Below are 72,089 nucleotides of genomic sequence, written 5' to 3' on the forward strand. Positions count from 1 at the left end.
CTCCTACCTCCACCACCAAATGTCTGTTTTTAAACATTTTTAGAAACAGAAAAGTAGATGTGTGAGTTAGTAGACTAGATTTTTTAAAAGTAGTGACTAAGTGGAAAGAGCACACTGTATTTGGAATCAAAGATCTCGGTTTGAGTTAAGACAGACACCTTTCAGTTGAGTTTCCTTCCCTCTTCTCCCTTTCTCCTTCAGAACATATCATGAAGTAGTGAACAAAAGCTGGCCTTTGGGTCATAAAGATCGGAATTCAAATTCCTCTGTCACATTGTCTTGTGATTGAATTAAATTTTCTATAAGATTCCGAAAAGACGCTGAACTGCATTGGCAGAAAGCGTTTCCTCATTTGAGAATTTTTATCTAAAGGAATCACAGGTTCTATCTTGGTCCCAGAGCATCAGTACCAATTGTCACTTTACACCTTTTCTTGTTCTTATTTTTAGATTTTTTCTAGAGGAGATAACGTCGAGTATAGCTGACCCTGAATACTGCCTGGCGGGCGTTAACACTCAGTACCTTATGCAGAAAAGACAAAAATCAATTGCCTTATTGAAGGAAGTTGCAGAAGTTAAAGCGCGCACTAGCTGTTAATATTAGCTTTAATCCAAGCTTTGGTTCCCCTTTCTCAGACTAGGGACTGGTCCTCCCCTTTTCCCTCTCCTCCCTTTGAACCCTTCCTTATAGGGTGGGAGTGTGGGCGGCCCCTTTCCTAGGCACTTTAACTCATACTTTTTCCCCACCCTCTTCCCCCTCAGAAGCATTTCTCCCTCTGTTTCATAAGCTTCCTTCCTTGCTGCTCTTCCTGCCGGCGTCTGGTAGAAGACAACTGGGTCTGTGCAGCCACCAAAATCCTTTTTCATTGAAGAAAAAAAAGAAAGAAACCACCCTACCCAAACGAGTGGCAGAGGACTGGGAGGTGAGTGAGCGAAGATCCCGCCAGCCTGGTTGAACACAAGGGCTAAGAACCGAAGGGAAACAGGGTTTGCAGGGTAAAGTCCTGGGGAGGAGAAAGGGAGGACGTGCATAGTGAGCGGCGATGGGGAGTAGGGCGCCCGGGGACAGCGAAATAGGTTGGGATTTTGGAAGGGAACCGTCTGAGGCTCGGGGGACTGGGGGACGAGGGCGCGTGGGATTTCCCTTTCCTAGAAAGGGGGGCAGGGAAATTTTTGATCCCCCCGATTTTACCAGCAGCACTTCCGCACTGGGACCCACGTGACATTGGACCGAGCCGGGAGGGGGTGTAAATTAAGAGTGAATGGGGTGAAGATAAGGAAACGATGCAGTTTTACTGCCCCCGTGGCTCCGCCTGTGTTTGAAGTTAGATTCACTCTGTGGATCTCAACCATCCCCACCCCAATCCCACTGAAGAGGGGCTGATAAGGAAACTTTATCCTAGGAGGCTATTCCCAGGAAGTTAAAATGCCAGTCAAAGGAAGGGGATCCCGGAGTGTTAGCCTTGGGGTGCAGCTGTTGGCTTCTCCGCCATGGAGTTGGAAATTCAGAAGCTGGGGATTTGAGGGGCTAGGCTGCCCCCTCCACCTCTCGGCTCTGTTTCCGTTCCGATCTGCGGGCCCCCAGTTCGTTTTTCACGCTGCGCTCCCCGCCGCCTCCCAGCCAGCTGCTGTGCGTGGGCTGCCCGGGTTGGCCTGCTTGCGGATTTCTGAGACAATGGCTTTTGTGATCAAGGCCCCTTTATTCTGAGAGATCAGGCTGACTGAATCCTGGAGTGTTAGGAAATGAGTGCGGTGAGAGAGAGAGGAGAGGCTCCTCCCTTCACAAGTAATTACACATCCAGGCTGCAGGTGATTGTAGATGAATGAATGTTATCCTCCCGTCCATTCTGCCCACTCAAATAAGCTGGGCGGAAGTGCAAATCTGTAAGATTGTACTGCTAAAATCACTTGAAACGAGTTTTCTTAACTAGAGCTTTAGACCCAAAAGGTTTATAATTCTTGACCTTTCAGTTACTCCTAGACTTAACACACTTTAATACCTTGGTATTAAAGATGTTATATATATCTTTGATATAGCCGTGAGAGACAGTTGATGGGAAAACTCCCACCTCCCTCCCCACCTTTTATTAAATAACAGATATTGATTCATAAAATATACTCCTTGGCATTATTTTTCTCTTGGTCAGCAATCTCAATACATTTCCTGCAGCACCAAGAATTCAACTCTTCTCTTGGGTTTCCTAATTAATACCTGACCAAATTTATGGTCCTAAGTAATATGCTACTTTTTTTTTTTTTGGATGAGGCAATTGAGGTTAAGTGACTTGCCTAGGGTCGGTCATACAGCTAGGATGAGTTAAGTGTCTGAGACCAGATTTGAACTCAGGTCCTTCTGAACTTCAGGGCTGGTACGCTAAGCACTGCGATAGCTAGCTGCCCCGTAGTATGGCTTTTAAGGAGTTCCTTCTTTGCGTCTTTGTTTTGTAGTTCAGTCCTATACTTTATGTCCCTTAACCTTTTGGTTCCTTTTGTACTCCATTATGCCCATGTCAGTCTCCTCAGTTTTCATTTTACCTAGTCTATTCCCAGCCTTCTCTTTATGCTTCCTCTTCCTACAATTCTAGCAATTTTGCCAAGAAGCGTTTTTAAACAACAACGAGAACAGCCCCCTTTCTTCTGCTAAAAACAAAGAACAAAATTCTACCCTATGAAGCTTTCACACGGTCATTTCGTTAGATATTTTTCCCAATGGGGTCTCCTCTAGGAATCATTCTCTGTTCTGTTACCTCTACCACCTGTGTATCACAATGGTTGATTTCTGGAGTTGGAGTGAGAAAACCTGAAGTTCAAATCCTATCTCAGGTATTTGCTAGCTGTGTGATCCTGGAAAAGTTGCTTAAACTCTTTCAGCTTGCTTCTTCATCTGCAAAATGGGAATAATAATTAAATATGTATTACAGGACTATTTGAGCATCAGATGAGTTGACAAGTGTATTTTCAGTTTGTACAGCCGTTGAGGACTTGGTTTGGAGTTTCCTTGGCAGAGATATTGGAGTGATTTGCCATTTCCTTCTCTAGCTCATTTTACAGAGGAGGAAACTGAGACAAACAATGTTAAGTGACTTGCCCAAAGTCACACAGCTAAGTAAGTATCTGAGGTCAAATTTGAACTCTGAAGATGAGTCTTCCTGATTCCAAGCCCAGTTGGAATCTCTATCTGCTTCATGACCTAGCTGCCAACAAATGTGTAGCATTTTTCAAGCTTCAAAACACTTATAAATGCTATTATTGTTTATTATTACTAGCTATTACTGAGGAAAGGTAGATGGGAAGCTGATTATAATGGACTTTATGTACCATGTTGTAATGGGCTGAGGCTTGAGTTGATGCACTGAGATCCCAAGCACATGAGGCTAAATAGTAGTTGGACCATACCCTATTAATATATAAGCTTGGAGAAAGAATGGCCCCTGCCCACTCTTTGTGCAAGTCCTGATGTGTTGTATAGGAAATGAAGATTCTGATGGGTGGAGGCAGGGGAGTGAAAAAGGAAGGGGAGGAGAGCTCAGACCTCTCTCTCTGCTAGCTGTTTGTTTCTCTTCTTCTTTTTGCTTTTTGCTGATTAGGATTCTGTTTGTTTCTCTTCTTTGCTTTTTTGCTTTTTGCTGAGGCAGTTGGGGTTAAGTGGCTTGCCCGTGGTCACCAGGAATTGTTAAGTGTCTGAGGCTGAATTTGAACTCAGGTCTTCCTGACTTCAGGGCTGGTGCTCTACCCACTGAGCCATTTCCTCCCCTTCCTTTTTCACAGAATCCTAATCAGCAAAAAGCAAAAAGAAGAAGAGAAACAAACAGCTAGCAGAGAGAGAGGTCTGAGCTCTCCTCCCCTTCCTTTTTCACTCCCCTGCCTCCACCCATCAGAATCATCATTTCCTATACAACACATCAGGACTTGCACAAAGAGTGGGCAGGGGCCATTCTTTCTCCAAGTTTATATATTAATAGAGTATGGTCCAATAACTATTTAGCCTCATGTGCTTGGGATCTCAGTGCATCAACTCAAGCCTCAGCCCATTACAATATGGTACATAAAGTCCATTATAATCAGCTTCCCATCTACCTTTCCTCAGTAATAGCTAGTAATAATAAACAATAATAGCATTTATAAGTGTTTTGAAGCTTGAAAAATGCTACACATTTGTTGGCAGCTAGGTCATGAAGCAGATAGAGATTCCAACTGGGCTTGGAATCTGGAAGACTCATCTTCAGAGTTCAAATTTGACCTCAGATACTTACTTAGCTGTGTGACCCTGAGCATGTCACTTAACCCCAATGGCCTCAGGGGGAAAAAAAAATGAAAAAAGAAAAATGCAGAAAACAGTACCATTTTCACAATAACTCACAAGCTGAATCCCTTCCAGAAGCAAATTTCAAGTCTTTTTCAAAATAAAGTATCATATTTTCAACATTCACCATTGCAAAACCTTGTGTTCCAAATTTTTCCTTTCCTTCCCTCACCCTCCTTCCCTAGATATCAAGTAATTCAATATTATTAAACATGTATAATTCTTCTATATATATTTCCACATTTATCATGCTGCTTAGATCAAAAAATAAAAAAAAAAAAGAGAAAGAAAACAAAATGAAAGCAAACAACAACAAAATGAAAGTACTATGCTGTGATCCACACTCGGTTTCCACAATCCTCTCTCTGGATGCAGAGGGCTCTTTTCATCATAAGATCATGGGAACTAGCCTGAATAATTTCATTGTTGAGAAGAGCCACATCCATCAGAATTGATCATCGTATAATTTTCATGTTGCTATGTACAATGATCTCTTAGTTCTGCTCACTTCACTTAGCATCAGTTCATGTAAGTCTCTCCAGGTCTCTCTGAAATTCTCCTACTGATCATTTCTTATAGAACAATAATATTCCATTAACATTCATGTATCATAATTTATTCAGCCTTTCTCCAAATGATGGGCACTTTTCTTGCCACTACAAAAGAGGCTGCCACAAATATTTCTGCACATGTGGGTCTCTGTTATGACCATGCTTAGGTGAGAAGTAACAGGGAACAAAGAATCTGTCATTGTAAATTTTCTCCTTGCTCTCTTATTTAAACAACTACAAGAATATAACTTGCAGAAGAATTCTTTACCTGACCATTCCCAATACCAGTGAAATCACAAGTTATATGAATATGTATATATCTGTGTGTATTATAATAGTACATATACAGATGCACTGATGGGTATGCTCTAGAGTTTATTTGTTAAATTGTTGTCACATTCTAACTGAAATACACTTGTATTTTTTAATATGGATGGTTAGGACAAGCTCTTTTGAGTGGTTATGGACTTCATCCAGAAGACTCTATGGTGTTCTAGGACTTGATGCAATTAGTCCATTATTCGCAAACAGGAGTGTCTGGAAAACCTTGCCATCCTTTGGGAATCCCTTTTCAGTTTATATTCTGCTCTATAACTCTTCATGTATAACGTGGAACAGTTTAGGAAAGTTTGTCTAACATCCTAAAAGATGTATAGCACTATAAGATGTGTCCCTTGATATTACTGATCACAGGATCATGAAACAAGATTTTCTCTTGTTTCTTTCAAGGAATCTTGAACAGTTTTGATATTTGCATGATAGGTACTCTGTTGGAAGAGAAACTTTAGAGCAGTAATTTATTCAAATTAAGAATTATTTTTGTAGTAAGCAATCAAAAAATTCAGTGAGATCTTGTATTCTTTTCTTATTTCAATTAAGATATCAGTCTACTATAGAATTTTTGTTGTTGTCAGTCATTTTTCAGTCATGCCCAACTCTTTGTGATGATTCCTTTTAGGGTTTTGCAAAATGCTGGGGTGATTTGCTATTTCCTTCTCCAATATGGAATACTACTTGTGAAAATCTGCTTGTTTCTTATTAATCATCTTGTCAATAATACCCTGGATTCATAGGCATATGATTTTCATGAAAGTTTTATGTAAATGGGAAAGTCTTCATATAGTTGGGTAGCTGTTGACATCCTCTCTGTTGTCTTTTTCTTTTCCTACTTTAGATACCTAGTAAATTGATACTTTATCACCTTCACAATTGTGTCTCATCTAACTTCTTGTACACTATCTAATCTAATTTTATTTCTTTGTTCAATTTTGTGCCATTTTTATTTCCTCTAAAAGTAGATATAGTCAGTTGTGCTCTAGTATGCTTCCCCCGCAAATACTGCAAAGTCAAGCAATAAGAGCCATGTGACTTGTGGGGAAAATGGGGTTGGGGCACAATCTGAAAAACTTTGTCACTGACACTTTAAAAAAAGAAAAAACCTTTAAAAAGTATTAGCACAGTTTTATATATGTTAGCACAGTTTATATATGTTTATATACATATATACATAGAAGCCTCAGTTGTCTGCAGACTCAGCCTAAGTTGAGTTGTCACAGGAATAAGCTAGCAAAGTCTCCCACAAGTTGGTCAGTCCATAACTCCAGTCTCAAGGCGAGAAACTTTGACAGAAGGTATAAGGGTAGTGGAAGAGATTGACCAACTCTTTTCTTCCACCCATAATTCCTACTGTACCAGAAAATACATAGTAAATATGATACTTTATTTTGAAAAAGACTTGAAATTTGCTTCTGGAAGGGATTCAGCTTGTGAGTTATTGTGAAAATGGTACTGTTTTCTGCATTTTTCTTTTTTCATTTTTTTTTCCCCCTGAGGCCATTGGGGTTAAGTGACATGCTCAGGGTCACACAGCTAAGTAAGTATCTGAGGTCAAATTTGAACTCTGAAGATGAGTCTTCCAGATTCCAAGCCCAGTTGGAATCTCTATCTGCTTCATGACCTAGCTGCCAACAAATGTGTAGCATTTTTCAAGCTTCAAAACACTTATAAATGCTATTATTGTTTATTATTACTAGCTATTGCTGAGGAAAGGTAGATGGGAAGCTGATTATAATGGACTTTATGTACCATATTGTAATGGGCTGAGGCTTGAGTTGATGCACTGATATCCCAAGCACATGAGGCTAAATAGTTATTGGACCATACTCTATTAATATATAAACTTGGAGAAAGAATGGCCCCTGCCCACTCTTTGTGCAAGTCCTGATGTGTTGTATAGGAAATGATGATTCTGATGGGTGGAGGCAGGGGAGTGAAAAAGGAAGGGGAGGAGAGCTCAGACCTCTCTCTCTGCTAGCTGTTTGTTTCTCTTCTTCTTTTTGCTTTTTGCTGATTAGGATTCTGTGAAAAAGGAAGGGGAGGAAATGGCTCAGTGGGTAGAACACCAGCCCTGAAGTCAGGAAGACCTGAGTTCAAATTCAGCCTCAGACACTTAACAATTCCTGGTGACCACGGGCAAGCCACTTAACCCCAACTGCCTCAGCAAAAAGCAAAAAAGCAAAGAAGAGAAACAAACAGAATCCTAATCAGCAAAAAGCAAAAAGAAGAAGAGAAACAAACAGCTAGCAGAGAGAGAGGTCTGAGCTCTCCTCCCCTTCCTTTTTCACTCCCCTGCCTCCACCCATCAGAATCATCATTTCCTATACAACACATCAGGACTTGCACAAAGAGTGGGCACGGGCCATTCTTTCTCCAAGCTTATATATTAATAGGGTATGGTCCAATTACTATTTAGCCTCATGTGCTTGGGACCTCAGTGCATCAACTCAAGCCTCAGCCCATTATACCATATGGTATTTTATATCTTACTCTGGAAGTAATAGCGAATCACTGCAATTTATTGATTTAAAAAAAAAATTTCTTTCTTTTTTAATTTAATTTTATTTTATAATAACTTTTTTTTTTACACATTATCCCTTGCACTCACTTCTGTTCCTATTTTTCCCCTCCCTCCCTCCACCCCCTCCCCTAAATGGCAAGCAGTGCTATATATGTTAGATATGTTGCAGTATATCCTAGATACAATATATGTTTGCAGAACCGAACAGTTCTCTTGTTGTACAGGGAGAATTGGATTCAGAAGGTAAAAATAACACAGGAAGAGAAACAAAAAATGCAAATAGTTTACATTCATTTCCCAGTGTTCTTTCTTTGGGTGTAGCTGCTTCTGTCCATCATTTATCAATTGAAACTGAGTTAGGTCTCTCTGTCAAAGAAATCCACTTCCATCAGAATACATCCTCATACAGTATCATTGTTGAAGTGTATAATGATCTCCTGGTTCTGCTCATTTCACTCAGCATCAGTTCATGTAAGTCTCTCCAAGCCTCTCTATATTCATCCTGCTGGTCATTCCTTACAGAACAATAATATTCCATAACATTCATATACCACAATTTACCCAACCATTCTCCAATTAATGGGCATCCATTCAATTTCCAGTTTCTAGCCACTACAAACAGGGCTGCCACAAACATTTTGGCACATACAGCTCCCTTTCCCTTCTTTAGTATTTCTTTGGGATATAAGCCCAGAAGTAACACCACTGCAATTTATTGAATATGGGAAGATGGGCAGTGATGTGGTTAGAACTGTGCTTTAGGAAGATAACGCCAAGAGTTGAGTGGACGATGAACTGGAGGGGAAGAGATTAATGATAGAGATACCATCCAGAAAGCTATTGCAATAGTTGAGGCATGAAGTGATGAAGGCTAGAGAAGTGGCAGTTAGAATAGAGAAAGGCGCATATACAAAAGTCATTCCAGATCACTAATTAGATATGAATAGGAAAAGGATTGGAAGAATAATATGTTGAAGATGATATCTAGATCTCAAACTTGGGTGACTGGGAGTTGGTGGTATCTTCAACGGTAATAGGAAAGTTAGGAAGAAAAGTAAAGAATTTGAGGGCAAAAGATAATGATTTCAGTTTTGGACTTGCTGAGTTTAAGGACTATAGGCATTGAATTTGAGATGTCTAAAGAGGCAGTTGGAGATGTGAGTCCAGAGATCAGCAGAGAAGTTAGGGACAACTCGATTTGTCATTGTATAAGTCAAATTAAGAATTATTTGCATAGGGATGATAATTGAATCCATGGGAAATGATGATATTACCAAGTGGAACATTATAGATATTATATATTATGTATACAACTACCAATCACAAGAGGTAAAATTTGAATCCAGCTATTTTTGACTTCAAGTCTAGAACATTATTCAGTTCTTCTAGTCTAGAACAAATCAGTTCTTCTCAAGTGTCTATATACCACTCAGTGACATACTATAAACAGGATGTGTTCTATTTTAACTGGCTACAAATCCTCCAAATGTCACCAACAATGCATTTTTTTTAAAGAGCCTACAAAAGCCTATGATAAATGACAAGTAAGAAAGTATATTGATAAATAGATGAAAAGTGAGCCTAGGACATCTGTGAAGGATGCCCCATATTTAATTGATGTGACATGGATGTAGTTCCAGCAAAGGAGACTGGGCACAATGAGATAGGAAGAGAAAGAGAATAGTGTCATGAAAAGCCAGAGAGAAAATAGTATCAAAGAAACTAGAATGATTCATAGTGTAAAAGGATGCAAGGAAGTCAAGAAGAATTAGGATTGAGAAAAAGGTATTATATTTGGTAATTAAGAGATCATAAATATGAAGAAAGCAGTTTTGATTAAATTGATGAGGTCATAAGCTAGATTGCAAAGAGTTGAGGAGAGTGAGAGGAAAGGAACTGGAAGCCCATATTGCATATGGTCTTCTGAAGGAGTTTAGCCCAGAAGGAAGGAGAGATATAGGATTATAGCTACTAGGGACAGATCAAATAAATGTTTTGGGGTTTTTTGGAGTATAGAGGTGACATAGACATATTCATAGACTCTTGGGAAGCAGACAATTGAAAAGGAGAGCTTGAAGATAAGTGAGAGTGAGGCAGTCTATTGGAGATAATAGAATAGAATAAGATCACTTGTGTAGGTAGAGGGTTTATCGTTGTGAGGGAGAAGGATCAACTCTTCATGTGAGTCCTGGGTAAAGGAGGTGTTGGCAGCAGAAAGCATCTGTTTAAATACCTCCAAAATTAATAATGCATATATTAATAACTCAACTTACAACCAGATTTTAATGAATCTCTTAACTTTTATTTCCTTGGAAATAAAGTTATTTAAATTGTAAGTATGTTATGGCCATATATAGATGTGTGTGTGTGTGTGTGTGTGTGTGTGTGTATGTGTGTGTGTGTATTTAAATCTTTTTATTTTCAAAACATAAGCTTGGATAATTTTCAACATTCACCATTGCAAAACCTTGTGTTCCAAATTTTTCCTTTCCTTCCCTCACCCTCCTTCCCTAGATATCAAGTAATTCAATATTATTAAACATGTGTAATTCTTCTATATATATTTCCACATTTATCATGCTGCTTAGATCAAAAAATAAAAAAAAAAAAAAAAGAGAAAGAAAACAAAGTGAAAGCAAAAAACAACAAAATGAAAGTACTATGCTGTGATCCACACTCAGTTTCCACAATCCTCTCTCTGGATGCAGAGGGCTCTTTTCATCATAAGATCATGGGAACTAGCCTGAATAATTTCATTGTTGAGAAGAGCCACATCCATCAGAATTGATCATCGTATAATTTTCATGTTGCTATGTACAATGATCTCTTGGTTCTGCTCACTTCACTTAGCATCAGTTCATGTAAGTCTCTCCAGGTCTCTGAAATCCTCCTACTGATCATTTCTTATAGAACAATAATATTCCATTAACATTCATGTATCATAATTTATTCAGCCTTTCTCCAAATGATGGGCACTTTTCTTGCCACTACAAAAGAGGCTGCCACAAATATTTCTGCACATGTGGGTCTCTGTTATGACCATGCTTAGGTGAGAAGTAACAGGGAACAAAGAATCTGTCATTGTAAATTTTCTCCTTGCTCTCTTATTTAAACAACTACAAGAATATAACTTGCAGAAGAATTCTTTATCCTGACCATTCCCAATACCAGTGAAATCACAAGTTATATGAATATGTATATATCTGTGTGTATTATAATAGTACATATACAGATGCACTGATGGGTATGCTCTAGAGTTTATTTGTTAAATTGTTGTCACATTCTAACTGAAATACACTTGTATTTTTTAATATGGATGGTTAGGACAAGCTCTTTTGAGTGGTTATGGACTTCATCCAGAAGACTCTATGGTGTTCTAGGACTTGATGCAATTAGTCCATTATTCGCAAACAGGAGTGTCTGGAAAACCTTGCCATCCTTTGGGAATCCCTTTTCAGTTTATATTCTGCTCTATAACTCTTCATGTATAACGTGGAACAGTTTAGGAAAGTTTGTCTAACATCCTAAAAGATGTATAGCACTATAAGATGTGTCCCTTGATATTACTGATCACAGGATCATGAAACAAGATTTTCTCTTGTTTCTTTCAAGGAATCTTGAACAGTTTTGATATTTGCATGATAGGTACTCTGTTGGAAGAGAAACTTTAGAGCAGTAATTTATTCAAATTAAGAATTATTTTTGTAGTAAGCAATCAAAAAATTCAGTGAGATCTTGTATTCTTATTTCAATTAAGATATCAGTCTACTATAGAATTTTTGTTGTTGTCAGTCATTTTTCAGTCATGCCCAACTCTTTGTGATGATTCCTTTTAGGGTTGTGCAAAATGCTGGGGTGATTTGCTATTTCCTTCTCCAATATGGAATACTACTTGTGAAAATCTGCTTGTTTCTTATTAATCATCTTGTCAATAGTACCCTGGATTCATAGGCATATGATTTTCATGAAAGTTTTATGTAAATGGGAAAGTCTTCATATAGTTGGGTAGCTGTTGACATCCTCTCTGTTGTCTTTTTCTTTTCCTACTTTAGATACCTAGTAAATTGATACTTTATCACCTTCACAATTGTGTCTCATCTAACTTCTTGTACACTATCTAATCTAATTTTATTTCTTTGTTCAATTTTGTGCCATTTTTATTTCCTCTAAAAGTAGATATAGTCAGTTGTGCTCTAGTATGCTTCCCCCGCAAATACTGCAAAGTCAAGCAATAAGAGCCATGTGACTTGTGGGGAAAATGGGGTTGGGGCACAATCTGAAAAACTTTGTCACTGACACTTTAAAAAAAGAAAAAACCTTTAAAAAGTATTAGCACAGTTTTATATATGTTAGCACAGTTTATATATGTTTATATACATATATACATAGAAGCCTCAGTTGTCTGCAGACTCAGCCTAAGTTGAGTTGTCACAGGAATAAGCTAGCAAAGTCTCCCACAAGTTGGTCAGTCCATAACTCCAGCCTCAAGGCAAGAAACTTTGACAGAAGGTATAAGGGTAGTGGAAGAGATTGACCAACTCTTTTCTTCCACCCATAATTCCTACTGTACCAGAAAATACATAGTAAATATGATACTTTATTTTGAAAAAGACTTGAAATTTGCTTCTGGAAGGGATTCAGCTTGTGAGTTATTGTGAAAATGGTACTGTTTTCTGCATTTTTCTTTTTTCTTTTTTTTTCCCCCTGAGGCCATTGGGGTTAAGTGACATGCTCAGGGTCACACAGCTAAGTAAGTATCTGAGGTCAAATTTGAACTCTGAAGATGAGTCTTCCAGATTCCAAGCCCAGTTGGAATCTCTATCTGCTTCATGACCTAGCTGCCAACAAATGCGTAGCATTTTTCAAGCTTCAAAACACTTATAAATGCTATTATTGTTTATTATTACTAGCTATTACTGAGGAAAGGTAGATGGGAAGCTGATTATAATGGACTTTATGTACCATATTGTAATGGGCTGAGGCTTGAGTTGATGCACTGAGATCCCAAGCACATGAGGCTAAATAGTAATTGGACCATACTCTATTAATATATAAACTTGGAGAAAGAATGGCCCCTGCCCACTCTTTGTGCAAGTCCTGATGTGTTGTATAGGAAATGATGATTCTGATGGGTGGAGGCAGGGGAGTGAAAAAGGAAGGGGAGGAGAGCTCAGACCTCTCTCTCTGCTAGCTGTTTGTTTCTCTTCTTCTTTTTGCTTTTTGCTGATTAGGATTCTGTTTGTTTCTCTTCTTTGCTTTTTTGCTTTTTGCTGAGGCAGTTGGGGTTAAGTGGCTTGCCCGTGGTCACCAGGAATTGTTAAGTGTCTGAGGCTGAATTTGAACTCAGGTCTTCCTGACTTCAGGGCTGGTGCTCTACCCACTGAGCCATTTCCTCCCCTTCCTTTTTCACAGAATCCTAATCAGCAAAAAGCAAAAAGAAGAAGAGAAACAAACAGCTAGCAGAGAGAGAGGTCTGAGCTCTCCTCCCCTTCCTTTTTCACTCCCCTGCCTCCACCCATCAGAATCATCATTTCCTATACAACACATGAGGACTTGCACAAAGAGTGGGCAGGGGCCATTCTTTCTTCAAGCTTATGTATTAATAGAGTATGGTCCAATTACTATTTAGCCTCATGTGCTTGGCACCTCAGTGCATCAACTCAAGCCTCAGCCCATTATACCATATGGTATTTTATATCTTACTCTGGAAGTAATAGCGAATCACTGCAATTTATTGATTAAAAAAAAAAATTTTCTTTCTTTCTTTTTTAATTTAATTGTATTTTATAATAACTTTTTTTTTTACATATTATCCCTTGCACTCACTTCTGTTCCTATTTTTCCCCTCCCTCCCTCCACCCCCTCCCCTAAATGGCAAGCAGTGCTATATATGTTAGATATGTTGCAGTATATCCTAGATACAATATATGTTTGCAGAACCGAACAGTTCTCTTGTTGCACAGGGAGAATTGGATTCAGAAGGTAAAAATAACACAGGAAGAGAAACAAAAAATGCAAATAGTTTACATTCATTTCCCAGTGTTCTTTCTTTGGGTGTAGCTGCTTCTGTCCATCATTTATCAGTTGAAACTGAGTTAGGTCTCTCTGTCAAAGAAATCCACTTCCATCAGAATACATCCTCATACAGTATCATTGTTGAAGTGTATAATGATCTCCTGGTTCTGCTCATTTCACTTAGCATCAGTTCATGTAAGTCTCTCCAAGCCTCTCTGTATTCATCCTGCTGGTCATTCCTTACAGAGCAATAATATTCCATAACATTCATATACCACAATTTACCCAACCATTCTCCAATTAATGGGCATCCATTCAATTTCCAGTTTCTAGCCACTACAAACAGGGCTGCCACAAACATTTTGGCACATACAGCTCCCTTTCCCTTCTTTAGTATTTCTTTGGGATATAAGCCCAGAAGTAACACCACTGCAATTTATTGAATATGGGAAGATGGGCAGTGATGTGGTTAGAACTGTGCTTTAGGAAGATAACGCCAAGAGTTGAGTGGACGATGAACTGGAGGGGAAGAGATTAATGATAGAGATACCATCCAGAAAGCTATTGCAATAGTTGAGGCATGAAGTGATGAAGGCTAGAGAAGTGGCAGTTAGAATAGAGAAAGGCGCATATACAAAAGTCATTCCAGATCACTAATTAGATATGAATAGGAAAAGGATTGGAAGAATAATATGTTGAAGATGATATCTAGATCTCAAACTTGGGTGACTGGGAGTTGGTGGTATCTTCAACGGTAATAGGAAAGTTAGGAAGAAAAGTAAAGAATTTGAGGGCAAAAGATAATGATTTCAGTTTTGGACTTGCTGAGTTTAAGGACTATAGGCATTGAATTTGAGATGTCTAAAGAGGCAGTTGGAGATGTGAGTCCAGAGATCAGCGGAGAAGTTAGGGACAACTCGATTTGTCATTGTATAAGTCAAATTAAGAATTATTTGCATAGGGATGATAATTGAATCCATGGGAAATGATGATATTACCAAGTGGAACATTATAGATATTATATATTATGTATACAACTATCAATCACAAGAGGTAAAATTTGAATCCAGCTATTTTTGACTTCAAGTCTAGAACATTATTCAGTTCATCACAATTCTTCTCAAGTGTCTATATGCCACTCAGTGACATACTATAAACAGGATGTGTTCTATTTTAACTGGCTACAAATCCTCCAAATGTCACCAACAATGCATTTTTTTAAAGAGCCTACAAAAGCCTATGATAAATGACAAGTAAGAAAGTATATTGATAAATAGATGAAAAGTGAGCCTAGGACATCTGTGAAGGATGCCCCATATTTAATTGATGTGACATGGATGTAGTTCCAGCAAAGGAGACTGGGCACAATGAGATAGGAAGAGAAAGAGAATAGTGTCATGAAAAGCCAGAGAGAAAATAGTATCAAAGAAACTAGAATGATTCATAGTGTAAAAGGATGCAAGGAAGTCAAGAAGAATTAGGATTGAGAAAAAGGTATTATATTTGGTAATTAAGAGATCATAAATATGAAGAAAGCAGTTTTGATTAAATTGATGAGGTCATAAGCTAGATTGCAAAGAGTTGAGGAGAGTGAGAGGAAAGGAACTGGAAGCCCATATTGCATATGGTCTTCTGAAGGAGTTTAGCCCAGAAGGAAGGAGAGATATAGGATTATAGCTACTAGGGACAGATCAAATAAATGTTTTGGGGTTTTTTGGAGTATAGAGGTGACATAGTCATATTCATAGACTCTTGGGAAGCAGACAATTGAAAGGGAGAGCTTGAAGATAAGTGAGAGTGAGGCAGTCTATTGGAGATAATAGAATAGAATAAGATCACTTGTGTAGGTAGAGGGTTTGTCGTTGTGAGGGAGAAGGATCAACTCTTCATGTGAGTCCTGGGTAAAGGAGGTGTTGGCAGCAGAAAGCATCTGTTTAAATACCTCCAAAATTAATAATGCATATATTAATAACTCAACTTATAACCAGATTTTAATGAATCTCAACTTTTATTTCCTTGGAAATAAAGTTATTTAAATTGTAAGTATGTTATGGCCATATATATATGTGTGTGTGTGTGTATGTGTGTGTGTATATATATATTTAAATCTTTTTATTTTCAAAACATAAGCTTGGATAATTTTCAACATTCACCATTGCAAAACCTTGTGTTCCAAATTTTTCCTTTCCTTCCCTCACCCTCCTTCCCTAGATATCAAGTAATTCAATATTATTAAACATGTGTAATTCTTCTATATATATTTCCACATTTATCATGCTGCTTAGATCAAAAAAAAAAAAGAGAGAGAAAAAAAACAAAATGAAAGCAAACAACAACAAAATGAAAGTACTATGCTGTGATCCACACTCAGTTTCCACAATCCTCTCTCTGGATGCAGAGGGCTCTTTTCATCATAAGATCATGGGAACTAGCCTGAATAATTTCATTGTTGAGAAGAGCCACATCCATCAGAATTGATCATCGTATAATTGCTATGTACAATGATCTCTTGGTTCTGCTCACTTCACTTAGCATCAGTTCATGTAAGTCTCTCCAGGTCTCTCTGAAATCCTCCTACTGATCATTTCTTATAGAACAATAATATTCCATTAACATTCATGTATCATAATTTATTCAGCCTTTCTCCAAATGATGGGCACTTTTCTTGCCACTACAAAAGAAGCTGCCACAAATATTTCTGCACATGTGGGTCTCTGTTATGACCATGCTTAGGTGAGAAGTAACAGGGAACAAAGAATCTGTCATTGTAAATTTTCTCCTTGCTCTCTTATTTAAACAACTACAAGAATATAACTTGCAGAAGAATTCTTTACCCTGACCATTCCCAATACCAGTGAAATCACAAGTTATATGAATATGTATATATCTGTGTGTATTATAATAGTACATATACAGATGCACTGATGGGTATGCTCTAGAGTTTATTTGTTAAATTGTTGTCACATTCTAACTGAAATACACTTGTATTTTTTAATATGGATGGTTAGGACAAGCTCTTTTGAGTGGTTATGGACTTCATCCAGAAGACTATGGTGTTCTAGGACTTGATGCAATTAGTCCATTATTCGCAAACAGGAGTGTCTGGAAAACCTTGCCATCCTTTGGGAATCCCTTTTCAGTTTATATTCTGCTCTATAACTCTTCATGTATAACGTGGAACAGTTTAGGAAAGTTTGTCTAACATCCTAAAAGATGTATAGCACTATAAGATGTGTCCCTTGATATTACTGATCACAGGATCATGAAACAAGATTTTCTCTTGTTTCTTTCAAGGAATCTTGAACAGTTTTGATATTTGCATGATAGGTACTCTGTTGGAAGAGAAACTTTAGAGCAGTAATTTATTCAAATTAAGAATTATTTTTGTAGTAAGCAATCAAAAAATTCAGTGAGATCTTGTATTCTTTTCTTATTTCAATTAAGATATCAGTCTACTATAGAATTTTTGTTGTTGTCAGTCATTTTTCAGTCATGCCCAACTCTTTGTGATGATTCCTTTTAGGGTTTTGCAAAATGCTGGGGTGATTTGCTATTTCCTTCTCCAATATGGAATACTACTTGTGAAAATCTGCTTGTTTCTTATTAATCATCTTGTCAATAGTACCCTGGATTCATAGGCATATGATTTTCATGAAAGTTTTATGTAAATGGGAAAGTCTTCATATAGTTGGGTAGCTGTTGACATCCTCTCTGTTGTCTTTTTCTTTTCCTACTTTAGATACCTAGTAAATTGATACTTTATCACCTTCACAATTGTGTCTCATCTAACTTCTTGTACACTATCTAATCTAATTTTATTTCTTTGTTCAATTTTGTGCCATTTTTATTTCCTCTAAAAGTAGATATAGTCAGTTGTGCTCTAGTATGCTTCCCCCGCAAATACTGCAAAGTCAAGCAATAAGAGCCATGTGACTTGTGGGGAAAATGGGGTTGGGGCACAATCTGAAAAACTTTGTCACTGACACTTTAAAAAAAGAAAAAACCTTTAAAAAGTATTAGCACAGTTTTATATATGTTAGCACAGTTTATATATGTTTATATACATATATACATAGAAGCCTCAGTTGTCTGCAGACTCAGCCTAAGTTGAGTTGTCACAGGAATAAGCTAGCAAAGTCTCCCACAAGTTGGTCAGTCCATAACTCCAGCCTCAAGGCGAGAAACTTTGACAGAAGGTATAAGGGTAGTGGAAGAGATTGACCAACTCTTTTCTTCCACCCATAATTCCTACTGTACCAGAAAATACATAGTAAATATGATACTTTATTTTGAAAAAGACTTGAAATTTGCTTCTGGAAGGGATTCAGCTTGTGAGTTATTGTGAAAATGGTACTGTTTTCTGCATTTTTCTTTTTTCGTTTTTTTTTTTTCCCCTGAGGCCATTGGGGTTAAGTGACATGCTCAGGGTCACACAGCTAAGTAAGTATCTGAGGTCAAATTTGAACTCTGAAGATGAGTCTTCCAGATTCCAAGCCCAGTTGGAATCTCTATCTGCTTCATGACCTAGCTGCCAACAAATGTGTAGCATTTTTCAAGCTTCAAAACACTTATAAATGCTATTATTGTTTATTATTACTAGCTATTACTGAGGAAAGGTAGATGGGAAGCTGATTATAATGGACTTTATGTACCATATTGTAATGGGCTGAGGCTTGAGTTGATGCACTGAGATCCCAAGCACATGAGGCTAAATAGTAATTGGACCATACTCTATTAATATATAAACTTGGAGAAAGAATGGCCCCTGCCCACTCTTTGTGCAAGTCCTGATGTGTTGTATAGGAAATGATGATTCTGATGGGTGGAGGCAGGGGAGTGAAAAAGGAAGGGGAGGAGAGCTCAGACTTCTCTCTCTGCTAGCTGTTTGTTTCTCTTCTTCTTTTTGCTTTTTGCTGATTAGGATTCTGTTTGTTTCTCTTCTTTGCTTTTTTGCTTTTTGCTGAGGCAGTTGGGGTTAAGTGGCTTGCCCGTGGTCACCAGGAATGGTTAAGTGTCTGAGGCTGAATTTGAACTCAGGTCTTCCTGACTTCAGGGCTGAGCCATTTCCTCCCCTTCCTTTTTCACAGAATCCTAATCAGCAAAAAGCAAAAAGAAGAAGAGAAACAAACAGCTAGCAGAGAGAGAGGTCTGAGCTCTCCTCCCCTTCCTTTTTCACTCCCCTGCCTCCACCCATCAGAATCATCATTTCCTATACAACACATGAGGACTTGCACAAAGAGTGGGCAGGGGACATTCTTTCTCCAAGCTTATATATTAATAGAGTATGGTCCAATTACTATTTAGCCTCATGTGCTTGGCACCTCAGTGCATCAACTCAAGCCTCAGCCCATTATACCATATGGTATTTTATATCTTACTCTGGAAGTAATAGCGAGTCACTGCAATTTATTGATTTTTAAAAAAAATTTCTTTCTTTCTTTTTTTAATTTAATTTTATTTTATAATAACTTTTTTTTTTACATATTATCCCTTGCACTCACTTCTGTTCCTATTTTTCCCCTTTCTCCCTCCACCCCCTCCCCTGAATGGCAAGCAGTGCTATATATGTTAGATATGTTGCAGTATATCCTAGATACAATATATGTTTGCAGAACCGAACAGTTCTCTTGTTGCACAGGGAGAATTGGATTCAGAAGGTAAAAATAACACAGGAAGAGAAACAAAAAATGCAAATAGTTTACATTCATTTCCCAGTGTTCTTTCTTTGGGTGTAGCTGCTTCTGTCCATCATTTATCAATTGAAACTGAGTTAGGTCTCTCTGTCAAAGAAATCCACTTCCATCAGAATACATCCTCATACAGTATCATTGTTGAAGTGTATAATGATCTCCTGGTTCTGCTTATTTCACTTAGCATCAGTTCATGTAAGTCTCTCCAAGCCTCTCTATATTCATCCTGCTGGTCATTCCTTACAGAACAATAATATTCCATTACATTCATATACCACAATTTACCCAACCATTCTCCAATTAATGGGCATCCATTCAATTTCCAGTTTCTAGCCACTACAAACAGGGCTGCCACAAACATTTTGGCACATACAGCTCCCTTTCCCTTCTTTAGTATTTCTTTGGGATATAAGCCCAGAAGTAACACCACTGCAATTTATTGAATATGGGAAGATGGGCAGTGATGTGGTTAGAACTGTGCTTTAGGAAGATAACGCCAAGAGTTGAGTGGAGGATGAACTGGAGGGGAAGAGATTAATGATAGAGATACCATCCAGAAAGCTATTGCAATAGTTGAGGCATGAAGTGATGAAGGCTAAAGAAGTGGCAGTTAGAATAGAGAAAGGCGCATATACAAAAGTCATTCCAGATCACTAATTAGATATGAATAGGAAAAGGATTGGAAGAATAATATGTTGAAGATGATAATCTAGATCTCAAACTTGGGTGACTGGGAGTTGGTGGTATCTTCAACGGTAATAGGAAAGTTAGGAAGAAAAGTAAAGAATTTGAGGGCAAAAGATAATGATTTCAGTTTTGGAGTTGCTGAGTTTATGGACTATAGGCATTGAATTTGAGATGTCTAAAGAGGCAGTTGGAGATGTGAGTCCAGAGATCAGCAGAGAAGTTAGGGACAACTTGATTTGTCATTGTATAAGTCAAATTAAGAATTATTTGCATAGGGATGATAATTGAATCCATGGGAAATGATGATATTACCAAGTGGAACATTATAGATATTATATATTATGTATACAACTACCAATCACAAGAGGTAAAATTTGAATCCAGCTATTTTTGACTTCAAGTCTAGAACATTATTCAGTTCATCACAATTCTTCTCAAGTGTCTATATGCCACTCAGTGACATACTATAAACAGGATGTGTTCTATCTTAACTGGCTACAAATCCTCCAAATGTCACCAACAATGCATTTTTTTAAAGAGCCTACAAAAGCCTATGATAAATGGCAAGTAAGAAAGTATATTGATAAATAGATGAAAAGTGAGCCTAGGACATCTGTGAAGGATGCCCCATATTTAATTGATGTGACATGGATGTAGTTCCAGCAAAGGAGACTGGGCATAATGAGATAGGAAGAGAAAGAGAATAGTGTCATGAAAAGCCAGAGAGAAAATAGTATCAAAGAAACTAGAATGATTCAGAGTGTAAAAGGATGCAGGGAAGTCAAGAAGAATTAGGATTGAGAAAAAGGTATTATATTTGGTAATTAAGAGATCATAAATATGAAGAAAGCAGTTTTGATTAAATTGATGAGGTCATAAGCTAGATTGCAAAGAGTTGAGGAGAGTGAGAGGAAAGGAACTGGAAGCCCATATTGCATATGGTCTTCTGAAGGAGTTTAGCCCAGAAGGAAGGAGAGATGTAGGATTATAGCTACTAGGGACAGATCAAATAAATGTTTTGGGGTTTTTTGGAGTATAGAGGTGACATAGTCATATTCATAGACTCTTGGGAAGCAGACAATTGAAAGGGAGAGCTTGAAGATAAGTGAGAGTGAGGCAGTCTATTGGAGATAATAGAATAGAATAAGATCACTTGTGTAGGTAGAGGGTTTATCGTTGTGAGGGAGAAGGATCAACTCTTCATGTGAGTCCTGGGTAAAGGAGGTGTTGGCAGCAGAAAGCATCTGTTTAAATACCTCCAAAATTAATAATGCATATATTAATAACTCAACTTATAACCAGATTTTAATGAATCTCTTAACTTTTATTTCCTTGGAAATAAAGTTATTTAAATTGTAAGTATGTTATGGCCATATATATATTCGTTTTTTTTTTCCTGAGGCCATTGGGGTTAAGTAACTTGCTCAGGGTCACATAGCTAGATTTTTCATATTTCTTGGGTAGGAAATCACAAATAAGCCTCAATTGATAAACATTTTTGCAATTTCCAGTTCTTTGCCACCATGAAGAGAACTGTTATAAACATTTTAGACATAAAGGTTCTTTTTCTTTTTCTATGATGATCTTTAGAAATAGACTAAGTAGTGATAGTGCATGTTCAAAGGGTATAGGTAGTTTAATAACTCAGAGCATAATTTCAGATTGTTCTCCAAAATTATTGGATCACTTCATAATTCCCCCAACAATGAATTAGTGTCCTAATTTTTCTATATACTTTTGTCATTCTCCCCTTCTATCATTTTATTTAATCTGGTAGGTATAAAATAATATCTCAAGGTTATTTTAATTTGCATCTTTCTAATTAATAATTATTTAGAGCATTTTTTCATATGACTACAAATTGTTTTGACTTCTTCATCAGGAAACTGCCTGTTCATTTCCTTTGGCCATTTTAAAATTGGGATATGACTCTTATTGTTAGGGATTTTACAAGGTTTTTTATATAATTTAGATATGAGACTTTTTTTGGAAAAAACTTTATATAAATCTTTCCCCCTGCAATTTTTTACTTTACTTTTTTTTTTTTAATAACTTTTTATTGACAGAACCCATGCCAGGGTAATTTTTTACAGCATTATCCCTTGCACTCACTTCTGTTCCGATTTTTCCCCTCTCTCCTTCCACCCCCTCCCTCAGATGGCAAGCAGTGCTTTACATGTTAAATAGGTTACAGTATATCCTAGATACAGTATATGTGTGCAGAATCAAACAGTTTTCTTGTTGCACAAGGAGAATTGGATTCAGAAGGTATAAATAACCCAGGAAGAAAAACAAAAATGCAAACAGTTTATATTCATTTCCCAGTGTTCTTTCTTTGGGTGTAGCTGCTTCTGTCCATCCTTGATCAATTGAAACTGAATTAGCTCTCTTTATCAAAGAGATCCACTTCCATCAGAATACATCTACTTTTCTTCTGATCTTAGCTGCAATTTTTTTATTTGTGTAAAACCTTTTTAATTTCATGTGAAATATTGATATTGCTTTATTGTCTATGGTAGTTTTTTTAAATCAATTTTTAATTTTTTTCAATTTATTTCCATTTATCAGTTTATCAAATTTTATCAAAATGTAATTACTCCATTTATCTCTTTTAATTCAATCCATTTTAGTCATAGTTTTATTTGAGATCATAATTACTAGCCCTGCCTTTTTTTTGTATCAGCTGATGCATAATAAATTATACTTGAACCCTGTTTTAACTCTGTGTATCTTTCATTTAAATGTGTTTCTTGTAAACAAAATGTTATTGGATTCTTATTTTTTATCCACTCTACTATCTATTTCTGTTTTATGGGTGAATTCATTTCATTCACATTCAAAGTTATAATTACAATTTGTGAATTATCCTTCATCTTATTTTTACTCATTTTTTCTCACCCTCTGTGATAAAATATGCCTATGACCTTATCTTTTCCCCTTAACTTTTTATTCCTTATTCTTTTCTTTATCCTCTAAAATTCTCTTCTTTACCTTCTCTCCCGATCTTCTAAATCTTATTCTGTATACCCTTTTTAAAGCCCCTCTCTTACCTTATCCTCCAGTTTTCTCATGTATCTAGAATCTCAGAAGACTTCTAAATCTCTTCAGATGTACACTTCTTCCCCTCTTCAATCCAGATGAGAGTTAAGTTAAAAAAAAAAAAAAAACACCACAAAGCAAAGCAAACCAAAACAAAAAATCAAATCCTATTATTATTCCGAGACTTCTCTCCTATCCTTTTTCTCACTAAGTGACTTGAACAGCTACCCCCGGGTTTTATTAATCTGCTCTACACAGTTGTCTCTTAAAGTATGTATTTCAGCTCTGGTATCTGTTTTGATCTCCAGCTGATTATCAAAAAAACAAAATTGAATGAATGAAAAAACACTTATTAAAAACTCACATTTCAAAAACTATGCTAAGCACTGAGGATACAAAAACAATTAATCAAGACAGACCTTGCCTTCAAAGAATAGTCTAATTGTAGTCTAATAGAAGACAACACCTATAGAGAAGCAAAAATTGGAGAATGGGGATAAAGGGAGGTTGCCTCATGGTACCATAATTTGGACACAGCTGGAAAGTTGTGTGATAAACCCAGAACTACATAAAATAAAATGAAAGCACATCAAGCAAAGCCCTATATCCTAGAACTTATTTTATCCTCCCAAACCTATCCCTCTTCCAAATTTCCCTAGATCTTTCAAGGGCACTACTATTCTTCCCTGGTTTTCAATGTTGGTGCTAATCTTGATTCTTGACTCTACTCATATCTTTAAATTAATTACCAAAATTTGCTTGTACCTAAAAAGCATTTCTTGCATATGTCCCTTCCTTTTTACTCACTTAGCCACCACCAACTTCTTCATCTCCCCTGGACTATTGCAGTGGGCTCCTAATTGGTTTCACAGTCTTAGGTCTCCTTACTCGTGTCTGAACTCTACAGATCTTATAACATGATTTTCCTGAAGTTTGGATCTGACTATGTAGTATTCCCCTTCTCAGTAAATTCTAACAACTTCCTATTACCTCTAGTAATAACAAACAACCAAAACTACTCTTTGGATCATTTTCACAACCTGGTAAGGAGAATTTAATGATTATAATGGTAATAATTTAACTTCTTTGAAGGTATCAAAAGTAGTAAGGCAAAACTGACATGTTGGGTCAAATCTAGTTTTACATGTAGTCATTGAGGCATATAGAATGATTTTGAAGGGTGTAAAGAAAGCTTTCCTGCTCAAAGGTCTAGTCTTCGTTGACCTGTCATGTTGCTTAAAATACTACCATTAGAGAATTGTTCAGGGTTGGAAGGAAGGGGGTTGATGTGGTCTAATTAAAGGTATTACTGCATGTAAGGATAGAAATTCATATTTTTGAATTAATTAATTTAATTACTTGGTCAGTAAATTATCTAAGCTAATATTTATTAAAAGTGCCCTCTATATGCCCAACATTTTCTCTACTATTAGCTGAGATACCCATATTGAAGAGGTATAACTGGTTATGTTTAGAAGTGGAGAGGTTCAGATTTAATGTGTTTCACACTCTGGCTCCAACTACCTTCCCAGCTTTATTTCACACTAATTTTTGATTCATTCAGACTGTAATAATAATAATCATAGTCCTTTACATAGTTAACAATACACAAAGTGGAATATTATTGTTCTGTAAGAGATGATCAGCAGGATGATTTCAGAAAGGCCTGGAGAGACTTACATGAACTGATGCTGAGTGAAATGAGCAGGACCAGGAGATCATTATATACTTCAACAACAATACTATATGATGATCAATTCTGATGGATGTGGCCATCTTCAGCAATGAGATGAACCAAATCAGTTCCAATGGAGAAATAATGAACTGAAACGGTTACACCCAGCGAGAGAACTCTGGGAGATGACTATGAACCACTAGAATTCCCAATCCCTCTATTTTTGTCCACCTGCATTTTTGATTGCCTTCACAGGCTAATTATACACTATTTCAAAGTCCGATTCTTTTTGTACAGCAAAATAACTGTATGGACATGTATACATATATTGTATTTAACATTTACTTTAACATATTTTTAACATAGATTGGTCAACCTGCCATCTGGGGGAGAGGTAGGGGAAGGAGGAGAAAAATTGGAATAAAAGGTTTTGCAACTGTCAGTGATGAAAAATTACTCATGCATATATCTTGTAAATAAAAAGCTATAATAAAAAAAACTGGAAAAAAAAAGATACACAAAGCACTTTATGTGTTACCTCATTTGTGAGGCAGATGCTATTATTATCCCTATTTTATAGATAAAGAAACTGAGGCAGAGAGAGGCTTGAATGTTTTGCTCAGGGTCATACAGCTAGTTAGTGTCCAAGACCACATTTGAACACAGATCTTGACTCACAAGTTCCATGCTTTAACTATTGTGCCACATAGCTGCTCACTAGTATCTTTCCACCATATCTCTAATTCTTTAACTTTATTTTTTAAGGCCTGACTCAGATGTCAATTTCTTTATAAAATTTTCCTTGATTCCCTAAGCTGAAATAATATGACACAAAAGAAAATGTGATAAGGAGAAAGCTAAAGTATTCTAAGAATATCTGAGGAAATAACACTTCTAATTTCTCCTTATCACAGTTTTTAAAAATGTAATATTCATTTGTATAAGTGTCATATCCCCTGTGTAAAAAATTATCATTTTTTATTTTGTGTCTTCTCTAGCTCAGGGCTCTAGAGAGACATAAGAAGTATTTAATAAGTGTAAATTGCATTGAATTTTGGAGCAAAACCTCTGAGGTCAAACTTCAGTCCGTGTGTGTGTGTGTGTGAGAGAGAGAAAGGGAGAGAGAGAGAGAGAGAGAGAGAGAGAGAGAGAGAGAGAGAGAGAGAGAGAGAAAGAAAGAGAGAGAGAGTGAGAGACAGAGAAAAAGAGACAGAGAGAGACAGACAGACAGACAGAGACAGACAGACAGAGAGAAAGAGAGACAGAGACAGAGAGAGAGAAAGAGAGAGAGAGAGAGAGAGAGAGAGAGAGAGAGAGAGAGAGAGAGAGAGAGAGAGGTGGCTTAGAGGCAGAATTGAGGAGTAATCAGGGTCTTACTTTTTGTGTAAGTGCAATGCCAGTAATTCTCTGGGCAGAGCTCATGGTGGGAAACCTTCTAAAAGAGTGTTTTTAGGCCTGAAATTTCACCAAGCCTAGCAGTGGGCATCCAGTTTTGTACTGAGCTTCATTAACTTCATTAAGTTTAGCAATTCATTATTAATGCTCATTAGTTTCAGAAGCCACATTATTGCTGACCAACAGGCTGTTATTTGACAGCCAGCAATCTTTTGGATTCAGTTTCCTTGGCTTACAAGATAACTAATTCAAGAAAGCCTAAGAGAAGACATATATCATTCCTAAATCTAAATAGCCTAGACTATAGTATACCATTCCCAAGGCCAGGTAGCCTGGGGTTATAACTACATTATTCCTAAGGGGTGCAACACATCACAAAGTCATACAATTTATATTGAACCAAGAACCTCCAATTTCATGAGTATCCATTGCTCCTTCTACTTATTGTACAATATCCATTCCCTAGTTTCCAAAATGGGATTCATATTCCACAATGTTCAAGATGAATCATTGGGATAAGGGAAGAAAAGATTTCAACTTGTATTTTTTTTTAAAAAGAAATTAAACCTTATTAATATTTAATGTGTTGATTAGTCTATAGATCAGTTGGTCATGTGTCACATATAGTACACCTCAGGGATTTGTGTGACTTCCACAATTGACAGTTGTACCCTTACTCATTTATCCAATTTTAATGTATTCTGACATATTGCAGTTTACCAATACACGTTAAATATGTTAAAGTAAATGTTAAATACAATATATGCATACATGTCCATACAGTTATTTTGCTGCACAAGAAGAATCAGACTTTGAAATAATGTACAATTAACGTGTGAAGGAGATCAAAAATTCAGGCGGAAAACAAGAGGGATTGGAAATGCTATGTAGTGTTTTCCCAGAGTTCTTTCACTGGGTGTAGCTGGTTCTCTTCATTATTGAACAAATGGAACTGATTTGGTTCATCTCATTGTTGAAGAGGGCCATGTCCATTAGAATTGATCATCATATAGTATTGTTGTTGGAGTATATAATGATCTCCTGGTCCTGCTTATTTCACTTAGCATCAGTTCATGTAAGTCTCTCCAAGCCTCTCTGTATACATCCTGTTGGTCATTTCTTACAGAACAATAATATTCCATAACATTCATATACCACAATTTATTCAGCCATTCTCTAATTGATGGGCATCCATTCAATTTCCAGTTTCTAGCCACTACAAACAGGGCTACCACAAACATTTTGGCACATACAGCTCCCTTTCCCTTCTTTAGTATCTCTTTGGGGTATAAGCCCAGTAGAAACACTGTTGGATCAAAGGGTATGCACAGTTTGATAACTTTTTGAGCATAGAGACAAGTCGGAGCCAGTATTTTCTAACCTCTTAAAGAATTTTCCAAATAAAGACTTTCAGTAGATTTGAACTCACTTGTTAAAAATATTAAAATGCATCAGCTTCTGGTTAGTTTGCAAGAACAAATGATTGACATCAAAAAAGTTGGAACTTTACTAGTTGAACAAACACATTTTCATTTTGGTGGATAAAACTGAAAAATGAGTGTTATGATTTCATAAGCATAGTCAGTGCTACACATCTATCTTCCATTTGAATATACATATCTTTGTGAGGTATCATTCAGTTATTCTTAACATCAAATATTGAAATAAATTGAGCTTGGAGCCAGATCATAGAACAATAAAGTGTATTCAATCACCTTGTTCTCACTAAAAAGTTAATGTTATTTTTGTGATAACAAGGGGAGTTTGGTATTGGTAATAAGATTAAAAATTAAAATTGTTTATTTCATCTTTATCTTGTCTTTTAAATTTTCTTTTTTATGTGTTTTATCATATACATAATATTTTAAACACTAATATACATATGTAATTTCTAAACATATATACATGTATAGGGAATATGCTTAAAAATTTTTATATCTTTAAAAAGGTTTGGAAATCACTGTTCTATTCAGTCAATCTTGTATTGAGGTACTATATATACAAGAGAGCTTCAGTTAAAAATAATTAGATATAACTCTAATTTTTAAAAAATAGAAATAATACTTTTTTTTTTTTAATGAAGAAGTTCTGGCTTGGCTTGTGATTTTGTCAGTGTAGAGGGGGAACTTCAGATTTGGAAACTGCCTTATGAAGATCAGCAATATATCTGCAGTTTATGTTCTGACTATTCCTCTTTGAGAGATTAAATGACTTGCCTAAGTTAATATAAAGTTAGTATGTATCTGAGTTCAAATCTTATTTGTGATCATTATTAACTATGAGAGTTACAGTACTTAATTAGCTGAATTAACTCTGATACTAGATATTTTTATTATGGGCTAATCATTTCATTTTTTTCAAGGGTCAGTTTTTTCATCTTAAAACAGGGAAAATAGCACATGTACTACCTATTTCCATAGGCTTATTATGAAAGAAAACTGCAAATATAATAAATATTATTGTGTATACATCTGAATTATTTCAAATAAATCCTTTTTCATAGATTAATCAGGTTTTAAATAGATGCATTTAAAGTTTTGCATTATATTAAACAAATCTAAAGTGAATGCTTTCCCATAATGTTCATTTTATGTAAAATATGGTTATAGTTGGCTCTTTTCAATAATGAGGTGATTTGTGGTAAATCATGTTATGTAAGTAGTTACTCTGTTGTTGAATAATCCAACTGTAAGTACTTTTTTTGCCCATTTATTACTAGTTAATAGGTAAGTAATGTTATATATTTAATTATTCTGTTGTTGAATTCTATTCTGTTCTGTTATGCTTAATTATCATTAGTTAAACTCCTCCAATAAAAATTATTGTGCCTTAATTACTTCTTTTTTTTTTGATTACCATAATACCCAATACACAATAATGATTACCATTACCTTTTTCTAGATATTTTCACAGATTTTTCACAGATAATATCGTAGTTTGTATTAAGAATCCTAATCTGGGGCAGGTAAGTAGTGGATAGCATACTGGCCCCAAAGGCAGAATGATATGAGTTCACATTTAATTTCAGAGACATACTAGCTGTGATCCTGGGCAAGTCACAACTCCAGTAGCTTTCCCCACAAAAAAACAAAAACTGTTACATCACTAATAAAAAAGAATTGGAATCTATGAGATTGTAACATCTATAAAATTAGGCAACAGATTTTATCTATACTTTGTACTGGTCACTCTCAGACCTAGCAGGGAACCATGAACTCCTTAAATTCATGAATCCTTAATTCATATATATTGAATTTAATTGGTTCAATATTTTCCTTCTTTATTAGTTTTCTTATCTTACTAGTCTATTAATAAAGGGTAAAGTATGATTATTTTTAAAAGTCAAAGAACTAGGTCTATTCTAGTTGAAGGAGCTTGTCATCTTTAAATAGCAAAAAGGAAAAACAAAAGCATTCTTAATCAAAATAGCATTAACCAAAATAAACCAAACTGTTGTCTACTTCCATTTCATTATTTCCTTTCAATTTCTATTAAAAAAAAAAAAACAAACCCAAAAAACTGATTGAGGGCAGGTAGGTGGTGCAGTGGATAGAGCATCAGCGCTATCAGGTCAGGAGGACCTGAGTTCAAATGTGGTCTCAGACACTTAACACTTCCTAGCTGTGTGATCCTGGGCAAGTCACTTAACCCCAATTGCCTCAGCATAAACAAAACAAAACTGAGTGGTAGTTGAAACTTACTCAGAGGAGTCTCTACTTCTTCTTGATAAATCTGCCATGATAAACAATTGGCTAATTCTTTTCTTTAGTTTATACCATCTTAATTATCCTGGTTGTTTTGTTTCTTTCTTACTATCCAAATCTGTATCATTCAAGACTCAGCTCAAGTTCCATTTAACTCCATGAAGCCTCCCCCAGTTACTGCAGTGCACATTGATATCTCTTTCCTTAAATTTCTCTAGTATTCAATAACTGTAATTGAATTTACATCAATACATTAAAGAATTTAAAAAGAGAAAGAAGTAGTTTTTAAAAAATTAAACCAACATATTAACCAAGTCTAATAGGAAATGTAATGTTTCATAAACAAAATACTTACCTCTGCAAAGAAAGAAGGGAGGTACATTTTCTCATCTCTGTGACCAAATTTGATCTTTATAATTGTATAGCATTCAATTTTGATTTTTATTCTTTCCATTTACATTGTTGTAGTCATTGTATAAATTGTTTTGTTTTGTTTTGTTTTTGGCTCTGCTATTTTCCTTTTGCCTCAGTCCATGTAAATCTTTGACTGAAAAATTTCTTTGCAGTTTTTAATTTTTTAAAATAATAGCTTTTTATTTTTTAAAATACATACAAAGATAGTTTTCAACATTCACCCTTGCAATACCTTGTGTGCCAAATTTTTCTCCTTCCCTCCCTCTCTATCCTTTCCCTTAGACAGTAAGTAATCTAATATAGGTTAAACATGTTTCACTGAATTCTTCCTGTTCATTATTTCTTATGCTATAATAATATTACATTATTTCTATGTACCACAATCTATTTAGCCATTCCCCAACTGATGAATATTTCTAGTTCTTTGCTGCTATAAAAACAAAAACAAACTACAATGAATATTTTGATGTATATGACATTTTTATTTTTTGACCTCATACCTAATCCTAGAATATGAATATTCTCTTTTTTTAAAGTGTAATTTCAAGGTGCTTTCTAGAATAACTGGAACAATTCATAGCTCCACCACTTTGTATTAGTATGCCTTAATGTCTTTGCAGAGGAATTCTAAGATTAATTCTTTCCCTTTTTTGCCATCTTTGCCACTTTACAGAGTCCAAGGTGAACCTTCAGAGTTGTTTTAATTAGTTTTTCCTTACTAGTTGTAATTTGGAGAGGTTTTCCTATGATTCTTAATTTAAAATACTTCTTTTGAAAACTCTTTGTTTATAATTCTTTGACTACTTATCCATTGAGAAACGGTTCTTGATATTAGGTATTTCTGTTTATTATTGCGGTATGTTGGATGTTAGATCCTTCCAGATTTTTTATTCAAAGATTTTTTTCCCAGTTGACACTTTTGCTTTGCATTTGCATTAATTCACAGGATATAGTGTCTGGCATATAATGAGTACTTTAATAAATGCTTGTTGTTTGGACCTTTTTATGCACTTGCTACATTCTACTACATTATATTTATTTGTGCATATGTTTTTAAATTCCTTGGCTATGTTATAAGCACCTGAAAGTGAGGATTGTACCTACTTATCTTTAAGTCCTGCTTGGAACCTATCATAGTGCTTGTGTATATATATTAGATGCTTAACAAATGTTTGTTGAATATTGAATAAATGAATAAAACCATAGTTAAGTGTTTTGGGCTCCATGTGGCTCTGTTAGGTTTGATTTTCTCCATGGTCATAATCCTAGCAACTAGCAAAAATATACTGATATTAATAATTCTGAAGGGAAATGTTGATCATTGAAGTAAATGAACAACAGATTGTGAATTACTCAGTTCAGTTTATCACCCCTTGTTTTCTAACAATGTTAGAAATGATCACATTTATAGAGGTAAGATATAGTCATAGACATTGTATATTATTTATTTTAACATTTCCCTCAATACCTTGCACTGTACTTTACACATCATAGGCTCTTAATACATGTTAATTTATTGAAGGAATGGATAAATGGACACATGGGTCATACAAATAATTGGCTTTTTTTCCCCTTCACTCTTTTCATCAGTTACTGGCATCAAAGTCTTATTTTTGCAGTTAATGATTTGTATATAAGATTCTGTCCAAAAAAATTGAAATATCTTGAATTTTAATGTAAGGCTTTCAAAAATTGTTTGTGCACATCTGCACTGTCTTGGGGAGCTAAGACATACTGTTACTTCTTGTTCAAATTCTAAAAGATGACTTTGACCTTTGTACAATTCAAGGAATAGATTTTTTACAAACAAGTCATTTGCATGACAAAAACTCCTCACTCTGGGAGTGTGTACAATCAAACAGCTGCAGCTTTTCTTCTTACACTTGCAAATCAGTACATAAACCATATGTCCACAGTGAAGGGATCTTTTCTTGTGAAAACATTTTGAAAGTTAAAAAAGTATTCTACAAATGTTAGACATCCCACCTTATGTTAGCAGTTGTGTGTAAATGGCAGGGCCTGTGAAGCTACATTAGACAATATCTCTAATGCAGTAGAATGTTGTTAAAATTCTGCTGTTTGGGACGGAGGGAAGATAACACCCAATTACCAGTCTTTTTCTAATGTAGTGAGATAAACTAAAGATTTATATGTTGATGGAACTTTGTCTTAGTCTGGTCTGTACCTGTGATTTTATCAGCATAGATAATTTCTCACGTGGAAACTCCCTCCACTGAGGGATTTGCCTGGGGCTTGACCCCACCATCCTGTCACTTGTCATTGCTCCTCTCTCTTTATACTCCTTGATTAGCTCCCCGTCTATAATCATAAACAATACAGAAAAAGATGTTGACATGTCCTGTTTCATGCCCCATCTAAGAACTAGTTTAACCGCAATATCGTGGGTTCAGCAGAAAAAGAAATAAAGACTGAAGATCTGCCCAGAGCCTTAGAAACAATGCTATTATCAGCCTTAAATACCCCACCTTTGCTAGTCTTTATCACCCCAAATTTTATATAAGCTTTACTCTCTTCCAAAAAGATTTGATTTTACTAGAGAGTCACCTTTGCTGGTGAACTAAATAAACCTTCATTGTTTAAGATTTTTGATCTGGTTACCTGGTTATTCCCATTATTCTAAATTTGGGAGTAGGAACCCAGAAATCTCACCCACTGTGCCCATCAGAATTTCTTCTGCAGTAAGAATTTGGTGAGTAGTTTCTTTTCTCCAGTGATGGGCAAGTTGAGTAAGGGTCTGTTTTGGGTCTGCTGGAAGTTGGGTTCCTTGATAGTTACTGAACCAACTCCAGAAATAATGGTAACGGCTTTGCCAGTGAGCACTTAAGCCTATTTTGTGTATGTTTATGGTATATATTGGTATTTTGGAATCAGGAGTCATTTTCCTTCACAGAAATATTTGTGGCCACTGGCCTATGTGAGCCGTTGTGCCTGCTGATGGGCTATCTGGGGATGGATCCATGAATTAGATCCATGAATTGACTATCTGCTCTGTCACTAAGACTAGTAGCAGCCAAATTGGGACTCCCTTGAGTCTATCAGGAGGAATTTTCCTGGACACATTTCTCCCATAGTTTATGAGTACCAAGATTGGAAGGTCTGTTGTATTCTGTCTCCTGTGTCTCAGCCCCAGGTGTACTAACATTGCAGACCTGTTTGTGCTATCTTTGTTGTTTATTCTCATAATGGGTTTCAAAATTTAAAAACTCACTTTGGGAAATGCTTGTGGATAAAATGTTTAAACTTTATGGCCTCAAATGCCTAAGTAAGTGGTATTTTTATACATAGGATGATTTGGTGATGTAATTTCTCTTGGAATAGCCATTTGACTTGGCCAAATTAGCTACCCTCTGGGGGGATATTGAAACTAAACACCCAGGTCAGATGGATTCCCTTTTTTTTTTTTTTGGGTAGGTCACTAAAAAGAACATTGATTTTATTATCAGCTTTTAGAATGAGAATGAAAAGAAATTAAAGGAGTATCAAGGCTCCTAAAAATAAGAATCCTGAACTTCCATGCACCTTATATTCTTATATTCACCAATCCTTACAATTATCAAAGGAACTACCCCTTCTAATCCTAGATGACCTCCTGAATTTATGGGTGTCCTCTTCACCCTTTCCTTCTGCCCATCTTCTCCCAGAAAAGAATATTCCCACTTAAGGTTCCTTCATGTCACTTTTCCTTTGTTGGGAAGTTGCTCTGACTGTAAGTCCATCAAAATTACCATGAAACCCCAGGCAGAGTTTAAAACTGAGGGAGAAGCTTTTGAGACCCTCATACTCTTCCAGGAAGAAATCTTCCAATCCAGTGGCCCTCCCCAGCTTGTCTACATCCTCAGTCCCTCAATGAATTTTTTATGCTTGGCAGTCTAATTTCAATTAGAAATTGAAAAGCCTGAGAAACTTTTTTGAGGCCTATGGGCTAACCTAAGCCAAACAATTAATTGTAGTCTTAATTGGCAAAGATCTCTAGATCGAGGTCCAAGAACAAAAAGGCTGGCCTAAAGAACCACTGAATAACATGGGATATGCACACAAGGCCCTATAAGAGTTGAAGGAAATGTGTTCTTATTAGCTAAATTGGGGTGAGATTAGTTATGTCCAGCAAAAGGATGAGCAACCTAGAAACTATTTTGCCATATTACAATGCTGTTTCATAACTATAGAGGCCTCCAATTTCCAGAGGAAGCAAAGGAGAGTTAAGAGACCTATTTTTGTAAATAGTCTTAGGGAGCCCTTGTATTTCAACTGCCAGAAATGTTAGCTTAGCTTCACTGAAGTCATTTTGGAAGAAGTGTTCACCCATCTTCCAGTCTATTTGAACAAAAGAAGTCTAAAAAAGAGAAAAGAGCAGAAATTAGTTATGTTAACAGATTCAATCTCTGGAGGGAAGGAGGAACAATGGCTTCTTGCTGATCTTTCCAACACTCTTTTGCCTACACCAAATTCAGGGCCCTTCGCTTAGGACATCTACTGCTGTCAGCATGGACACTGAAAAAAATGAATGTCCCCAGCTCCTAAGAAAGAACACCCATGCTAGACAATCCAGGTATTCCAGAAACCCCCAGTGAAACAATCTGATAGTCCCTCAGTTTGTCTTTCCCTTTCCCTCCCCGCATTGGGTTTTTTTCCTTATTTTGAAAGCATCCAGAACCTATATCCCTTGAGTCATAGATACTATCACCACCTATTTGGTCCTTAATGACAAGGCCTTCTTTCTTGTTCTCCTCATTGATCAAACTGTCATAGTAATTGGAATTGAGGGTAACTTGTTAGACCCTACAGTTACTTACCACCTCCTAGTCTTAATCCAAGACCTTCAAGGCACTTACCCCTTCTTTTTGAATTCTGTTTTTCTCATTAGCCTCTTGGGTTGAGGCTTACTTTGCTGGAGGGGTTGTATTATTTAGTGCTCAGAAAAGGATCTTCAGCTCCCCATCCTTGACCTTGGGTTCCCTCTCTTAGTACTCCTGCCCCTCATGAAACAAGGCCTGACTTTGCTTGACTTGATCCTGTCCCTCCTGACCTATGGACCAGTGGCGAGTCCTAGGGGACCCTGTTCTCATTGGTGGAATATGGCCCATCTACCTTTTTTTGTCTTGAAAATAGTGCCTCCTTCCCCAAGAAGCTGACAAAGGCATGTGGCCTCTCATCAGTGACTGTAAGGTTACCCCCCCCCCCCTTAATTGTACCAGGATATTTGGACTTTGCAGCCTGTCCATGGCTCCCCTTTGGTTCAGTATATTAATGATTTGCTCCTGTGCTTGCCAGACCTAGAGTTATTGATAACCTTGACTTCTGGATTATAAGACCTCCAGAAATCTACCCTTTTACCTCACAATCAGAGGGGCCTTTCCCTGACTGCATCTAGGCCTTTGACCTTGCATATTCCCAAGACCAAGTCCCTATTTGGTATAACCAGCTTTCATTGTCTCCTGCATAAACCAAATAGCACGCGCAGTATGTCAGCAACACCAAAGATGTGTGCAGCATAATTCTGGAAAACTAGTCAAGACAAAATAGGGAATAAAACAGCTGCCCTGAGGTCCTTTCATTAACATTCAGATGGACTTTATAGAGCTCTCACTTAACTCTTTCAGTTAAAGTGGAAATTTTCCCTTGTAGAAAAGTTAATGGCATTACACACAAAAGCCAAAACCCAAACCAAGCAAACCAAAAACTCCTGTTCACTGAGTTAGCATCCAGATTCGAACCTTCTCCTCACATTATTGACTTTGATAGGGGTATCCATTTTTATAGGATATATCATCAATTTAAAAGCAAAGAGACTGGGTATAAGGCAAAATATCTATTATCCAAACCACTCAGAATCCTTAGAGAAATGTGCAAGAAGGAACCAGGACATAAAAACTAGATTAGCTAGTCTGTAAATAAAGTGGATTTTCCTGGGACAGTTCTCTCCCCATTGTCCTAATGTAAATTCATACCTTCCACTTTGAGGTACAGGTCCTTCACCACATAAACTCTTGTCTGGTAAATCCCTTTGAATGCCTCTGGTCTGGTCTACTTTGTCTAGGATCACTCTGGAAGATGACTCACTGCTTGCCTTATGGAACGGGTGAAAAGCCATCTCCATTGTCCCAAACCCCATATAAATACTGCTCTCTCTCAAAAAGGTGTGATTCTAACCAGTCTGCTTTGAGTTTTTGGTCCATTTGCATGGTAATTCCTCTTATCTACAGGCCCTAAGAGGCCCATGGTCCTTTAGTCATTATGTCATAAAACTGAGGTTTTCCTAATTCCAAGGCTAATTCTCAGTCTATACAGTAATGAGGTGCTTCTTTAATTTTATGTATAGAATAAGACAGTTTTTGATGTATTAAGGTGCTTTGTTCTAACTGTGTGGTTCAGATACTTATTTAATAAAAAGCTGGAGAGATCTCTAGAAGCAAAGCAAAGTTTATTGTATGTTCTCCGGAGAATCGGGAGTCCCACCCTCGAAGGGAGGAGGCAAGGTCAACACTTTTAATCCCTAACGCAAATGCCCCCTCCCACCACTGACCCTCATCCTTATTGGCTGAGGTTCTTACCTTCTAAACGCGGGAACTACCCAAGAAATTGAACTTGACCAATAAGTATATAGTTGCCCATATTTGACCAAAACAGAAAGACACTGATGTCATAGGAGGATAACAAGAAGGGGACTTAAGTATGCCCTTGACTTAATGCTTAAAGTCCTTCAGACCTACTCAAACTTTGAAATAGATGAAGCCTTACTCGATTTTCACAACTGTCTTGAAAGATCTCACCTCATCTCGTTCATAACTCATACCGGAGTTTGGGAAATGAACCTAACCTTTTTTATTGTATCCCCTTTGGCAGTTAGGTGAAAAATCTGTGGATTCCTTCTCAGAATAATGTTTTTAAATGTATAATGATAAATATAATGTAATATAGTTAAACTATTTTTTTTTTAAGTTTGGGAACTCCATGATCTAAAAGAATTCATAATATGAAGAGGGTGGAGCATAAGCCTCCCAAACTGTATATCTGCATAAAATTCCTAGCCTTTTGTAAAATTGTTAAGTAGATGAAGTTTATGGTTTTTCCTCATTTCCTTTTCATTACCTTTTTCTAAAATTCAATTCAATAAACATTTATGTTTTGTTTTTTATTTTTGAAATTTTTATTTATGAAATAAAACAAGCGTTTCTACAACATAGTATATATAGATTTTTGAAAGGTTAGATGCACATGATAAACATTTGTTAACAATTGCCTGTTTCACTGAATTTTCAGAGGGGCACTTATTTATGTAATTTATGGCTAAAAGAGGTCAGTGATGATGAAAACTTATTTTTGCATTTATAAGATTATATACATTTTTCAAAGCTATGTGAATCCATATTGTAATATGGCTTGACTCTATAGACGGCATTTATTTCTTCAATGCTTAAGGCTGCTTATTTATAATTCTGAAGATACATTGGCTAAACAAATTTTGCTATACTTGTTACAGCATTAATAAATTAACGTTATCACTTGGAAAAGAAATGAAAAGAAAAAAAGTTTGGGGAATATAAAAAAACAAAAGAACCAAAAAACCAATTGCCTTTTGCATACAGAGCACTGTGGTAGGCCCTGGCAAAGATGCAAAGTTTAAATAAGTCTTTGGTCTCATAAAGATTACAGTTTAGTAAAAGGATAAGAAACATATACATATGGAGGTAACTAGTGGTATAGTGATTAGAGTGCTGGACATGGAATCAGGAATTCAAATTCAACCTCAGATACTTAAGTAGTTATGTGACCCTAGGGAAGTCATTAACCTCTTATTGCCCCAGTTCCTAAAACTCTAAAAATGGGGATAATAATAGCACTTATCTTATAGAGTTGTTGTGAGGATCAAATGAAATATTTGTAAAAGCACTTAGTACACTGCCTTGCATAGAGCAGGTGCTTTATAAAGCTTATTCCCTCCTCCTTTCCCATCTACATGGACATTTTTAATATACAATATGATCAGTACATACAAAACAAAATATGTTTCTAAGCAGGAAAAGCTTTTCACTGATAGAGGTTATGGGTATCATGGAAAAGATTGCTTTTGAGTTGGGTTTTCAGAGATAGGTAGGAGTTCAACAGGTAAAGATAGGGAAGAAGGACATTTCAAACAGTGAATTGAATGTGCACTAAAAATAGTGTAGAGCATGATCAAGGGACCAAGAATGTATTCTATTCAAGCTAGAATTCAGAATGCCTGGAGGAGAACAGCATGACATGCTGCTAGAAGGCAGGGCAGCAGTCAGATTGTGAAGGCCCTTAGGGGCCAGGCAAAGAAAAACTTTACATTTTACTTAGTAGATCTCAGGGAGACACTAAAAATGTGTGAGCTAAGGCTTGATATAGTCAAGAAAAAATTAATGTGGGAGAAGTTTAAAGAATGGATTAGGAGGGATAGGAAAAGAATATAAGTGAGAAGATCTGTTTGGAAATTTGTGGACTTATATTGCCGTGATGAAAGTGGAAATAGGGCATCTAAGTGGTTCCGGATCGTGAAGATCCACGAGTCAGGAAGACCTGAGTTCACATTTGCCCTAGTCTCCAACATTCACTTAACTGCTTCAGTCTTCATCTGTAGATCTGGAGAAAGAAATGACAAATCATTCCAGTGTTTTTGCCAAGTAAGGTCAGGAAGAGTTGATGTGACTAATCAACTAAGCAATAACAAAATGACCATGTAAATAGGAGAAAATTAATGCAAAAAGTATTGTGGAGATAGAAATAGAGGTGAGGGAGAAGAAAGAATACAAGGTTTTTGAATGTGGGGGGTTGGAGGAACTAGGAGTGCTATTTACAAATTAGGAGAAGGAACAAATTTAGAGTGAAGGTAATAAGCTCATTTGGGGACATAATAACAACAACAATAACAATAATGTAGATCTTAAAGGAGGGGAAGGGACCCACATGTGCAAAAATATTTGTGGCAGCCCTTTTTGTAGTGGCAAGAAACTGGAAACTGAGTGGATGCCCATCAGTTGGAGAAGGGCTGAATAAATTATGGTATATGAATGTTTGAAATATTATTGTTCTATAAGAAATGATCAGCAGGATGATTTCAGAAAGGCCTGGAGAGACTTACATGAACTGATGCTAAGTGAAGTGAGTAGAACCAACAGAACATTGTATATAGCAACAATGAGATTATATGATGATCAATTCTGAAGGAAGTGACTCTTTTCAATAATGAAGTGATTCAGGCCTTTTCAATAGATTTGTGTTGGAGAGAGCCACCTCCTTCTACAAAGAGGACTATGGGGACTGAATGTGGATCACAATATAGTATTTTGTTGTTGTTTGCTTGCTTTTTTTTCTCATTTTTTCCCTATTTGATCTGATTTTTCTTGTGCAGCATGATAAATGTGAAAATATGTTTAGGAGAATTGCACATATTTAAACTTTTGGATTACTTGCTATGTAGGAGAGGGAGGGGTGGAGGGAAAGGAGGGAGAAAAATTTGGAACACAAGGTTTTGCAAGAGTGAATGTTGAAAATTATCTTTGCATGTATTTTGAAAATAAAAAGCTATTATTTAAAAAATAAAGTAATAACAGTAGCTAGTATTTACATTGTACCTTAAGGTTTGTAGAGTATTTATCTCATTTTGTCCTCATAACTTTGGGAATACTATAACCTATATTTTACAGATGAGGAAACTGAGATAGAAGGTGAATGACTTGCACAGGATCATAATAATTAAGTGTCTGAATCCAGGAGTTAACTCAGGTCTTCCTGATTCCAGGTGTCTCTCTCATCACTTTGCCATAACTAACATAAACTTGAAGTGTACCTGTAGTTCAGCTAGATAGAGGGGACCTAAATACAATTGGAAATTCATGTCTGGAACTCAGATCTCTCTGCCACAGAACATGTCTTTACGGGCCCTGGGTCACTTCCATCTCACTCATAATGGCTGACCTGGACTCAGTACTGCCATACTCTTCATCATTCTACCTCTCTTCTGTTCTATCAAAACTTAGCTGTGTTCTGCCATCTTTTCTGGTTGTTGCTAAGTGACTGATTAGCTAATCTGATAAATTAATTTCCCAAGATGGTATTGATAAATAAGATAAATAAGATGTTAAACTTTCTCAGGTAACATTTGTATTCCAATAGTGACCTTCTGAAAAAAAGAAAACCTTAAGTCAAGCATAGTGACACAAATGCCAGCAATAACGCACTCAGAATGTAACAGATGCTGAAAATTTGAAGAATTTTGGTTGCATAATACTAGTTAGTCAATATTTTAGTCCCTACTATGTGCTAGTTAGTCACTGTGCTAAGCATTAGTAGGGCAGAGCACAAAAAAAGTACCTGGATTTTTCCTCCCACACACACTGCACGCCCTCCCAGCTCCCTATGACTCAAAATGTTACACTATTTTTCTTAATATATTTTAAACCTGTATATTTGTGATAAACCTATTTATACATATCACTAGGGTACCTATTACTGTTTCAACCTCTCCTTGACAATGAATAGTTCTGGCTCTGCTTAGAGAGAACTGTCAGGCAGCAGGTCCTTAGATCAGTTGGTCAGATGATTCATGCAGACTGAAGCAGCGGCAGGAGAGAGAGAGAACCAGAATTTTTAAGTACTCTGAAAAGCTGCCACCTTATATGAGTTAGGAGTTGGAGGGCATTGTATACAACCAGCTTGCTGCCTTACTTTATTTTCACAGTTGAAATCCAGTATTTAGACAGGAAATAGGAGGTGTGACTCAAAATAATGGAGCTGACATGTATGTGATAAGCCTTTTTATCCATTGAATCAAAGGATAAAACATGTCATGATATTATTAGAATCATAAGATTTACAGCTAGAAGGTACTACTAGAAGGTACTGTGTTTTTATTTTCTTTTAAAAATGATGTGAATGTCTTTTGATTTTATATCAAATACCATACCCCCACTCTATATCCCTTTTCCGTATAATGAAGAAAAACAGTTAAAGAGAACTGACATATCTCTGACAGTACATGCAATAGTGTATTTTTACCTAGAGAAGGGAAGGGTGTTCGTTTTGCCTTCCCAATCTCCTTATTTTAAATTTGAGGAAAACTAAGCTCCTAAAAGGTTCATTGATTTGTAATCTAATCCAGTCCAGTAAGCATTTATGAGGTGTCTATCTGTACAGTTATTATGCTATGGACTAGAAGATAAATTTTTTTAAAGCTTTTTATTTTCAAAACATATGCATAGTTTTCAACATTCACGCTTGCAAAATCTTGTGTTCCAAATTTTTTCTCCCTCCCTTCCTCCCACTTCTTTCTCTAGATGGCAAGTAATCCAATATATGTTAAAGTGTAATTCTCCTATACATATTTCTGCAATTATCATTCTACATAAGAAAAATCAGCTCAAAAAGGGAAAAAATGAGAGTGAAAATAAAATGCAAGCAAACAACAAAAAAGTGAAAATGCTATGTTGTGTTCTACACTCGGTCCCTACAATTCTCTCTCAGGGTGCAGATGGCTCTCTTTATCTCAAGTCGATTGGAACTGATCTGAATCATCTTATTGTTAAAGAGAACCACATCCATTAGAATTGATCATCGTATAATCTTGCTATTGCAGTGTACAGTGATCTCCTAGTTCTCTCATTTCAGTCTGTATCAGTTCATGCAAATCTCTTCAGCCCTCTCTGAAATCATCCTGCTGAACATTTCTTATAGAACAATAATATTCCATAACATTCATATACCTTAACTTATTCAACCATTCCCCAATTAATGGGCATCCATTCAGTTTCTAGTTCCTTGCCATTATGAAAAGAGCTGCCACAAACATTTTTGCACTCATGGGTTCCTTTCCCTTCTTTAATATCTCTTTGGGATACAGACCCAGTAGAAACACTGCTAGATTAGAGATATGCAGAGTTTGATAACCCTTTGAGCATGGTTCCATATTGTTCCAAAGATCTTTGTCCATAGAGAGCTTACATTTGACTGAGGGGATACACAATACAAATAGAGAAAGCACATATATGATAGATAATTGAAGAAAGTGGGAGACAGTCCTTCTAACCAGGGGAATCAGGAAAGACTTTACTTAGAATAAACTGTCTGAGCCAAGCCTTGAAGTAAACCAGGGATTTTGAGGAAGAAATGAATTCCAGATAAGGGGAAAGGCATGAAAACTGATGGTCATCAGAATCTGAACCAGAATTTTCTTCAATATATTTTTATTTCATTACTTATTTCTCAATTACATGTAAAAATATTAACATTTATTTTTTAAAAATTTGAGTTCCAAAAAAGCAATTTAATATCTATTATGCATGTGAAATCATGCAAATATTTCCATTTTAACAATATTACAAAAGAAAACAGACAATAAGAGGAGAAAAATAAAGGAAGTTAAAAAGAAGTATGCTTCAGTCTGCATTCAGAATTCATCAGTTCTCTCCCTGGAAGTAAACAGAATTTTTCATTATGGATCATTGGGTCATTATCTTTTGTTCAGAGTAGCTATATCTTTCACAGTTGATCATCCTTAATATCGTTGTTACTGTGTACAATGTTCTTCTGCTTCTACTCACTTCAGTTTGCATGAGTTCATTTAAATCTAACCAGAATCTGACTTTTTTTACTTTAAATCCATTCTTTCAGGATAGATTAGCCCAGTGTTCTATTTCATGCACCTCTAGTATATGTTCCTTATTTAGATTATTTTCATTGTTTTATTTTTAGAGCTTAAGTGTTTTGACAAAGGCTACCTGTAGAGAAAAAAAATCCTCCGTCTGAAAATAGATTTAAAGACATTTTAAGAAAAACCACAAACCCACTATTAGTACTCACATATTTTCCATCTCCTCTTTGTGTATTTTGCACATATCTATTTATATAAAATTCATTTTGTCTTCCTCATTTGAATGTAAGGTTCTGTCAAAGAAAAAGGAAATACAAAAATGTAGCAGCTTTTTTTTTATGAAGATAAAGAATTAGAAAGTTGAGGGGGATGCCTATCCATTGGAGAATGGCAGGAACAAATTATGCAACATGAATGTGATGGAATACTAGTATTCTATAAGAAATGAGAAGGGGATAGTTTCAGAAAAATCTAGGAAGATATATATGAACTGATACAAAGTGAAGTGAGTACAACCAGGAGAACCATATACACATTAACAGCAATATTGTAAAGATAATTATCTGTGAAAACTCAGTAATTCTGGAAAATACAATATAATTCCAAAGGATTCATGATGTAAAATGCAATCTACTCCTAGACAGAGAACTGATGGTCTCAGAAGGTGAATTGAAACATATTTTCTCCTGTTCTTTATTTTCCTTCTCCCCTCTCCAAAACATGGCTAATGCTTAAATATGCTTTGCATGACTTCATATATATATATGAGGGATATCATATTTCATGTTTTGTTGTTGGTTGAAAGAGGGAAAAGAGGGAGTTAAGAGAGTGAGAGAATTTGGAATTGAAAATTGAAATTAAATTAAAATTTAATATGTAAGCTTCTTGAGGGCAGGGATTGATTTTGCTTTTCAGCATTCACTCTTGCAAAACCTTATGTTCCAAATTTTTCTCTCTCCCTTCCCAACTTCCATCTTCTCTGACAATTTTTCTAAACATATTTTCACATTTATCATTTTGTGCAAGAAAAATAAGATCAAAAAAGAAAAAAAGCCAAGCAATCAAACAACAATAAAAACAATGAAAATACTATGTTGTGATCCATATTCAGACTTCATAGTCTTCTCTCTGCATGATTATGGTTCTTTCCATTACAAGTCTATTGGAATTCCCTTGAGTCACTTCATTGCTGAAAAGATTTGCTTCCATCTTGTATCTGTAATACTTAGAACAGTGCTGGACACAGTAAACATTTAATAAATGATTGTTGATTGGCTGATTCATATTTTTTGCTGATGTTTAGGATTATCCATGGATGTGATTGAAACTGAAAAAAACAGCTAGTTCTGTTCATTCATTGTAAATTTGAAGACATAATTTCCTTGAGAAAATAGTACCATTTCTAGTGGTCATCAACACAGCCAGAAACGTAACAATCCAAATGCATACTTTGTGTCCATTTGATTAAATAAAGTAAAACAAAATAGGAATTTATTGAGTACTTATTTTCATAAACACTGTGAAAGTGCTAGGGCAACAGAAAAGAAATATTCAAGGGATTATGGATTTTTGAACCAGAAGAGAATTCAGGTCATTTTATTGAACCTTCCTTCCTTCCCCCTCCCTCTTCCCCCCCCCCCCCCCAACACAGATTTACTGATGAAGAAACTGAGTTTCAGAGTTGTTAAAGTACAAAAAGATTTCTCTACTTGGAAAAAATCTTACAATCCAATTAGCTAAGAATAACAAGAAACATTCTAATCCAATAAAGATTTATTAAGCATTTACTATGTAGACTGTAATAGGTGTTAGGAATCCAAAGATTATGAAAAATAGTACCTGCCTTCAGAGAACTTGAAAGGATCATAGATTTGAAGTTTGAAGGAACATCAGAGTTGATGTATTTGGTATAACCTTATTTTACAGATAAGAAAATCAACATCAAGGAAATTTGAGTTTAACAAAATAGTTTCCAACTCTCAAGAACCTAGAATCCAGTCAAATAGACAAAGTGATACATAGAATCTTAGAATCGATCAGTTAAAAAGCATTTGCTAAACACCAATAAGCATCAGATACTGTGCTAAGTACTAGAGATACAAAGAAAGGCAATAAATAGAACCTGCTCTAATGTCACCAAAAATTCTCCTTTTTTATTAAATTCCAGTGACTTGGCTATCCCCTCCAGGATCATATATAAAATCTTTAGTTTGATTTCCTTTTCAACTTGGCCCCTACCTAGTTTTCCAGTATTCTTAAATCTTACCTTTTTCTTTTTTTTTCTTTTTAAAACATATATATATAGATAATTTTCAAACATTCACTCTTTGCAAAGCCTTGTGTTCCCTTTTTTCCCCTCCCTTTCCTCCAACTTCTTCCCTAGATGGCAAGTAATCCCAAAATATGTTAAACATATGCAATTCTTCTATACATTTCCACAGTTATCATGCTGCATAAAAAAAATCAGATCAAAAAGGAAAAAATAAGAAAGAAAACAAAAAGCAAGCAAACAAAAGTAAAAATATTATGTTGTGATCCACACTCAATCCTCATAGTCCTGTCTCCACGTGCAGATGGCTCTCTCCATCACAAGACCATTGGAACTGGCCCCACTTGCAACTTTACCTTTTTTCTTTAGCACCACTCACATTATACTCTGAAATCATTTGACAATGGCCTCCTTGCTTTTCGGTCTACCATCTCTCAACTCAGTGCATTTTCACTGGCTCTCCCTTATAACAGGAATGCTCTCCTTCCTCATCTCCATCTAATGGTTTTCTTCAAATCCCTAATAAAATGCCATCTTTTGCAGGAAAACTTCTCTCAATCCTAGTACCTTCCCTCTGAGATGATCTCAAATTTTTATCCTGTTTATGTCTTTTTTGTACTGGTTTATATCTTTGTTTTATCTGTTTATATTTTGTCTTCTTTTCTTCCTCATTGAATATCATAAGAGCTTTTATCAAATACTTTGCTGAAATATGGTTAAATTTTATCTATGATATCCTACTAATGGAGGAGTCCATGTACCCTGTTAAAAAAGAAAATGAGTTCAACATGTTCTTTCAGAACACCTGTCTTTGAATGCTGGTCTTGTGTTATTTACCATCTATATAATCTTGGACACTCTATGGGCCTTAATTTTTAAAATGTGGGGATTAGGCTAGATGATATCCAAATTCCCTTTTCAGTTCTAGATCTTATGATCTATTTTCCTTCCTAATGTTTACAAATCATCATCTTAGTAGTACATGCTAGAATTTTGTAAAGAAATCAAGTCAAACTCACTGGCCTGTGGTATAGAGTATACTTTTTTTTTTTGAAAATTGATACATTTGTCTTTTTCCATTGATATGGTAGCTTTTCTCCATGATGTATACCAAAACCGTAACTAATAATGAGGAGACTGGGGATTGGAAATGTCTTCTTGTAGAAAGTGTAATTTGCTTGAAACTTGAAGGAAGCTAGGGAAGCCAGTGGAGAGGAGGAGGGAGAGAGGGTCATCCAGGGAAAATGCTGCCTCAATTATCTAATATTAGTTGATTTCAGAATCAGAGTTGGGAATGGGGAAGTATAATCACACTGTTTGACTCAGTTTCCCCATTTGTAAAATAAGCTTAAGTAGGAAATGGCAAACCACTCCAATATTTTTACCAAGAAAACGCAAATGTGATCATGAAATGTCAGAAATGACTGAAGTTTGTATTTTACCTCAGAGCCAAGAGAAAGTCATTAGAACTTCTTGAGAAGGGAAATGGTGTTGTCAGAAGTTTGTTTGAGTAATATTATTTTGGCAAGTGCATGGAGGAGTGATTGTAGAGCAAAGAGATGGGCAAAAGGGAGGCAAGTTAGAAGACCATGCAATAATCTGAGACAGAAGAGACAGGAATCTGAACCAGGGTGATGGCTGACTAAAAGGCAGAAAGAGACAGACCAAAAGATGTTTTAGAGGTACATCCAACAAAATTTAGCAGCCTGCTTGATATTCAGGTTTAGTAAAAGTGACAAGGATGACTTGGTGAGTTTAAGAATTGTGGTACTCAACAGAAATTGGAAATTTAAGAAGATGAAAGAATTTTTGGGAAAAGGTAATGAATATTATTTGAGATATGATGAGTTATTGCTGCCAGTTAGAGGTGTTGATGATTCAGAACTAGAAACCAGTCAAGAGAGTAGGGATGGATATATAGATAAATATAGATTGGAGAGACTTCTTCATAGAGATGATATTTGAGTGCATGGGAGTTGATGACATCACCAATACAAAGAGTGAAGAAAGAAAAATAAGTTCTAAGTAGAAAGAAAATCCTACAAAGCTATCTGTGCTGATGGATATGGGGAGGAGGAACAAGACAGGCAGGAGGAAAACTGGGAAAGAGGAGTGTCATAAAAATTCAGGAAGAAATATATAAGGTAATCAGTAATATCAAAATGCTTTGGAGGAATTAACCTTGGAGAGAAGAGTTTCAGTGAATTCTGAAGCAGGTTTGAAAGAGTTGAGAAAAAATATTAAAAAATGAAAGAAAATGAATATACATAGTTTGCTATGAAGGGACACAGAGAAAGCTTAAGTGGATGGTGGAATCAGTGAAGAATTTTAAGTGATGGAAAAGATCTGGGCATATTTGCTAGTAGAAGGGAAGCAATCATTAGATAAGGAAAGACTGAAAATTAGGGCAAAGAATAGGATGATTGAAGGGACAAATTCCCAGGAGTGAAGGAAAGAGACTGGATCAAAGTTAGCAATAGGAGAATTGACATTATCAAGGAGGATCAACTATTCCTCTGAGACTGGATCAAAGGAGGAGAGAGGATGATGTGAAAGTGATTTGAAGTCTAAAATTTGGGATATGTTTCTACCACTTTTCCCCCCTGCTGTTTTGTTTTCTCATTTGAGTATATCTTCTTGATAAACAACACTACACTCTTGGACCTTTTATCTATTTTGTTTCTTTTGAATAAGATACAAGCTTTCATCCTCATAGTCCAGATTTGTCACATCTGAACAGGTTTTAGCAATACCTGTCAGGTCAGATTTATTTCCTTGCAATAAGATCTTGAATTCACTTTTTATATAGTCCATACTTTGTAAATGTGTATAAACATCTGAGACTATAAGTATTCATTATGACTCTTCCTAGACAATGCCTTCAGTAATCAGGCCTCTTCAGGTTTGTCACACTCGTTATTGTCTTTAGTTACTGGATTGAGAGATATATGTTGGTCATTCTTTCTTTCACTTAAGCAGCAAGGTAGTATATTAGATGGAATAATGGACCCGTAGACAGAAAAACCTAAGTTCAAATATAGCCTCAGACCCTTACTAGCTGGGTGATCACTTAATCTCTGTTAGTGGCAGTTTCCTCTTCTGCAGAATGGGGTTAATAATAAAAAGATTTCCTTGAATTGTTATGCAGATAAAATGAGATAATATTTGTAAAGCATTTTGCAAACATTTAAGTTCTATATTAATGCTAGCCATTATTTTCAGCTTACGTCTGTTCAGATCCATAAGACTTCAGATTGATAAATCTTTTCTTCAAAAAAAGTAAAAATAAATTTTTTTTCTTTAAAAGCACATCATTTGTGGTCAAGATTCTGTCATTGCTTTATCTTAATCCTTGGTCCAGAAAGCCAAATCCTATTCCTAAAGGTCATTTTCTTGACCAAGCAAGCCAGTAATCTCCTACATTCACCTTCCCTTTCTAAAATTCCTCCCTTCAATTGTCAGCTGTGCCCCTTCTGGTGTGGATTCGTGTTAGTCATATTTGAGAAATCTCAGGAGACTCTTGGTCTGTCTGAATTGCCTCCTTTGGAAAGCTCATGTCAGTTAACTCAACCTTCCTCAGGACCCCTCATGTAACCCTAGGTAAGCAAGAGTTTTGAGAAGGGAAAGGGAACTCAAGATTATCAAATGTTTTAGAGGGGAACTACTTTTTGGTTTGGTAAGGTACAGTTGATATAATATAAAAATGTAATAATGGTAACAATTTTTCTTTTTCTCGTCTTTTTTTTTTTAAGGCCACAATGAATGTGGAAGGTGAAATTAGCCTCTTGGTTGGAGAAATGCAACGTCTGGGTACAAGAGGTAAAAAATTATATTTTTCTTATTATCCCTCACAGCAGGCTAGATCTCCAGTTGAGGAAAGGTCACTAGCAGGCATCTAAGAATTGAAGGAGATCAAGCTGGTGGTTTTATAGTCAGTTCATTCCTTCATCTTTTGTTTATTCCTCTGGATGCTCTCTGGAGGTTGTGTTATTGCTACGCCCTCTTTCTGATTTTGGTGGTCAAAAGATATTTCATCCCCTCAGAAGAGCAAGACCATGGATCCTTCCTCATCATAGCTTTTCTAAAAAAAAAGGAATTTGAGTCAGGCCCAAATCTTAGTCAGCTCTACTGTTTGAATTTCTTTACACAACTGAGCTGTTGTTTTACATATTCTAAGTGATGAGAGACCTAAATTGAAATTATACTAAATTGTCTTCATTTTCTCCAAATTCTTGAGTTTTACATAACTGCATATTCATGTACATGGAATCAAAATAAGCTATTTTCCCCTCATATTCTTGTGTGGTTTATTTTTTTTTTAAATCTGCATTTCCTCCAGCTACACACTCATCAGAAGATAATGACATGTAAAATTGGTAGCATTAGGACATTTTCTTTAGTGACAATGAAAGCTACCATTATATGTGAAAATTCAGGTATTCAGTTGGTTCAGATTAGCTATACAAGAAACTGGAAAGCATTTTGAAAATTTTCACTAAGAGTAATATAAATACTTAGCAACTGGGATAATGCTACCCAAAGGTTTTTTTTTTTTTTTTTAAATGAGACAAATCCACAAATAGCATAAATTAGCATCTTGGGAAAGTTGTTTTTTTGCTTTTGTAGCTTTATCTCTTCTTATTGCTATTTTCTTTGCTTAAGAATAAGAATCTTTTGAAATGCCAAAATGCTAAAACTTATCAGTAGTTAGGTTTTGCCAGTTTCGCCTCCACAATTTCTTATACCTATTCCCTTCTCTCTATTCATATAATCATTACCCTGGTCACATTAATCTATTACTCAGGCCCTTGTCACTTCTTACTTGAACCTTTGCCATAACCTCCAGGTTACATTCTTTCCTCTCTCCAATCAATATTCCACCCACCTGCCAAAATAATCTTTCTAAAGCATCTCTCCCTATGAAACTCCTGCTTAAGAAACTTGAGTGGCTTCCTAAAATAAAGTGCAAACTTTGTTTGGCATTTAAAGGCCTTTGCAATCTGGCTCCAGCTTATCTTCCCTGCTTATTGCATATTACTTTCCTTTGCACTCTGTATTCTAGTCATCCAGGCCTATGTGCTGTTCCCAAGAACTTGGCCCTCCATCTCCTGCCTCTATGTTTTGCCATAAATTGGCTTCCATGTTTGGATTGCAGTTCTTTCTTTTTTTCTGCCTCTTAGATTCCAAGCTTCTTTGAAGGCTCAGTTAATCTGCCATATCCTACTGAAAACCTTTCCTGATCCCCTTACTTGTCAATGCTCCTTCTGCTTCAAATTATCATGTGTATGTATATATATATACTTACATATTTTTATGTTATCACTCCCTCCACTGCCACACCTGCCCACCACCTATGAATGTAAACTATGTAGACTCCTTGAGTTCAAGAACTCTTTTTTGATTATCTTGGTGCCTTGCCTATATAAGGCATTTAAGCAAGTATTTATTAGAATAGATTGAAAGTGAATGTAATTAGTTTGGATCAGAAATTTATTGTCCCCTATTCTGTCTTCTCTGATCACTTTGTTCTTTGTTGATTTACCTGGCCTTAATTTACAGATCAACACTTCTCTCATCCTCATTGAGGTAACCCATTGAAAAAATAGACACTTTTTTGACTAGTTTGTAAAAGTGTGATCAACCAGGTGAAAATGATCTATTATTCAACAAATCAACAAGTAAACATCAACTACCTACAATGTGCTCAGAATTGTGCTAGGTGCTATACAGAATATGTTCATAGTTTAATTGGAAGAGTTAACAACATGAAATAATCCAGAGAAAAATTAAATGAGAAACTATGGGATTCTGAAAAGGGAGATTTTTCATGGAAACTAGAGAAGTCCGGGAAAGCTTTACGAAGCAGATGGGACTTCAGCTGGGTCTTGAATTATGGGTAAGATTTGGAGACAGGAAAGCCTGTTATGTGAGCAGAATAACATGAGTCAATATTTGAGAATGAATCAAGTATGGAGCAAAGACAAGGAGAGAGAGACAATTAAAATATAGAAAGAAGCTTTTTTTGTCCTTAAACTGTGTTTTATTGTAAAAAAAAAAAAATCAACCAACCAACCTATTTGGCATTTTACAGTGATATTTTCACTCTCTCATTTTTGACTCCCTCCTACATCGCCATTTTTCCCCCAGGTTCTGCTATAACACATACTTTCCCAGTAAAAAAGAACCAAGTATAACCTCTCTAAGTAGCACTATTTTCTGTTTGTTTATTGTTGTTGTTGTTATTTTTAACTCAAAGATTGGAGATATCTTGGTATAGAAGTGGAAAGAAGTCTGGAAATCTGGGTTTTAATCTTGCCTTTGGTGATAACTATTAGGGTGGTTTGGGCAATTTATACCTCAGATTTCTTAACTATAAAATAAGAGAGTTGGATCAGTGATTCTCAAACTTTTGTTTTCAGTATCTTTATCCTATTAAAAAAATTATTGATGATCTCTCCAAAGCGTTTTTATTTATCTGGATTATATTTATAGATATTTATCTTATTGGAAATAAAAACTATTTTTGAATTTGTAGACCCTCTAAAAGGGTTTCAGAGATCCCCAGGATTCTCTAGACCATCTTTTGAGAACCATTGGACTAGACTATCCCTAAACTTCCTTACACCTCTAAGTACTATGATTCATGATAGATATAATCCTTTCTCATTAGAAAGATCTGTAGGGACCCTTAGTAGTGTTTCTTGGCTACATTAAATTGTGTTGAAAATCTGACTTCTTTAATGCCTACATCATAGTATACTGCCTTTATACTGCATAGGAAAACTGAGCATGCACACATTTCTTTTTGCTATCACCTGGCCTAGTTGTAAGTATAGTTTAAAATAGCCATCAATATATTTGAAACATAAAATAAGATAGTGACCTGTTATTGGTTACTATTTAAGTTGGAGAATATTTTTTGAGGGCTATTTATCTTGAATCATAAAACTCAGCTACTTCTGTGTACATTTTGGTTTTCTTTTTAAAAATTAATTAATTTATTTTTAATGCACACTGCCTTATGAATCATGTTGAAAGTGAAAAATCAGAACAAAAGGGAAAAACTATGAGAGAGAAAAAAAAACCCAGAAAAAAGAAGTGAACATAGCTTGTGTTGATTTATATTCAATCTCCATAGATCTTTTTCTGGATGCAGATGGCATTTCCTGTCCAAAGACTATTGAATTTGCCTTGAAATGTTGGAGAATATTTAAAAATCCATGCTGTGATTTACAAAGCTAGGTCATTTGAAGATGATGATGGCAGGAGAACTGACAGTGCTGGAGACATTCTGGGGGTTGAGGAGAGGGAACAAACTTTTTTTTCCCTTTTTTAAAAATTAAAGCTTTTTTATTTTCAAAGCATATGCATAGATATTTTTTCAACATTGACTTTTACAAAACCTTTTGTTCCAAATTTTCCCCTTCTTCCCCCCACTTCCTATCCTAGATGGCAAATAATCCAATATGTGTTAAACATGTTAAAATACATGTTAAAGAAGGAACAAACTTAAGGCAAAAAACAACAGTCTTTCAGACCACTCATGGGTCAAATTTAACAGGATTGCCTATGCTAGCTAACGATGTAATTAGAATTTATGTAGTGCTCTATTATTTAGACAGTTCTATTGTTTATCTCATTGGATCCTCCCCTGTGAAGTAAGTGCTGTTATTCCTATTTTTCAGATGAAGAAACAGGCTTGAGAAGTCAAGTTAGTTGTCCAGAGTTACATAAATGGTTAGTGTCTAAAGCAGGATTTGAACTCAGCCCATCTAATCAAGCAAACCAACAAAGAATTGTAAGGAGCATTGCAGAAGAGAAGGCAGTAGTTCATAGGGATTAGAACACAGGATAATTTAAATAAATTAATGTTCCAATAAAGATAATATTTGAACTATGTTAAAGGATCTTAACTTAGATCTTGAAGATAAAAGTCCATTTTATTGGCAAAACTTTGCCTTAAGTATTTTTTTTTACTATGTACATCATCATTTCATAATTGACCTTACATTTTAAGAAAAGGAGATATATTTTCATGTGTGTCACTGGCATAATCAGCATCAGCTAAGCATTCAACAATATTTATCAAGTGTCTTTATCATAACTTCATCATTTTATACTAATACTTGTTAGATCATTGACATTTCTATTCCACATGGAAGAGTAATTGAAAAATGGCTTTAACTTTTGTTTTTTTGGATCTCTGAGTCCTGGTAGTCAGTCTTGGATTAATGAGACAGTCATCTGGTTGGCCTCCTTGCCTCAATCTCTCCCTACTTCAGTCCTTCTTTCACTTGGCTATCAAATTGTTTTCTTGCCTTATTAATAAACTCTGGGGGCTTCCCATTGATTGCAGAATAAAATATAAAATTATTTGATTTTTTTTAAAGCCCCTTTTCATAACCTGACCCTTTTCTCTCTTTCCAGTCTTCTTACACTTTACTTTGTTCCATATATTCTACGATCCAGTTATTTTGATCTCTTTGCTGTTTGTCATACAAGATATTCCCGTCTCCTCATTCTGAGTCTTTTCATGGGCTATCACTCATGTGCTGAATTTTCTCTTTCCTCACCTTTGTCTTCCCTCAAGTTTCAATTAAAATGACACCTTCTGTAAGAAACTTTTCCTAGATCATTTAAATATTAGTACTTTCCCACTGAGATTATCTCCAGTGTGTTTCCTCTATGCCTTGTTTATATAAATATATATATGTATAAAATTAATTTTTTTTTACATGTTGCCTTCCCCTTTACATTGTCTTCCTTTGGTAACCCTGGTACTTAGCATAGTGTCTGGCACATAGTAAGCACTTAATAAATACTTGTTAGCTTTGTAGGCTTGACTTTTTAATAATGTGTGAAATTATGTCTAAATGTTTTGTTCCGTTCTTGACTCAAGTGGCATGAAAACAAACGATGACAGATAATAACTTTTTACTTTCTTTAAGTGTGAGTGTTATTTCTGCCAAATTGAAACCCTCTCTGTTATTTTTGATTAATTTAATGAATTATTACGGCCAAAAAATAATCATCACCCTGTGGCCAGACTCTTTGGGCATATCAGTTACTCTGAGTTAATGAGGCTGATTCTTGGATGATAGAGTGGGCACTTGACTTCATGTCTTTCCAACTCAGGAGTACTTGTTGGTGCTTCATTGGTATAGACCTTGTCACAAAGTGGAGACTTCTTATGAAAGAATAATAAAAATAACACAGTAAACGTTTGTAAGTGCCTGCTATGTAGGAAGCATTATGTTTCTTAAATACCTCCTTGAAAATATTCTGTTGTAATGAGATGATTGAGGCCAGTTCCAGTGATCTTGTGATGAAGAGAGCCATCTACACCCAGAGAGAGAGGACTGAAAAGGGATCACAACATAGCATTTTCACTCTTTTTGTTGTTGTTTGCATTTTTCTTTCTCATTTTTTTCCTTTTTGATCTGATTTTTCTTGTGCAGCACAATAATTATATAAATATGCATACATATATTGGATTTAATATATTTTTTAAACATGTTTAATATATTTTGTATTACTTGCCATTTAAGGGAAGAGATGAGGGGAAAGGAGGGAGAAATTTGGAACACAAGGTTTTGATTGAATATTGAATAATATTGAAAAATATTGAAAAATTATCCATGCATATGTAATAAAATAATAAAATTCTTAAAAAAGAAAATATTCTGTTACAATTGTGCTGGTTGATATATGGCAAGTATACAGTTTATGCATGCTTTTTTGGGGGGGAATGAAGTGAGAGTATATATATTCATTCTTCTTGTATTTCATTTGAAAATTCATTAGATTTAGGAGATTGCATTAACTTTTATATTATAACATGGATTAATTTGTAATGCATATTAAAGAGTAAAGATTATATCATCCTATCATAGCTGAAGTCAAGAAACTCACTGCTCACTTTATATTATACTGACTAGATGCTGATGGAAGGCTAAGTGTGAAGTTTGGGGTGCTTTTCCAAGATGACAAGTGTGCTAACCTGTTTGAAGCCCTCATGGGGACCCTGAAGGCAGCCAAACGTCGGAAGATTGTAACTTATGAAGGAGAACTGCTCTTACAAGGTGTCCATGATGATGTTGACATTGTATTGCTTCAAAATTGATATAATTTGTGTATTTTGGGGGCATTGTTATTTTTGTTTTTGGTAAACTATGAATAAGATTCTTGATTGAAAGAAAAAAATCAAAGTGTTTACTGTATTTTTCTATTTTGTAATCAAAAGACTTGTATTTTGGAAGACAGTTCTTTTTGTACTCCTTAGAACATGTCAGTGTATTGCATTGCAGTATAAAAAATAACTATAGCTTTTCTCAGGAATACATTTTGAAAACATTGGAGATGAAATTTGTGCGTGTTTGTGTGTGGGTTTTTTTTTCTTTTTTTTTTTTTTGGTGGGAGGGGGTATTTTGTTTTAGAAATCCATTCTTAAAATGAATTTGATGTTATTGTCATCATGTGAAAACAACAAATAATGGTGATTTACCTAATTTGATGACAAATATCTACAATTAATATGTAATAAAGCCATTTACATCACTTTAGTGTTGCCTTCTTTATGTTTAAATGTATTTCTACATTTCATAAAATAATTCTATGAAAGTAAAGTCAAAGAAAATACTCTTAAACCATAGGCTTTTAATTTTTAATGGTTTAATGTCAGTTGGCCAGATAACATTTGGAATATTGTCTTCAGTTTTGGGTGCTAAATTTCTCAAAGAGAATAGAGAATATACAGAAGAGAACAGCCAGGAATGGTGAAAGACTATGGGGTCATGCCAAAAAAGAATAAATTGAAGGAGCTGAGAGTTCATTTTATGGACTTTTTTTGTTTTATTTTTTTGTGAGGTAGTTGGAGTTATGTGACTTGCCTAGGGTCACACACCTAATAAGTGCTAAGTATCTGAGGCCAGATTTGAAGACCAGTCTTCCTTACTCCAGGACCACTATACTATCTAGCTATCTTCTATCTAGAAGATGTCAGGGAAAGTTGATCAATATTTTAAAGTATTTAAATGATTGATTAAATAGAAGAAAGTTTAGATTTACTCTTCTTGGTCTTAAAAGTATTAGGTGGAAGATGGAAAGAGACAAATAGACTTGATATAAATTTTTTATTCTTACAGGTTGTTTTTGTTTTTGTTTTTGTTTTGAGGTGCCTGGTGGCACAATGGATAGAACATGGGAATTACAAGCAGAAAGATCAGAGTTCAAACTCTGTTTTAAACTCTTACTAGATATGTAATCCTGGAAAAATAATTTAGCCACTGACTCTGTTTCATCTGTAAAAATTGATATAATAATAGTATCTAAGTTATAGAATTATTGTGAGGCTAAAAAGAGATAATATTTGTAAAACACTTTGCAAACCTTAAATGTGTACTAGCTATTATTGTTATTGTTATTACAATTATTACCACAGCTATCACAAGAAATGGTTTGCCTTGGAAGAAAATTAGTTCTCCTTCACTTGAAACATTTTACTTGTCTAGTATAGATTGATCTTAATGATGAGTAAGGTTTCCTTACAACTGAGATTTCTATTGACCAGCTGATGATTCCATCAAGTATTTTTTGATTGACTATTTTTTTTAGTATTAGAATGCAAAAGTACAAAACAAGATCTTTATTTCTTATGGATCTTAGATTATAGCTAGAAAGAAAATAAAAACCAGACTATCAGAAAACAATACAAAATATTTTTATGGAGCATGTTGCAATGGAAACAGTATCAGAATGATTGAGAAAGCATCATGATATTAATCATCATGATACAGACTTATTTATACAAATTTTCAGTTCAATTACTCCTAGGTTCCAAGTCTTTTTGTGGCCCTCCTTCCTTCCTCTTTCCCACCACTTGTAACAGATATTCCCCTCTCCCCTCCTTTTTTTTTTTTTTTTTTTTTAATCTGCTATGGCCTGATACCATTTCATGGCAAAAAGCATGGGAAAGTATAGCTGCACAGTCTCAGCCCCAGGACCTATTCCTCTCATACTCCCACAAATTTAGGCTTAAGCTCCTTAAAAGCCCCAAACTACTGGCTTTCATACTGGATATACTCTGCCTTTACCCACAAATCTACTCTTCCTTGAATACAGTGATTACCCCGGTTTCTAATTATATCTATACATTTACATTAAGGAAAAAAATGAGCATTTATTACACATTTTATAAATATTTTTCCATTTAATCCTCACACCCCCAGCAAATAGGTGCTATTGTTTTTTTCCATTTTACAGTTGAGAGAGCTGAGGCAGACAGGTTAATTGTCTTGCCCAGGATTACACAGCTAGTAAATGTCTGAGATCAACTTTGATCTCTGGATTTCCTGACTCTAGACCCATCATTTTATCTAGCTCTCTCAACTCACTAGACATCACTTTTAATTAACCATTCTTTTTCCCTAACATCATCAGTCACTCAAAGCCCAACACTGGTATCAACAACTTTATCAGCACTGTTCTCTATTTCACATTTCACATTAATATCCAGTGACTAGTTTCCAACTACACATACCCATTTCCAGCATGAGGGTGGGATGGAGGGGATGGGAGTGGAGAATGGGAGAACACAATGGGCCCACGTGGGGTGATAATCCATAGCTACTAGAAGCTATAGAGAAGTCAGTCCTCTGTACCTCAACTTATAGCTACCAGGCCCAGCTAGGTGATGCAGTGTTGGACCTGGAGTCAGGAAGACTCATCTTTCTGAATTCAATTCTGCCTTCATATACTTAGTGTAACCTGGACAACTCACTTAACCTTGTTTATCTCAGTTTCCTCATCCATAAAATGAGCTGGAGAAGGAAGGGGCAAACCACTCAATACCTTTGTCAAGAAAATCTCAAATGAGGTCATGATGACCCTATTGGACATAACTGAAATGCCTGAACAGCAAATAATAACTGCCATCTCTTTAAAGTCAAGCCTACAAGCATGTATGGGAAATGCACAGTTTCTATCAGCCTTAGATTCCACAACTGTAAAATGAGAATAATAATACTTGCAACCTCACAGGAGTTGATTCCAAAAAAGTGATTAATAAAGTCATAAAGTACTATATACACATGAGTAATTATATTTCTTAAATGTCATCTTGAAAACATTATTGAATATTAGCACAATCACATAAACCTGTTTCATAATCATTTACAATAATAAAATAAAAATTATTTTCTTTTTTCCCTTGTCTGTTACTTCCCCTGCTTCTCCTTCCAGAACTGTTTCCTTATTATTTATATATATATACACATACATACATACATATGTACATATATGCATGTATATATCTATTTATGCAACATACATATAATGTCAAAACAAATCAGATTGGTCATATCTAATAATGCATATCTGTTTTTGTATTTCTAGTCCATCACCAATCTGCCCTGGAATGCATGTCATTTTTTATCCTCAGTTTTTTGAAGTTGTGATTCATTGTTGCTTTGGTCAATATTCTAAAGTCGAAGAAGTATTTTCTATGATATTGTTAAGATCATTGAGTAAATTTTCCTGGTTCTTGTGCAGCAGTTTAATATAAGCTTCTGAAATCTGTCAGATTCCTTTCCTCTTCCAATGGTGCAATAATATTTTATTATACTCATACATCATAGTTTGCTCATCTATTCCCCAAATGAGAAATACCTATTTTGTTTTTTTTGCTTTGACAAACAGTCCTGCTATAAAAATTATTATACAAAGTGGTCTTCTCCCTCTATCCTTGACCTACTTAGTGAATGTGCTTAATAAAAATATCTATGAATCAAAGGGTAAGTAGAGTTTAGTGACTTTTTTGGGTATAGTTCCAAATTGTTTTGAAGAGTAGTTGAACCAGTTCACTAGTGTATCTTTCCTTCTACATCTTCAACAATTGCTGTTTTCCTGATATTTTTGTCAATCCTTTGGATGTGAGGAAGAACCTGAGATAATTTTAACTTTTATTTGTTTTATCAATGACTTGAACATTTTTTTTTGGCTTATGGTTGTTAATATCATCCACTTCTTTGAGAACGACTATTCATAACTTTTGGCTCTTTATCTATTGTTATAGTTAACGAAATTGTGTGGTTTCATATTGTGAGCCAGTCAACAAGCATTTACCATGTCCCAGGCACTGTGCCAGGGTATATGAAGATATCTTGTTCATATATGATATGATAAATGAAAATATATCTATCCAAATATATCTGGATATATGAAGATATATATAGATACATGAAGAAAGACAAAAACAGCTCTGATTGTAAAGAAGTTCATGATCTAATAAAAGAAACAAACAAAAATAACTAGATATATGCAGAATAAGATAGAGTAGGTGGAAAATAATCTCATAGGGGAAGTCACTAGCAACTGCGGGGGATGGAGGAAGAGAACCAAGAAAGGTTTCCTTCAGAAGCGTGAACTGAAAGCTGAAGGATGCCAGTCCCAAAGTAAGAGGGAGAACATTCCAGGAATTGCATCTAGATAAGAGATGGAAGAGATGAGGCTGGGATAGAAATTAAAGAAGCAAGGATTGATTCATGAGGAAGTAAAATGAGAATTAAGCCCATAATAAGAATGACTTGCATATATAGTACTTTAAGGTTTGCAAAGTACTTTTACAAATATCTCATTTTATCCTCACAACAACTCTATGAATTAGCTAATATCCTCATTTTTCAAATAATGAATCTGAAGCAAATAAATCAAATTACTTGCCCAAGGTCAGACAGTAAGGTCTGAGATTGGATTTGAACTTAAGTCTTCTGTTCAAAGTCCAGCATTCTATCAGAAAGCATAGAGATGAGAGTCACAACATGAGTGGTGATTTAGGGGGAGAGTTGGTGACTATGCAATATTGTAAATATACTAGCATGTTTAGATAGCTCTAGATTAGGGAGGACTTTGAAAGTTAGTCATAAGAGTTTGGATTTACAGTAGGGAATAAGGCATCATTGTATATTCATAAACATGTAATAGGTGGACAATGACTTTAATACATAAAAACATTGCAAGTATTCACTTAGTGTTAGGCATAGCAAAAAGGCAGCTCCCTAGCCTCAATTTCCTTAATAGTATTTTTTTTCAATTAAATGTAAAGATAGTTTTCAAAATTCAATTTTTATAAGATTTTGAGTTCCAAATTTTTTCTTACTTCCTCCCCTCCCTAAGACAGCAGGGAGTTATACCATTGGGAGACTAGAGAATGAAGTGTTGAAGGAAAAACTGGTTCAACAGAGATGATGATGATTGTTGTGATTCTCATTTTCTTCCTCATAATAATTAAATTAATAGAATATATAAGAGCCTATCCTGACAAAATCAGGCACCCAATTTTATATCAGTGAAAAAATTCAGAAAAAAGTAAATGTGTCTGTTGAACTTTTTTTTTCTGAGAAATTTGACAGAAGATTTAGGTCAGAGAGCTTACCTAAGAAAAATTCAGTAATATGCTTGAAATTATAAACACTTACTTGATATGAATGAATAAAACTATCCAAGCTTGATGAATTTATAATCTGATAACCAACCACTAATGTGATGCTGCTAGTGTGGCAGCTTGGTGGCTAGACCTGTTGTCAGGAAGACTCATTTAATTGAGTTTAAATTTGGCCTCAGACACTTACTAGTTGGGTGATCTTGGACAAGGCACTTAACCCTGTTTGCCTTAGTTTCCTCATCTGTAAAATGAGCTGGAGAAGGAAATGGCAATCACTCTACTATCTTTGTCAAGAAAATCCCAAATGGGATCAGGAAGAGTTGGATATGACTGAAACTACTGAATAACAACAAATGTAGAATGTATGCATACAAAATAATTTTGATGGTGGGGCTTTTTATAATTATCTGTAATTTCGTTAGAGTTGAGATATTCTGGTGTGGAAAATCCCTCCAGTTGTAGATCTACAACTCTTTTTCATTTTGCAGTCTTAGAGTTTCTTGGGCATAATGAGAAAGTAAGTGATTTCCCTTTGGTCACATAATTGGTATATATCAGAAGCATATTTTAATACAGCTTTTATTGACTCAAAATCTAATCCTGCTGGTCTCAGACACTTAACACTTCCTATCTGTGTGACTCTGGGCAAGTCATTTAACCCCAATTGCCTCAGGGGAGAAAAAATCCAATTCTGTATCCACTATGCCATAATACTCTTTTGGATGCATTTTGAAAAATTTGTCAGATCTCAAATTTGTTCCTCTGGCTCTAAGACTTTATAAGTTCATTACTAGAGAATTTGTATGTCTTATATATAGTGTACAGAGATTATCATGATATATGGAAAGTATAATAATGACTTTGAAATTAGATAATCTAGACTCACATCCTGTTTCAAAATGGCTTCTGATGCAGTGAAAAGGGTCTCAAATTTGGAATTGAAAAATCTAGGTTTGGAATTGAAAGACTTAGTATCTGTGTGATGTTAGGCAATTTCCATGAGCATCAATTTATCATCTGTAAAATGAGGCAATTGGACTAGAGAACTTCTGAGAGCCCATTCCAGCTAGAAATTATGATTCCATGTTATATACACAGACCATAAAAGGATATATACCTTCACATAAAATGAGAGATGTCATTATTGATAAATGTCATCACAGCAAAATTCTGCACATGAAGTTTATGCAAGACAACTGATAATTCTAGTTTATCATATCTACATCATTGGTCTCCCTGGAAACTGGTGAAAATTTTTTTCTGCATATAATTACCAGCCTGCATCCAAAATTCCATTCCAGTTGCTGCAAATTCAACCATCTTTTTGGCAGTCTGAAGTCACAAATTTAAAAGCTGTATATAAATTTCTACTTTTTTGAATGATTATTTAGCTCTTATGAACCAGATTTCTCTGCTTCTTGACTTAATACTTATAGGTCTAGAAAAAAAAAGGAATAAAAGGAGCTGTGCACAGATTGGGGTCAAATCTGGAGGCATTATATAGTGGAAAGAGTGTTGAACTCTGTAGGTCTTAGTTCAAATCTTAGCACTTCTACTTATTACCTGTGTAAAATTTCAAATCATTTGATTCTTTCCTCATTTGTGAATCTCCGCCATTGTGCCCTGAGATCTCATGAAACAGAATCTCACATCTAGCTGTTCTAACTATGGGGTTTATTGGTAGCACACAAACTAAGGTGGTAGCCAAGGGATCATTATCTTAGCTCATTTCTTGCATTCTGGAGTTCAGTTGTTTGGTTCTGCTCTTGGCTGGGATTTCAGCACATGTTTAAAGAGACACTAGGCCTGCCCAGAACTACAGGCTAGATAGAGTGACTAGAGAGAATTAGGCAGGTTTTTATAACTGAGGTGGACCAAGGAAGACTAATACTTTTAAAAAATGTAACTATCTAGTGTGAGGAAATGTAAGTATCTTTAAATATACCAATCAGCAGATTGGTCAGATAAGGTTAGTTGAGGAGGTAATAGAATTCTTCTAAGGCTAAGAGCATCCATTCATGTATTCATCAATTATCCAAGATATTTTTGTTTCTCATTTTGGAGAAGGGGTACAGTCTAGCTAGAAGGGACACATCAAGAGAATATGGAATAGATGCTCTTAAAATATCTTCATTTCTAAATCTATGATCCCATAATATAGATATGAGATGCAACTTCAAGAGAATGAGGCAAGTTTTTATGTTTGATAGAATTAGTCATCTTGCTTATTTATTTATTTATTTTGGGGTATAAAGGTGGGGAGAGAGACTAGATCTATGATTTCATTGGTATAGGGAACTCCTGGGGGAGGAAATCCCTAGTCTCAGTGCAGGTCAGCATTTTCTCTTCAAATTTTAGTTTTAAAGATCAACCTAGAGCACTGAGAGGTGACTTGCTCAGTGTCACAGGCAGAGGCAAGATTTGAATCCAAGTCTTATTGACATCGAGGCCAGTTCTCCATTGACTAGGTCATTATATAATGTACCAGAGGGTAGGGAGGAATCTGACTCTTTTCTGTTTCATAGTTGAATCTTTGGGAATTTCCTCCCTTCTTAGAAATAAGAAATTGTCCTTATGGGAAATAGAGAACTTCAATAAATCTTATATAATAATAAAAAAAAAAACCTATTACTCATTTTGTGGTACTGAAAATTTGTTAGATTGTTTAAGAAAGCTTGAGGAATCCATTCTAGACTAGGCCAGTAATTAACTTCTGAACTTCAATTTATGGAGATAAGAGTCTTGCTAGCATCAGTAAGCTGCTTATCACATTTATTGCTGCTATTTAGATGTTTCTTTTAAAAGGTAATTAAATCTAAACTAATAGGCCCTAATTTCACTCTCTAGGACCACATAAAATAAATTTAATTCCTTTTCACTTGATAGCGCTTTATGTATTTGAAATGCAATCCGGTGACCCTATCTTTTATCCAAGTTAAACATTCTTATTTCCGTTAACTGATCTTCATTTAATATAGTTGCACCCATTCATTCATTCAACAAATTTATTGAGCACATGCCATGTGCAAAACATGCTTCTAGTCATCATGGCTGGTTGCCAGATTGTTGTTTGCCATTAATTTTTTAAAAGGGACCAATGAGGCGATAACTTACTCATGAATTGGATTTAAGCAACTCAGTTTCACAAAGTCATCAGCCTTTCTCTCTCCTCCCTTCACTGAAGTACAATGGCAAGACAAAAGTTAGGATGGTGGATGATGGTCCAGGATACAGTGGATAATTTTGATATCGTTGATATCTGATCAAATTCTAAGTGCTCCTTAGGGTCTGTTTCATTCACCTCCATGGTAGTAGGAACAAATTATTCCCATCTGCTCATTCCATTGAGGGAAGTCTTCACATGCTTGGAGTAGACATCCCCCTAAATCAGTGACAGGTTTGAGGCCTCTCAGTTACTTCAACCTTATTTAGCCTATCTGGTGCAGGTTATAGCTTCTTGGAGACATAGGTAAGAGTTGGGTGAAAGATGGACATCAAAGGTGGATGATCAGTCCTGAAAAGAGTTTGTAAAGCTCTCATATCAGAGATGCTAGCCTTCCCTTAACACTTCATACACTCTAACCATGTGAAATTTAAATTAAAAAAAAAAAAAAAAAAAAAAAGAGTAAGACATCTTATCTACCTGCCTTCATGGAGCTGAGTACCAGATCAGGGATAGTGATGAGGCAATTAATGGAAATGTGTGTTCCTAGTTGTGATTTGAAAGGAAATCAAGTCTTTAAGGAATTAAAGGGCTAAGAGGGAAGTGTAAAAGCATTTGTAGCAGGGATCAAGAGTCTGGGAGTAGAGGCCAGGGAAAAACAGAATAATGGCAGCAATAATACACCAGGAATCTGCAAAATTATCCAAGGTGACCCTTCCCAAAACAGCTCTCTTACAATGCTAGCGTCTCTCCATCACTTCAATGATATTGTAAAACCCAACAAGGTTTAAATCAATAAATCAATTAATTAAATGGTCTTTTTCTAAAGTGGAAATGAAGTTTCTTAAGGGGTTTTGAAAGTTGAATCTATAAAATTGAATATGTATAGTGACAATAAACCTTGTATCCATCTGGTCACATAGAGCAATAATCAGATTTACACATAAAAATGTCTTACATGCATATATGTGTGTATTTGCTAAAATTAAAGCAATACTTTAGAAAAGTTTCCACAAAAAAAGAATGAGCTTCAAAGCTTCCTGTGTGAACCCACATACTATGCCTTAGACTCAAAATAAGGTGTGTGGTGGGCTGTTGGGAGTCAAGATTAGTATAATCCTTAGAACACTATTGCCATACAATGACACTATTTTGGGCCACATTTGCATGAAATAAAATGTCTCTAGTGTCATATCCTCCCTCTTTTTATGGAGGTTTCCTGTTATCTATCTGTGTAGATTACTCTCCTAACTTTGAAATTGTTGCCCTGGAGATCAACTTTCTCTTTTCTCTCAACTCTTCTACCTGTCCACTACTAAGCAAAGAATCTCATTTCATACTCTACAGAGAAAGTAGATTTTTTTCTCTTTCTCATTTTACAATCCTTTGATGTAGAGGGTAATAAAGAGTAAAAAGCCTGAAAATTGAAAGGAGCAGTAGATTTTAAAGAGTTTTGACTGCTTGTTAAGAACTTTTGTATTTGACCTCAGAGGCAATAGGGAGCTACTGGGCATTATTGAATGGGGGAGGGAATGACATGATTGGGTCTGCCGTTTAGGAAAATCATTTGTGATTGAATAAAAGATAGATGGAATGGGGAAAGACTTGAGGCAGACAGAACCAACAACAATTTATTTTGAGTAGTACAAGTGTGAGGTGATGAGACCCTGCACTTGGGAGGTGGTAGGAGAAAAGAAGAGAAGGTGTGCAAGGTAAAATCAACATGTCTTGGCAATAGATTGCCTCTGGGAGGTGAGAGATAGTGAGAATTCAAGGATGATATCTAGTTTTTGAGACTGAGAGACACTGGGAAGAAGATATTGGTTTCACTGATGATAGGAAAATTAGGAGGGAGTGAAGGAAGGAATTCTGTTTTGAACATAATGAATTTTAAGATATCTACTACTAGTTTAAGAGGGTTAAAGGCAGGTGGAGATTGGAGATTTACTAGAGAGATTGCATTTGTCTGATCAGTAATGATTTAGAGTGCTTTTCATATGACTAGAAATAGTTTCAATTTCTTCATCTGAAAATTGTCCTTTGACCATTTACCAATTGGAGAATGGCTTGAATTCTTATAAATTTCAGTTAATTCTCTCTATATTTTGGAAATGTAGGGCCATTTAATTCAGTAATTGATAGATCATTGTTAATTTCAAGGAGAGCAGTTTTGGTGGAATGATAAGGCTGGAAGACCTCATAAGAGGTTAAGAGGACAGTAATTGGAGAGAAAATGGAAGCATCTATTATGGATTGCCTATTTGAGGAATTTAGCTTTAAAGGGCAGAAGAGTTATAGTATGATGATGAATCAAGTGAGGGTTTTTTTGAGGGAGACATGGATATGTTTATAAGCAGTAGGCAGGGAGCCAATAGATGGAGAGGTTGAAGATAAATGATAGATTGAGGATGATGGAGTATTTAAATAATCTCCTAACTACTCTCACTGCCTTCATTCTCTCATTCTTCCTACTACTTAATCTAAACACTCTGTTTAGATTAATCTTTTTAAAACACAGATCTGACACTTTCATCTCCTTTCTAAAACAAATAAAGTAATCTCCATTGTCTACTAAATAAAGTCATTTGTCCATAAAAAATTGATTTAAAAAGGATCCTAGATGTTATCTAGCTCTAATTCTATCTGAACCATGAATTCCTTCTATAAGATACTTTCTAAAATTCAGAATTTTTTATGCTTTAGTCTCAATATACCTTCCTTGCTTTATTTCCCACAATCCTGACAAACACAAAACAAACTTGATAACTTATTGTTTGTCATTTTCCTATTCCCATATTTTTGTTTATATTTTTGAATGTCTTTCTTCAGAATTAACCATCAGGTGGCATTGATAGTTTACTCCTAACTATTTGTATCTTCCCATTTGGGTGGAATTGCCATTAAGCATCTGATTCTTGGTGATTCTCAGTCAGCAGACTATGAGGGAGAATGAATTTATTACCAAGGAGTGTTTAGATTTGTAAATCAATTCAATGAGGACTTTTTCATACAATTTCTTTCCCTTTTTTTAAATTTGAGAATTTTCAGTGAGTTCAAATTATATGAGCTTGACTCAATGCTTTCCATGGGACTGGGCACATGTACTTAAAACTGTAATTCAGGATATTGTCAGCATTTACCTTTAATGTAGAAACTATAAGCAAAGCAAGAACATGCACTAACTAGAGCACTATGAATAATAACATAACTAGAATATATATACTAAGTGATTGTGGACCTACTGCTCTCCCAAATCCTTGAAGCCTGTTGCACATTAAATATTTGCAACTGAGTTAGGGACTGTTTTTCTTTTTATTAATTATACCCCCAGCACTTAGCACAATGTCTAGAACATAGGCACTAAATAAATCTTTTGTGGGGATTCATTAGATTAAAACCAATAGTTCTAAGATATATACATTTTAAGTTTATTTAGTTCCCCATCCTTACTCCCATTCAAACAGCAAAGGATACTTGATGTATTAGGTAATAAGGCTAGATAGAATTCTGGAATTCTGATACTGGGACTCACAGAATCGACTTGGGATATGATTGGCTTTGGGAGAAGACAGAAGACATTATTTTCAATCTCAGCTATCTTGTCTCCAGCAAAGACTTCTAACCTCCTTTGGTTGTCTTTAATCTGTTACAGAGCAGGATAAATATATTAAGAACTGAATTTGCAAAGAGAAGATAAGATAGATAGAAAGATAGATATGTATGTATATGTGCATACATATATATTTGTTTATCTTTGCATTGCATGTATATGTGTATGTATACACACATACATTGTGTATATGTATGTGTGTAGAGTGGATAGACTGCAAGCCTTGAGTCAGAAGATCTGAGTTCAAATCCTGTCTCAGACACTTACTAGCTATGTGACCCTGGATACTTAAACTCTGTTTGCCTCAGTTTTATTATCTATAAAATGAGGAATAATAATAGCGTTTACCTCCCAGGGTTGCTGTAAGGATCAAATGAAATAACAATTGTAAATCTCTTAGCACAGTGACTGGCTGTAAGTGCTATAGAAATATTAGCTATTATTATATACATCATATATATGTGTTTCTATATATAATGTGTGTGTGTGTGTGTATATATATATATATGTATATGTACATATACATATATATATATATATGTCTCATTGACAAAATTGTTTCTTTTTTTGGTCACCCTTAACATCTCTAGCCCCATATAATTCTCTGTCATCCTCCCCCCCACAAGAGAGCTTTCTTTTGTAATAAATAAGTATAGTCAAAAAAAGAAATTCATCTATTGGCTGTATCTAAAGTGTATGTTTTTCTTTGCCAAGAGATGGGAAACATTCATCAACAGTCTTCTGGAGTCATGACTGATCATTACATTGATCATAGCCCTTAAATCTTTCAAAGTTGTTTTTCTTTATAGTGTTGTGATCATTGTATAAATTGTCCTCTTGATTCTGCTCACTAGATTTTCCCATTTCTAGACCATTACAGAGGCTTGTCTTTCCTTGCTGGCAATGCTGAAGACAATTAATAGCTGTGTCTCATGGACCTTTTCAGACTTTTTAATGCAAAACACTGTCATGGGGTACTTGAAAGGACAATTGTTTTTCAAATTTAATTTAATTATTTTCTAATTAGCAAGCATTTATTTTTTCTATCTTTTACTTTCCTTGCATTGAGCAATAAAAGAAAAAAAAAAAACACTCAAAACAAATATGCATAGTTAAACAAAGCAAATACCCACATTGGCCATGTACAGAAATGTATGTCTTTCTGCATTTTAAATCCATCAGTTGTCTGGCAGATGTTGGATAACAGACTTCATTTTCAACTCCCTGGAATTGTGATTTGTCACTGCAGTGATGAGAGTTCTAAATTCTAGATTGTTTTTCTTTAGAATATTGTCAGTGTCTAAACAAGCTGCTCTCCTAGTTCTGCTTACTTTTCTGTAATCATTTCACAAAGTTCTACCCAGTTGCCTCTGAAACTGTCTATTTTATCATTTCTTATCATATAATAACATTCCAATTATTTCAAACACCAAATTTATTTAGCCATTCCCCAACAGGCGGATATTCCTTTAATTTTGATTTTTTTTTTTTTTTTTTTGCTACTATAAAAAGAGCTGCTATAAATATTTTTGTGCATGTGGATCCCTGAAAGGAAAAATTTTTGAGACATTTTGGTACTGCAAGATTGAAGATGTGGGCAAATGAGCCAAATGTCATATTGTTGATTTGTTCAGGACATTTGACTGGAGGAAGAATATATTAGAGGAGATGAATTTGAGTAGGCAAAGTACAAAGCTGATCTTGCTAGAGGCCAGCTGTATTTTGGTACTTTGAGGATTATAAGCTTCTGCCTGTGTGTGACTCAGCCCTGAGACTGTTATGGTAGTGAAGAAGAGAAAGCTTCTAGTTCTATTTCTTCAATTCTCTTGTTTGAGAAGTAATTCTCTTTATCACTAGACTTCTGTGAGAGTGATGGGAGTGGATGGCTGTTCCCATATCGAGACTGTACTAGATAATATTGTACCTGGGCTCCTTTTCTGCTAATATTTCCTTTCCTAACAAGATGATTTAACTTCCTTAAAACGGATATCTCCAGAGTTAGAGGTAATTGTGGAAATTTGGAAAACTCTGAAAATATTAGATGGAGTTGACTAGAATCAAGGCAAGGCAAGACTCTTCATAAAAGAAAATGAGAACTAGCAGAAGACATGGATGAGTAGCTGATTGAAGAATGCAACCTTGAAGTGAAATGTGAAATGCCTACCTGGTAATCCCACAGAATGCTTTATGTTCTGATGAGTTTTAAGTTTTGGTCTCCTGAGAGAGCAGAATAGTAGTTATAAATTAAATTACTGAATCCTCTTTTTTTAAAAAAAAATTTTAAAAATGTAAATAGTATTTTATTTTTCTAGTTGCATATAAAGATAGTTTTTAACATTAATTTTTATAAGATTTTGAGTTCCACATTTTTTTTCTCCCTCCATCCTTCCCCACCTTCTTCCCCAACATGGCAAGCAATCTGATATATGTTAGACATATGCAATCATATCAATTATAATTCCACATTAATCACTATATCACAATCCAAAGCTTCCCAAGTACTGAATCCTCTTAAATGTTATTCTGTCAATGCATGCATGTGAATGTTTTGTGTCCCTTAGCATTTCTTTTTTGTGTGTAGGAAATAAATAGCAGTCCCATGCCTGATTCAAATTGTAATACATTTCTACTCCCAGTTCTGAGGAGATCCTAGACATAAGCCAAAATCTAACCTTTAAGTGATTCATTCTAAAGGCATTGGAATAGAGATTTCACAAGTCAAAACATATGAGAATTTAGACTTGCCTATTATTTAGAAGCCAAAATGCTCTGAAGCTGGCTTAAACTGTATGCTCAGGTTGGTCCAATGCATAGAATCCTCTGAGTGAAGAAGATGAATATGGTTCCTTAATCCCATTGGGCTCATGAATGGTCCTTTAATATTAGACATATGTCATCAGTATTTATGTATAATTTCTACTAAAGTATTTAAACTCATAGTAAAAGTTGTATCCATGGATATGTAAATACATAAGAGTAGGATAGATCAGTTGAAGTCGTGTCAGAATAAATTTGTAATCAAATTTATTCTATATCAATAAAATACTTCTTTGCATATTTCACATCATATTAATAGTATTTTTATTAGTTGTGTTATTAGTGTGAATTAAATGGAAGGTACAATATGAAAAGTTAATTCCTGATGACCATATACATACAATATCCTTAAGTTCTATCTTCTCCCTATTTTCTTTAAGACATAATATCTAAACTCTACAGGTGATGATTATTTTTAAAATTATTAATCACAGCATGTAACAGAGCAAAATGAGGACCAGATGTTGTTCAAAATTCAGTACCTAACTTAATATATTCCCACAAAAATCTGGTCATCATTGTCTATTGTAAGACTTGATTGCATAATTGTAGTGATGAATGCAAGGTGTTTCCCAAAGCCTGGGAAAGGAATGAATGATGCACATTATTATTAAAAAATCATCACTAATTACAAATAAATATTAAATACTTACATATGATGTTGCTGTTAGGACCTCTACAATGCAAGTTAATCAGATATGCTAAACACCTAGTAATGTTTTACTTCCTAAAACAAATGGTAATGATGATAAAATTCCAAAAGCCACAAGAGATAGTGAAACTGTGTGGTGTGTTCTTTAAAAAGTCTGCAGTTCTTACTTATCACTGGTTTCTTTAGAAAGAGGGATTCTTCTAATGCCTACAAATGCATCAGCATTTATGTTAAACACAATGGAACTGAATGTGTGCTTATCTTGTGTTTAAAATTCCTGTTCATTACTTTGCTTTTTCTTCCAGAAAATGTTTGCATGCACAGTTGTAGTAAATTGGTCTTTACAATTCCTGTTTCTCAAATGATTTTTCCGAATACTACCCAACTTCCCTCCTTTTGTTTAACACAGAACCTGGCACATAGTAAGTGCTTAATAAATATTTGTTTTCTTATCTTTTCTTCTTTTGTCCTTCCCTTCCTTTCTTTTTTTCCTTCCCTCTCTCCTTCCATCCTTCTGTTTTTCATTCCTTCTGTCTTTTTTTGTTTCCTTGCCTTCTTCATTCCTTTTTCATTCCTTCCCTCCCTCCATTTTGCTTTCCTGCCTTTCTTCCCCATTGTTAGTGCTCTCCCCACCTTGAACCACAGAATTAATTTAGTGTTTGTGTATTTTATACTAAGTCATCTATGTATTGTTTTTTCTCTCCAAGGAAATGTAAAGGTAGGGACTTCCCTGGATTTGGGGGGGTCCTTTTATCTTATGTATTTAGCATTGATTACATGTAGTGAAGTTTTAAAAATATATGTTGAAAGAATGAATGAATACTGATTTTATTTTTGATAATATTTATTTATTTATTTATTTATTTTTCTTTATATGTGGACAAATTTTCCTAAACATTTTTCTTTTAAAATTTAGGTTACCACTAGGTTTCTGTTACATCTAGTTTACAGGTCTGGGTGTATATATAAACAAAAGCAAGATTTTGATTGATTTATTTATTTATTATTATCCATGGTGATCTCTAGTATGACAGGAAACTTCCTACATGGGATCCAAAATGTTAAGCAAATTCCAATAGAAAGATTCTACAAGTGTTCCTCTTCACAAATACCACTATGCTGATTATAGAAAGCTTTGGACAGGGTATGGTCATAGAGATTTGTGGTCATTAAGAAGAG

The 72,089-nt window shown here is 35.3% G+C and overlaps 1 protein-coding gene across 1 annotated transcript; it reads left to right on the forward strand.

The window, feature by feature from the left end:
• The first annotated feature begins 611 nt into the window (after positions 1–611).
• On the forward strand, positions 612–55,786 carry ABRACL (ABRA C-terminal like). Its single transcript, XM_051997856.1, has 3 exons — positions 612–922; positions 48,982–49,048; positions 55,168–55,786. Exons 2-3 carry the CDS (start codon positions 48,988–48,990, stop codon positions 55,350–55,352), a joined length of 246 nt encoding a protein of 81 aa, XP_051853816.1. The 5' UTR covers positions 612–922; positions 48,982–48,987; the 3' UTR covers positions 55,353–55,786.
• Positions 55,787–72,089: the final 16,303 nt, after the last annotated feature.

Source organism: Antechinus flavipes, chromosome 4 (assembly GCF_016432865.1).
Source record: "Antechinus flavipes isolate AdamAnt ecotype Samford, QLD, Australia chromosome 4, AdamAnt_v2, whole genome shotgun sequence".
NCBI classification, from domain to species: domain Eukaryota; kingdom Metazoa; phylum Chordata; class Mammalia; order Dasyuromorphia; family Dasyuridae; genus Antechinus; species Antechinus flavipes.

What these genes read in the sequence shown, in the direction of transcription:
- ABRACL (XM_051997856.1), top strand. Translation starts at nt 48,988, where the DNA reads ATGAATGTGGAAGGTGAAATTAGCCTCTTGGTTGGAGAAATGCAACGT. An exon ending in GCAACGTCTGGGTACAAGAG is followed by an intron (nt 49,049 to 55,167) that starts GTAAAAAATTAT and finishes TATACTGACTAG; the next exon opens with ATGCTGATGGAAGGCTAAGT.